General features: G+C 43.8%; 6 protein-coding genes across 9 annotated transcripts in view; 2 read left to right on the forward strand and 4 right to left on the reverse strand.

Annotated features, from left to right (window-relative positions):
- Positions 1 to 13,556: 13,556 nt before the first annotated feature.
- Positions 13,557 to 14,730, reverse strand: LOC120699607 (putative disease resistance protein RGA4). The gene has a single exon (XM_039983608.1). It carries the CDS (start codon positions 14,728 to 14,730, stop codon positions 13,870 to 13,872), a length of 861 nt encoding a protein of 286 aa, XP_039839542.1. The 3' UTR covers positions 13,557 to 13,869.
- Positions 14,577 to 16,419, reverse strand: LOC120699608 (putative disease resistance protein RGA4). Its single transcript, XM_039983609.1, has 2 exons — positions 16,027 to 16,419; positions 14,577 to 15,977 (listed from the first exon to the last, which is right to left on the reverse strand). Exons 1-2 carry the CDS (start codon positions 16,329 to 16,331, stop codon positions 14,819 to 14,821), a joined length of 1,464 nt encoding a protein of 487 aa, XP_039839543.1. The 5' UTR covers positions 16,332 to 16,419; the 3' UTR covers positions 14,577 to 14,818.
- Positions 16,420 to 26,298: 9,879 nt separating this feature from the next.
- On the reverse strand, positions 26,299 to 28,208 carry LOC120701044 (protein FAR1-RELATED SEQUENCE 5-like). The gene is made up of 2 exons (XM_039985216.1): positions 27,194 to 28,208; positions 26,299 to 26,945 (listed from the first exon to the last, which is right to left on the reverse strand). The coding sequence occupies exons 1-2, from the start codon at positions 28,206 to 28,208 to the stop codon at positions 26,299 to 26,301; spliced, it is 1,662 nt and encodes a 553-aa protein (XP_039841150.1).
- A 3,674-nt stretch (positions 28,209 to 31,882) lies between these two features.
- LOC120701045 (zinc finger BED domain-containing protein RICESLEEPER 2-like) lies at positions 31,883 to 33,748 on the forward strand. Its single transcript, XM_039985217.1, has 4 exons — positions 31,883 to 31,975; positions 32,525 to 32,707; positions 32,759 to 32,804; positions 32,889 to 33,748. The coding sequence occupies exons 1-4, from the start codon at positions 31,883 to 31,885 to the stop codon at positions 33,746 to 33,748; spliced, it is 1,182 nt and encodes a 393-aa protein (XP_039841151.1).
- A 17,918-nt stretch (positions 33,749 to 51,666) lies between these two features.
- Positions 51,667 to 58,218, forward strand: LOC120699609 (indole-3-pyruvate monooxygenase YUCCA1-like). Its single transcript, XM_039983611.1, has 4 exons — positions 51,667 to 52,541; positions 54,207 to 54,455; positions 54,704 to 54,826; positions 57,746 to 58,218. The coding sequence occupies exons 1-4, from the start codon at positions 51,774 to 51,776 to the stop codon at positions 57,965 to 57,967; spliced, it is 1,362 nt and encodes a 453-aa protein (XP_039839545.1). The 5' UTR covers positions 51,667 to 51,773; the 3' UTR covers positions 57,968 to 58,218.
- A 3,505-nt stretch (positions 58,219 to 61,723) lies between these two features.
- LOC120699610 (polyol transporter 5-like) overlaps positions 61,724 to 64,955 on the reverse strand; it is an 8,133-nt gene continuing 4,901 nt past the window's right edge. For 3 of the 4 annotated variants that reach the window (XM_039983615.1, XM_039983614.1, XM_039983613.1), the window contains 2 exons: positions 63,955 to 64,034; positions 61,754 to 63,846 (listed from right to left, as the gene is read on the reverse strand). The gene's annotated coding sequence lies outside the window, so the exon portion shown is untranslated. Of the gene's footprint in view, positions 63,847 to 63,954 lie in introns of all 4 variants that reach the window. The other variant, XM_039983612.1, reaches the window with a different exon arrangement.

Here is a 64,955-nt window from a genome sequence, read left to right on the forward strand (position 1 = left end):
CTCCATTCAGCGCCCTAGGTAGACGTTCCCCTTGCAGCATCTCCACCATATAAGAATTTCCGAAGATAACCTTGACAATCTTGTATGGACCTTCCCAACTTGGCGACCACTTGCCAAACTTATTGCTCTTTGTCCCAAGAGGCAGAATTGTCAACCAAACCAGCTCACCAACTTGAAAAGATTTAGTCCTTACCTTCTTGTTGTAAGCTCTAGCCACCCGAAGCTTGTCATTCTCAATTTCCTTCAAAGCTTGCAACCGCTTGTCACTTATTTCATCAATATTATCCATCATCAAGTCATGATAATCAACAGCGGAGAGATTATTTTGTTTAGCCAATATATAAGCATCCAGATTTACCTCAACGAGTAAAACGACCTCTTGACCATAAACAAGCTCAAAAGGAGTAACTTTAGTAGCACCATATCTAGATATGCGATGAGCCCATAATGCTTCGGATAAGACCTCATGCCACCTCCTAAGATTTTCTTCTATCTTTCTCTTGATGAGCTTTATTAAAATCTTGTTACTAGACTTGTCCTGACCATTGGCCTGAGTATAATATGAAGATGAATTGAGTATCTTAATTTTGTAAGATTCGGCGAATTCTCGTACCTCCTTCAAAATAAATGACGAACCTTGATCCGTCGTCAAAGTTTAAGGGATGCCGAATCTATGAATAATATGCTCCGTAATAAATTTAATTACATATCTATGTGTCATATTCTTCAAAGGTACCGCTTCGGTCCACTTAGTAAAATAATCCATCGCTACCAACACGAAGCGATGTCCCTTTGAAGAAGGATTAATTTGACCAATGAAATCCAAACCCTATCCTCTGAACAGCCAAGGCTTAACAATAGGATGCAACAACGCAGCAGGCACCAACTGAATATCACCAAACCGCTGACATTCTTCACACCCTTTATAATATCTAAAGCAATCCGAAATCAAACTTGGCCAATAAAAACCGGCTCTCCTAAGCAACCACTTCATTTTAGGAGTCGATTGATGTGTACCACAAATGCTTTCATGCACTTCTCTCATAGCAACACGTGCCTGATCAATGCCCAAACATTTGAGAAGAACATCATCGGGGGTCCAATGATAAAGCTCATCGTCAACCAAAACATATTTAAACGCCAAACGCCGAATATTCCTCTCTGCACCACGACCAGGATCTTTCAAATACGCTATGATCGGCACCCTCCAATCTTGCACTTCGGCCTCAACCTCTTGAGTAGAATTTTCGGCCGAACTGCTACTCATACCACCCTCAGCGGTCAGACCGGTCTGGGCGGTCAGACCAGTCTCTGTGACTGGTCAGACCGGTTCGTCCAGAACCAGTGACTCAGCTTTAATTCGCATTGGTTTTCTAAAATCAAAATATTTCTTTGTAACATTATAATCAGATGTTTGTTAAGCCAGAGCATTAGTCTTTTCATTCTCTTCCCTTGGAATATGTCGAATTACAAATTCATCAAAGCAAGAGATAATATCAAGGCATTTATCAAGATATGCATTTAAAGCTCCATTATAACATTGGCATGCTTTGGATACTTGCTGCACCACCAAAAGTGAATCACCAAAGGCTTCAACATGTTTCACGCCCATGGATTGTAAAAACTCCAATCCAAATTTGTGCAAAATTCTTCCAACCGGTTTGATAACTCAAAAACAGCAGCACTTGAAGAGATAAGAACATTACCAATGCCAACTTCTCTCCCATCGTCACAAACCGATCCATCAAAATATAATTTCCATGGTGTGCAAGTAATATAGCCAACTTCCAAATCATGCCCATAATTAATCTGATGTTCAACAATAAAGTCCGCTAAAATTTGGCCTTTTACGGATTTCAAAGATTCATAGGCCAAATCATATTCTACAAGTGCATAAGCCCATTTGCCGATTCTCCCACTCAAAATCAGCTTTTGTAGTATATGCTTGATAACATCGGCTTGACAAGTAACTATGCATCTGCTAGATAACAAATAATGCCTCAACTTGGTACAAGAATAGTATAAAGATAAGCACAATTTTTCAATAAATGTATACCTTGTTTCCGCATCAATAAGCCGTCGGCTTAGATAAGTAATAATATACTCATTTCCTTCGGCCTCTTAAGTCAAAACAGCACCAATAATTTTTTCCTCCGCAGTCACATAGAGCCTAAAAGGAACCTCTCTCTTAGGTGCCTTAAGCATCGATGGTGAAGACAAGTAATTCTTAATCTTGTCAAATGACTCTTGCTGTTCTGTCTCCCAAGTAAATTTGGCTTCATCTTTTAACCGAAGAATAGGAGTAAAAGAATCAATCTTCTCGGACAAATTAAATATAAATCTCCTCAAGTAATTTACCTTGCCCAAGAATTTCTGCAAATTTTTCTTACAAGTCGGAGCCTCAACACGCTTCATGGCTTTAACTCGCTTTAGATCAATTTCTATGCCTTTCTCATGAATAATAAAGCCCAAGAACTTCCCAGTCGATACTCCAAAAACACATTTAAATATATTCATCTTCAAACCATACCGATGCATCCTTTCAAGAGCCAAACTCAAATCAACCAAATGATTTTCCAAACCGGCCGATTTAATCATAATATCATCAATATAGACCTCCAATATAATACCGAGTAAATCATGGAAGATCAAATTTATAGCCCTTTGATAAGTAGCACCGGCATTTTTCAAACCAAAAGTCATGACAACCCACTCAAACAAACCGATAAAATCCGGACATCTAAAGACTGTTTTAGACATATCTTCTTCGGTCATAAATATTTGATTGTAACCGGCGTTACCATCAAGAAAACTAATGACACGATGTCCGAAAGTCTCATTAATCAACATATCGGCAATAGGCATAGGATACTCATATTTAGGAGTAGCTTTATTAAGATTTCTAAAATCAATGCACACTCTAATCTTGCCTGAGTCTTTCTTCTCAATGGGAACAACATTAGAGATCCACTCCGCATATCGAAAAGACCGAATAAATCCAGTTTCTAGCAAGCGATTAATTTCTTCTTTAATTCGGTCATTCAGAGCAGGATTAAATCACCTAGCAGGTTGTTTATAAGGTCTAAAACCGGCCTTAATCGGCAGCCGATGCTCAACCAAATCACGATCCAAACCAGGCATTTCAGAATAACTCCATGCAAAGCAATTCACATACTCTTTCAATAACTTTAGTAAGTCGGCTTTATATTCAGCCGATAAATTTGCATTTACAAAAGTCGGCCTAGGAACACTACCATCTCCAATATCTACCTTTTCTAAAGGATTAGCTGACGTAAACCCCTTGCCTAACTTATCCATGTCTTCAATGGCCTCGCACATATCGTTCGTCCGCGACCGATAGTGCTCAATTCTCTCCAACAACCAGTCTGCGTCAAACCAGTCTGACCGGATAGACTGACCGGTCTGACCGGTCGACTCTGTGTGCCGATCTGATGACCGGTCTGACCGGTCTCACCTAAGTTGCTTGCTGCACTCATTTTATTTACAATAATGTAGCCGATTCTCTATCGGCTTCAGAGTAGCAGGCACGAACCCATCTTTGGTGCAACTGATCAGCTCGAAATCAGACAGATCCAACCCCGAGAGACACTTGATATCATCAGGCACGCCAAGAGTGTTGGAATCGGCGGTTGCAATGAAGGATGAAGTGTCGCCATGGACCACCTCAATCTCATCGCCGATCCACTGAATAAGAATTTGATGCAAGGTAGAAGGCACACATTGGTTGGCATGAATCCAATCACGTCCAAGTGTTAAACTGAAGTTACCTTGCACCTCGGAGACGAAGAAGGCTGTTGCTAGCGTCTTGCTCCCCACGGTCAACTCCATAGAAGCCACCCCTTTAGCACCAATAGGGTCGCCTCCACCCACACTGCTGACCGTCATGTTCGTCTTGATCAGCTCTTTATCCGTCCCTCCAAGCTTCTTGTACAATGAATAAGGCATCAAATTTACAATTGCCCCTCCATCAACAATCATACGTGAAATCGGCCTTCGATTGATATGTCCCCTCATATAAAGGGCCTTCAAGTGATTGTCCGATTCTTTAGGCTTCTGGAATACAGCCTCACGTGGCCCGAAATCCAGATGAGTTGCCTCCTCCTCCTCCGAGACGGCGTAATACTCTTCGGAGAAATGCACAACATTTATCTCCATGTTGCTGCGCTCTGGAGAAGCCTCATAATCCACCAGTTCCTCATCACCCAAGGCTGCAGGAACTGTTGGAACTTCATCGCACGAAGCCGAAGTAACTGCTTAGGCCTTCTGCTGATCAACAGGCTCGACCGGTCTGACCGGTTGCGCCTGGCAGTCAGATCTGTCATCAGCACCAGTCAGACCGATCACCTGGGGCGGTTCGACTGGCCCTGCTGACTGCATAATGGGCTTGGCACGCCATTCTTTGCCTTGAGGAACCATTGGCCGATATCTATTGAAGTGCTCATCCCTGAGCGTTTCGGCCTCTTGCTCCTTCTGCTCCTGGCGCCTTAAGTATTGCAACCTCCTCTTTTGTGAATGGCTCAAACCTGGTGGGCACCATCTAGGTTGATGATACCTACTCGCCGAGCTGCTGCTGCTGCTGCTGGCCTCATGATCATTGGCCAACACAAGCTTTTGGGGATCAGATTTAGCCGAATTGCCAAACACCATCAGCTTCTTCCCAACATCTTTGACTACCACCTTTACATCGCCGATTTTCACAACATTGTCGGCGGTGGCCTTCCCAGAATCAACCTGCATGGGCTGAACCTCATCCTCTTTCCTCTTGATGCGATACTCTTGCCTTGGAGGATGAGATTGAACCGGTCTCTGCTGAGACCGGTTTAACCGGTCAAGCTGAACCGTTCTGACCGGTGCAGCACAATGCTGCTGACCAGATTGGCGTGGGCCCAATCGATCATGCACCGGTGTCCTGGAATCTTCCCCATGATAAGGTGGTGGATATGGCATGGGAAAGCACTGCGTCCAAACTCCTTCGTGTTCCCACACCGGATTTGTAGCATTTGATGTTGGAAGCACCCAAGGCATGGTAGCGTACGCCTTTTGGGGTGGGAACACAGTGACGACATCACCTCTGCATTTATTGGGTTCTTCCCTCATTGGAGAACCACCTCGACGCGGGATGACCAAGATCTCTTTTTTAGTGGCCGATCCTGTTGAACGGCCTTTGTGTACTTGTTTAGAAGCTGGCCAAAAGTTGGTTTTCGAGTAGCAATCTTTCCCTGAACTTTTGGCACATTCTGCTTCCAAGTACTCACTTCCTAGCGCTTAGGCTTGAAAGTCTTCGGCCGGCCCAGGGGCAGACTGTTCTGACCGGTCGGTGAAACCGGTCTGACCGGTTGGTCCTGGACAGCAGGCCGACTCGCAACAGAAGAAGAACCCTCTTGCCCCCCGGGCACGCGAGCTTTGACAATAATTTTTATTAACTCCTTACCATCAGGAGTCTTTTCCAGAACCACTTCCCTGGCCGGAATCTCATCGTCGACATTTTTCGGTCTTGTCTCACCAATCACCACGTTCTTGACCCTTGCCCCTTCAGCTTGCTCAGGACGAAGTTACACTTTAGCATTGTTCAGATCTATAGTATGTGTGTTGGTGTGAACGGGAAATGGTGTCTTGTCAATCTTCATCTCAGGAATTATCAATCGTCCTTCATTCATGGCCAATTGAACCTGGCGACGGAAGACGTTGCAATCGTTAGTCGCATGAGAATGAGAGTTATGAAATTTACAATATGCACGCCGCTTTAACTCCTCAAGCGGCGGTATAACATGAGAAATCTTTATATGTCCTAAATGTAATAATTCATCAAAAATACGATCACACTTAGAGACATCAAATGTAAATTTCATGTCCTCTTTCCGACCCTTTTGAGTCGGCTTAAGTGAAGCACAAGAACATGGTTTGGCCGTGTAGCGAAAATGGCCTCTCATGCCATATTTCAATATAATGTTTTGGTGATTGATATAGACAACACAACACTTGGACTAATATGATTGTTAAGATGACCATTCTCAGGCTTTTAGGTTCAAGTGATGACAAAGAGAAGATAGGCGTAGCTAGGCCTGAAACCTCTTCGGTCCAAAGGATTCGAAGATTGAAGAGACCGTGAAGAAACCAAGTCAAAACAATCAAGACAGAGATATTTTAGTATCACCGGTTGAACCGACGCTAAGAAAATTACATACGTCGGTGCATTGACTTGGAGCACATCTGGGAGTTTTGGTAACACCGGTTGAACCGACGCCAGGAAAGTTGAATACGTCGGTGCAATGAACTCAGCAGCTGAGGCAAAATCTATACACTGGACGAACCGACGCTAGATATTGGTGAACGTCGGTGCAGTTGTCCAGAGAGTTAGTTTTTTAGCAACTACACTCACCGGTTAAACCGACGCTGCATCGGTTGATTACGTCAGTCGATTGAGGTAGCCATTGAAGTATAACGGCTAGTTGGAAAATGCACTCACCGGTTAAACCGGTGATGACAAAAACGGGAGCATCGGTTTAACCGGTGATAGCGCTTTTTGTTAGCCTTTTTCCAACTGCTAGTTTGGGGTGTGTGAGCTATATATATGCCACCCCCACGGCTCATTTGAGAGTGCTGGAGACCAAGGAAGTATACAAGAGCCAAAGATCATCTCCAACCACCTTAGAGCTTCATTGTACATCATATAGGTTTAAGCACACTTGTGAGAGTGCTTAGTTCTTGTAATAGGGATTAGTTATTGCGAGAGCTCCCTTGAGAGAAGTCTTGCTGCGGCAAGCAATCCTTGTGATCCGTCGTGTGACCCTCCGACTTGGTGTGGAGTGGCAACGACACTTTGTGCGGGGGAAGAGGAGACCCCCTCCTTGGTGGAGAAGCTCCGTAGTGGATTTCGGTTGGGTGACCGAGAGAGACGGTGGTGGTGCACGAGACTCGGTGTCTTGTGGGCACTTGCCTTTGCTTGCCGACATCGCCTTGGTGGCGTAGTGCAAGACGGTGATCGGAAGAGCCTCGGTGTCCCGTGGACGTAGGCGTTTGTGTCGAACCACGTTACATGACCGTGTGTACTCAGGAGTTTGCATCCCTCTTGCACTTACCTCTTTACTTACCATATTACATTTCCGCATTTACTTTATCTTGCGTGCCTTTACTTTCCTAGTTAGTTTATTTAGGATTGGCTATAGGTTGCAAGTATTTTGGGTAAGTAGAGAGTAACAAAGATAAACCTTAGTCATAACTAGCATGTATAGGACGTGTTAGGTTTATCTTACACAAGTAGATTGAGCCCTAGGTTAAAAAGCGATTAGCGACCCTATTCACCCCCTCCCCCTCTAGGGTCGGACACCCCGGTGATCCTTACAGGCCGATAATGGCCAAACGAACTCAGCAGTGTAGACCTCATTATCCTCATCGTTCGAAGAATCAGAATCATATTCAACAACATGAGTATTAGAACGATGAGGCTTATATGCATCTTTTGAATTTCTAATCTTATACTCTTGGTTCATTGCCTGAAGTTGCAAAGCATTAAGATTATAGTAATCAAACCCTTCGAGCTTCTCTTTCAAGTATGAGAGCAAACTATTAAGAGCAACATCTACCAAATCCTTATCTGAAATTGACAAATTGAAGCATCGGTTTTTAACTTCTTTAAATCTCTTGAAGTAATCGGATATCGATTCATCTCTATTTTGTTTAACCGATATCAAATCTATCAATTTTACTTCATTATTCCAAAAATGATCATGAAATTTTTGTTCTAATTTGTTCTAAGAGCGGACCGAATTTGGGGGTAACGCAAAAAACCAAGAAAAAGCAGTTCCAATTAATGATAAAGAAAACAAACGAACTCGCAAAGAGTTACTAGAACCAGCTTCACCCAATTGAACAACATATTGACTTATGTGCTCCCAAATTGACCGATTATCGTCCCCACTAAATTTAATAAAATCGGGAACGTGCCACCCCGTAGGATAAGGAACCAAATCGTAAGTATCGGGGTACGGTCTTTGATACAACCGATTTCTACTAGGATTTATGCCTAATTGACTAAGTCTGGTACCAAGCAAAGTATTCAAATCCGCTCTCATCCTGGCAAGATTGGCCTCGTAATTCCCGCTACTAGATGTTTGAGCATTGGTTGCTAGACGATTAGTTGCTGGTTCAGTAGTACTCATCGCCTGTGTAGCATGATGAGGATTATTTTTTGTCAAATCATCCCAAACATCTTGTGGCATAGCGGGTGGGAAAGGAGGTTCGCCGTATGATCTGGTGGTATACGGCGGTACAAAACCCTCCTACTCATCCGTTCGGCCAGCAGTAGCCGAACTCGGAATCGGCACGAGCGCCGGAGTAGACACCGAGCCCATCACCATGGCACCGGTCTGACCGGTATGATTGAACGGTCCGACCGCTCCGGCCGCCGGAGCACCGGTCTGACTGGTCGATGTGACCGGTCTGGCCGGTTCGGCCCTTTGTGGCCGAACTGTGCCTAGTGGTGGTGATTGCCTAGCGAAATAATTTGGTGGCATCCCAAATTCCACATTAACTGTAGATGTAGGAGCTGCCAAACTAAGGGAAAGATCTTTGGTAGAATATGCAGTATTCAGTCTTACCCTTCTCCATCCTATCCATACGCTCAGAAAGATCAATCAGAGTATTTTGCGTGGATAGTTGCGCATAGTAGATGAGATCGACGGCATGACGAACTTCTCCTTCTCGATCACGCCCTACCGAGTCTTCCCGTAACATGCCAGCATCCTCGCTTTGATCTCCTCGTTCTGACGTTTGAGGTCGGCCTCAAACTTCAGGCGCTGTTCTTCCGGTAGATCTTCATAGTTGATGTTGATGGTGTTCGCTGGATCACCTTGGAAGCATCTCCCTTTTCACCGGTCATTGCAACCGATGTAGATTGATTCTTTCCCCAGCGGAGTCACCAAAAAGTATGTTGACGCTAATATGGTCAACACACCGGTGCGCTAGAACGCGCGGATGGCAACGATCGATCACCAGCGAGCTTCAGACAGCGACCGGTCAGACCGGCTGTGCCAACCGATCAGACCGGTTGGACACAGAAAACCCGCAAAACCTAGAACCTCAAACTCGGGAGGGACCCGTCGGAGCTCGAAGAACTAGGGTTGTCTTAGGTCAGCAGGCCACACAAGACGCCTTTGAACGTCGTAGAGACGAGCAAAGAACAACAAATAGGTTGGAAAAGCTTAGGATTTGAGAAAAAGGGTATAAGAAATTATATTGATTCGATTGTGGTTAGAAACCCTCAATCGACCGCAGCCTTTATATTTATAGGCCGGTGAGGACATACCCCTTCCAAATCGGGTTACAATAGGACTCTATACACAAAACTCTAACCCTACTCGGATTACAGGACCAGACCAGTCTGACCGGTCGGCCCAACCAGTCAGACCGGTCGACCTCGATTATTGCCAATTTTGACCTCCAACATTAATCGCATCGGCGATTCCAATCCGGTACGCGAGCGCTAGCGAGCGCTCGATTTCCGACCGCGGCGCTGCGCGCGGGAGTCATGCTCCGTTGCATGGATTCCATTTTTTACTTCATCTTCTTTCCTTCTTGTGTCCACGTGACCAAGCAAAGTACATCATTTCTCCTTTTCACCATTTGTCTTCCTTATCCTTGTCTTTAGATTGGGTGGAAGGGAGCGACGCAGGGTTGTTAAGCAAGGAGTTTTATCATTTTTTTTCTTTCAAGTTTTCACTTCTACCTTCTATATGTCTAATGTTCTCTTCTCTTATCAACTTTTCTATGGAAATTGTACTTTAAAAATTATACTAAGGATTGTACTTAGAAGTTGTATGATGAATTTGTATGTAAAAGATTGTGTGAGAAATCTTCCCGACAACATATTCATACAATTTTGCTAAAAAGTTGTGCTCTATAAGTTATTTTAACAAACTATGCATTAAGTTTGTATGTATCGTGAAAGTTGTGATAATATTTTTTTGAGTTGTTAAGAAAAAGTTATACGTAAAAGTTATGTACATCATAAAAAAATTATGATGAGAATTTTATCCATAAAGAAGGTGTGCAGAAAGTTATATTTTAAAAATTATGTTTACAATTTATAAGTTTCCAAAAGTAGAAAATTAGGCTGAAATTGTTTTTTTTTCCAAAAAGGAAAAAGACAACCTGTCCGAGATCGCGCGCCGCGAGCCCTCCTGGCGCGCACGCAGATTAGCAGATCCCTAATCGCATCTCACCAGGCGATATTAAAGGGCTTACTTGATGGGAACATATCAAGTGGTCCAGATTGAAGTTTGCATAATTTGCACGGAGAGGTTGGTTTGCATCTGATATATTCCCTTACTTGATAGAGCTCTTGCTTCTCCTAAAATAACTTCGGCTTTGGCTTCAACAGATAGGGCTCTTGCTTCTCCTAAAATAATATCGGCTTTGGCTTCAACGGTAAAACAATTTTTTTGGTGGAGCTAGAGCTATTTGGCAATATATTTGGTAAAATATCTTCTTGGTGACAAAGTGGGTAATATTATAGACAATTAATATTTAGGAAGAGAGAAGCCGGTAATCTATTTTTTCGGCTCCTTAATTGTAGTGCAAGTCGTTTTGGAGCTTCGTAGGGATTTCTTGTATGCAACAATTTCCACTATCAATTTGGTAAGGCTTCATTAAAAAAAAAACACACACCAGAGAAGTCCGTGGAGAAGTCCAAACAAACAGTTGGTAGGAGAAGTCGGTGAAGAAGACCTACCAAACAGGGCTTAAGCATGAATGGGATAGCCCAGTGCCACGCTTGAGCCCTAACGGGATGATTCATGGCACTGTTAAAAACCATTGAAATTTTTTGTTTTGGCAAATGACAGTATCGATCAGCTGAAATTGTCAGGGACAAACTCAACCATAACGACCACCCATATCAATTAGAGGAATCCCTCAAAAGATGGTTGAATCTCTAAGCATTTTCATTAACGGGGACAATATGACATCCACGTAAGCAAATCAATGAGTTACTTCAAGAAAGCGTTGCCTTCAAATACAGAACATTATTGTCTTGGTCAACCACTTAACCAGAAACACTTGGGGAATCTCAGGCTATCCAGTAGTACATAGCATAATACCCCAATATAAAACAAATCTATTCCCATCAGTCTATCTGATTCCGCCAAACAGATCGTTTAAAGACATCAAAACTTCTTTCTTTCCTCGAGGAAGGTTCGCCTCAATCCATGGAGAACCAGAAGGTAGCATCAGCTGTCCACCAACATGGAGTCTTGAAGGAGTTCCTTGCTGCTGATTTCACCCATACTGCGACGGACAATGCAGAGCTAAATAGTTCGACACGTCCAGAGCTCTAGATAGTATATTGCAGCCAAACTCATGTTCAGAAACGATTTTCCATCTAGCAGCCACAGGACAGCGCATTCCAGCATCTCCATTTTATTGCATTATGCTCTCTTTGTGGAACAAACCTTGAACCATGAATGAGCTGAAACAAGGGGAAGGTGATCACAATGTAAATGATGAGAGAAACATAGACTAACATCACACAGGTGACGAGGGTTTTAATAACTGGGCAACTAGCTAATACCAGTAGCACTCATGCTTTGTTGAATTGTTGTGTGCTGATGTGTTGTTCAGCTGAAGTGTTCAGCTTATTATCGACTTATCATTTGAACCTATTTATGTACTGAATGTCTGAACACTGAACCTATTTAGCTGTCTAATTGTCTATGTAATATGTATGCTTTGCTGGTTGCCTGCTGCCCTGGTTTAGTTGTGTTCTTTTTAAATTTTGAATTACTTGCTCACTTGCTGTAATGCTGTTACACATTTAATTTCAGCTACTGACTTCAGTTTTTCTCTTTGTAATTACAGTTTCAGCAGCAGAACAGCAAGGATATGGAGTGTGGGACAAGAATATGGAGTTCTGGACAGTTCAAACATCAAATCTCACAAGTGTCACCAAACTGACTATCATTGTGGTGTTCCTGCTTGCTATATAGTATATAAGTACATATACATGTACATATATGTCGTGGGATATATAGGACGACTATAGCGACGACTAGGACCGACTAGGGTCGACTAATCGACCTGATCGACAACTAGTCGCGACTAGTCGCCTTATCGGTGCCATGACGACTAGGTTCGACTAGACGACTGTATAACATTGGTGTGAGAGGGAATAAGCCGAAAGAAGCCAGCTGGTGGTGCTGCTGCTGGCCATCCAAACAGGGTGGTTCAATAGTACTCTTCAATAGCAAGTGCAAATTATTGCAAGAAACAACGCTTTTCGTCCCAAATTCAACTGATAACCTTTTTCACATAGTCATCCACTCAGCCTCATAATTAAAGAAAAATCTCGGCCAGAGGGAGAGACATCCCTCTGGATTCGTCAAAAAGAAGAGTACCAGTACCGATACCTTGTCTTCGAACTCAGGCTGGTTACAGGGGGTTTCATCGACCCCCAGAGTTCATTGGCCCCCAGAGTTCATCACTCTATCGTTGCACCATGAAAAGCTCTGGTATTGAGACATAATTACCTCCAAATATTTTTATGCTGATAGACAACATGTATTACAGATTAGGTTGAGTAATCTATGAGAAAGTAATATACTGTAGCCTGGACAAGTATAAATAGTAAATACGTTGCATACCATATGTGCAGAATTTATCCCGATAGGTCATGTAAAATTTTACTTATGCTGCACATGAAATAGATCTTCCGTCACATACCATCCATCAAATTAATCCAATCAAAGTCAACCCAATGCCTAAAATTGGACACAGAGGCTTGTAAATGAGCTTAACATCAAATGGCAATAACAGTAAACATATCAGACACAAAAAATGGCACCAAAATATTGCATACCAATCATGCATCTTTGGATATGTCACAATTAAAGATCCAGTTTATCTTTCCCCAATCCGAGCCGCCAACCTGGCATCGCTCAAATAACTCCGTGCAACAACCATTTATAACAAGTACCCACAGGTTTGGGGGCATGTGTGGAAGAGACTGAAGGACATGAGTGTTATGTAGAAGCAAACTCCGCGGAGCATATAAATCACGCATCTTTGAAGGAAGAGACCTCAACAATTCCGCGTTGCTTATTTCTATATGCTCCATGTGAGAAATATTCTGCAATAACCATTCCGCAGGCAACAAATCCATTTTAGATCTGCCTGATATGAATAGTCTTTTAGTGAAGCACAGATTCCTTAATGGATTCAAACCTAGTAGCTGGTGATCATCAATTTCAAGCATCTCAAGCTGCAGATTAGAAGTTTCTACTGAAGCCGGTGGAAGCCCCGACGATGAAGATATAATCAGGTTGCCACAATGCTCTATTTTCAATACTTGAAGACAAGAAAGGGCTCCTATCCCACCCAAGGATGATAAACTGTTACAGTCAATGATTTCAACAATCTTCATTTTAGATATTCTTCGAAAATCAGCTGCATTAGGAAGTGAAGTCAAGTTACGGCACTGGAACAGTTTTAAAACCGTGAGAGCTTTGTAATGTTCCTCTTGCAAGAAACAACCATTTAGAGAAACCAAAAAATCACAAGATCTGAAATGCAGTGTAGAAAGCTGTGGCTCTAATCTCTTGAGATCAGACATGTTAGGCAGACTAGACATTCCAACTCCATCTGTCCCCAATAACTGCAGACTGAAAGGTAGATCAGGTAGCTCCAAAAGTTGTGGACAATCTTTCACAACAAATGTAACCAGATGGGGAGGCAATTCGCCAGGAACATTTCCTTCTGTCCAATTCTCCCTGTAATCATAAGCATGAGAACCATGGGATGAATTACCAATGTATTTCAGTTTTGGGAGGTGCGCAAGAACAACATGCTCCAGTGCCCCTAGACTGCCAAGCGGTGGGAGCTTTGAATCCACATTGGTGGCTTAATGCCATTGTATCGAGATATAGTTAAATGCTTGAGATTTCTGTGAGGAACAAGCTTATTGAGTATATGATCATCAATTCCACCTTGCCCATGGGACCAACTCAAGGATAATACTTTCATTTCCATCTTGTTATCCAATTTAGCAGCATCAGCTTCATTACAATTGCTGACATTTTGGACATCAAAAACAATAATTCTCCGGAGCTTCCCTAAATTCTGCAGCTCAGTTATATTGTGGCCATCCTTTTTCCTCACACTAAACCCATTCAATTCTCGAAGACTAGTCAATTTTCCAATGTGAGGGATTGTGGACAATGCTCTTTTAGGAATATCCAATTTTTGCAAGCTCGGCAGGTTACCAATATCAATGGGGCTCACCTTTTCCTCTTTGTCTATCTTTAAGATCCGAAGGACTTGCAGATGACAGAGTTTAAACAGCTTACATAGATTAGGCTCGTCAGTAGCTGACATATAGATGTATCTTAGGTGCTTCAGTTCCGCAACATCATTCATGCCAAACCAACCCTGTCCAGCTAACTTCAAGAGCCGCAGGCTTGTTCTGCCTTTTATAGATTTCTTGAGATCAGACATGAGTTCTTGTTGTATGGAGCTTGCCTCATTTTCTATTATCAGAGTGCGCAGGTTCTTGGACTGAGAAATAATTGTGATAATTTCAGAAGTTATGCTTTGAATGTACAAGTGTCGCACTTTAGGAGGAGATATGCGATTTGCCTCCGCACTGTGGTCACCATCTTTAAATCTTGAACATTCCTCAATAGAAACAGAGTGTGCCAATTCGTACATCAAATCATGCATGACATAATAATCTTCAGAAGGATCAGCATGCAGTCCTCTTGGTACCAATGAAAAGAATGATTTTCGTGCCAGAATATTGAAGTGATCCCTAGCAATATCTTCCTGATTTTTTATTCCATTCTCTCGTTTGCAGTATCAACCCTGAACCCACCCACATCTCAATCAACTCTTCCATCTTAAACTTGAATCCAGGGGGAAATATGCTGCAGTACCGAAAGCAAAGCTGTACTTCGTAAGTAAGATCTTGGTAGCTCATTTTGAGCATCTCTGTGATTGTAGGCCCAATTTCATCAAATTGGCGGACATCCTGATTTAAGATGGCATTCCATCTGCTATGATCCGTGCTGTCTCTCAGTTGCTGGCCAACTACTTTTGCTATGAAAGGACATCCTTTGAGCTTTCTGGCAATCTGCTCACCTATCAATCGAAGCTCCAACCTGTCACTGGGGGTCGAATTACCAAATGCGTGATGATTGAAGAGCTTCAGAGTGTCTTCCTGATCTAAATCCTTGAGCTCCAAACATTTAACTCCAACTCGCATTTGACGTTTAACAGCTTCAGCAAACGATCTCATTCGGGTCGTGAGCAATATTCTACCTCCCATCACAGCATTATTTCTGAGTGGACCCAAAAATTGCTCCCACTTCCCACCATCCATATCCTCCCATGCATCATCTAAAACCAGCAAAAACCTTTTAGTCACCAACTGTTTGGTAAGATCCGATTGCAGGGAGTCCAAAGCCTCCGAGCAAGCATTGTTCCGGTTGATTGATTCCAAGATCCTTCTCACCAGAACTTTAGGCTCAAAACGCTTAGAGACATGCACCCAGACGATCATGTTTCCAAAATGATCCTGAACCATCTTATCTTGGCAAATAACCTGGGCAAGGGTTGTCTTCCCCATGCCGCCGCCGCCAACGATTGCACACACCAAAAGCTTGTGATCTACAGTATCAGCAGGTGTATGAACACCCAACCATTCGAGCAGTTCGCCCTTCTCCTCCTGCCGACCAAATACAGCTGTTGTTGCTAACTCTCTCGTGGTCTCCCGTGTGTTGCCCAGATCTTGAATATCAGATGAAGAACTGCGGATATTCATGATGACGGAGAGGAAATTTCCTGCATTGTCAAGGACTGAATCTAATCCCTTGAGAGCATCCTTCAGACGCTTTGAAGTACCACCAGTGGTAACCGCGCTCAGAGACCGTCGAAATCCACTGCTGAAGTCAGGTAAACGGGAGGACAATCTCACCTTCCAACCTTTTGACTTCTCGGGCTCTCCGATTTTTGGCTTGCTTCTCCAGATCCAAGTACTCCAGCTCGTCGAGCGCGTCCTCAGCCTCCTGCAGCGCGTCGCGGAACTGCCACATCCATGGAGCCAGAGCTTGGTTCTCCCAGACCTGCGGCTGATTGCCGACATCGAAGACTGCTACGATGACCGGCAATTTGTCCGTCAACTGCTTATGGAGATCTGCATCCTCGGCCGAGAGGCGGCCCAGGGCCTTGTTCCCGAAATAGGAAATCGCTGCCCCTGCCGCGGTTTTCCCCATGAAAACAGCCGCGGTCTTGGCAAAAGCAGCAACAGCAGCAGCCTCCGCCATGTCAGAGAGAGGTGGAGCAAAGGAGATGAGCCATGAAGCTGAGGAGACTCCGACCACTACTGAAGTCGGGGTCAACGCCCGGCCACGGGTGGAATCGCTCTAAAAATAAAATCTTTGCGCTTTTCACTGGTAACTCCAACTTTAGTCCAGTAATCACAGGTTTGGGCCGGTTCAGCTCCCTAAGTTCACTTGCTCGAATCTAGTCAGTGACTTTTAATTTAATCAACATGACCACGGTGTCCCAGGATTTACGTGGTGAAGATCATCGAGCTTTGGTGTCCTGCTTCGTTGCTTCACTGGTTTAAGTCTTCTTTGGATCCAAATATTGCAAATATTAATAAATGAAAGTGCTAAACTTTAACACTAGTGTATTCCAATAAAAATACTAACGAATCCTAGCGCTCAGAAACTGTCCCTGGTTGCCCAGCCGCGGAGCAGGGGCCGGTAACGGCAACGGCACTATGTCGCTGCAGGCGGGTAAACAGAATGGGTGACGTGGCTGTCGCGCACGGCAGAAATTAACATGTGGCTGCGACGCCAATAGAATTATAGAAACCATCTACAAAAAAGAAGAGGTTGGAGTTGATGGTTCGGGGCATCTAGTTTTGAACTGCATGAACCGAAAAGAAGAGGAAGAAGATGAATGAATGTAGAAGAAGAAGCAGTCTCGACCTTGCTCATGGGGCAGAGATTGTACCGTTTCATAGATCTTGTCTCGACCTATACTAATACAAGATGTTTTCATAGATCTTGTGGGCTGGGCTGGGTTTGTGTTGATGGGCCAAAATTCAGGAATAATTTTTAGAAAAGGTCCCAATCACTACCCTCATGGAAAAAGCTATATGACGATCGGTCGCGCTGCTGTGCGAGCGCGCGACCGTCCAGACCAGCAGGCCGCGCCCAAACCAGTCCACTACGCGCACCACCACCCCCCTCCTCATCCGGACACACCTCCCCCTCCCCTCCCGCACCTTCCAAAAGTGAATCTCGGCAGTTTCCGTTTCCAAAATCTTCCACGGCAGTTCTACTCGGTGGTGGGTGGGTGTGGGCCGGCGGCGAGGTGAGGCTGCCCTGCTGGAACATCGGCGAGGCGAGGCGCGGCCGGTGCGGGTGGATCCCGCACGCGGAGCAGTGGCAGAGGCGCCATGGCGGGAACATCCGCCAGCGGCGCTGGAGAGAGCCCCCCCCCCCCCCGGTTGGTGCTGGCCGCGGCGGCATTGGCGGCTTGCGTCGAGGGACGAAGGCATTAGCGATGCGGGGCCCCAGGTCGACTACTTCCTCTACCTCCGCGGGCGCAGGTTCCGACGACGACGACGCCAAGGATGAAGTTGTGGGTCGCCGCCAAACGAGGACGTCGAGCCGCGGGGGAGGCGCTGCCTCCCCTATGAGGGCAGCGTCAGCGAGCTGCTGCTACTTCCGGCAAGGCACCACTCCCTCCCGTTGGCAAATCATGGTGGCGCTCTATTCCCTTCCTCCCCCCACCCATCCTCTCTCCTTCCCCTATTTTGCGTTCTGTTAGGCAGTTTTGTGGTGCGTTTGATAGGGTGCCTCCAATTGCTAAAGCTGCATACTATTTTCCAATGCCATGTTAGGTAGTTTTTGTGGTGCCTTGTTTATGATTTCAATATTAAGAGCAAGGAGTAGTTTTGTGATTTCAATATTTTGTCAGTGATGATTGATCAACCATTGGATTTGGGGAGAGGCAAATCGAACCGTCGCTGAATGAGGTCGCCGTGTTTCGCTGAAGTGTCGTTGAATTGATTTGTTCCATTTGACCATTACTGAAATGAACATACAACCCCTGATTAGAGTTGGTGGCGACGTTTCCATGATGGGCACTTTGTAGTTTTGTGGAATTGATGTGAGAATTTGGGATTATGGGTTGATATGTTCATTTGACAATCATTTTATATTTCCTTTATTTTTTTTCGAGTATGAGATTATGATGGGTTTGCTATATCTTGATCATTTTGGTAGTCTTTTCATTTACACTGAGTCTGGTACATTTTTTGCTTGCTTGTATTAACATTTTATTCTCGTTGAAAATTAGTCCATGCTTATCAGATTTACTAATTGCCTTGTATCAGTTTACTGCACTTTTTTTCTCGAATCAGCTTACATCCATCTGAAAATGCCAGTGTGCTACCTCTCTGAGACTTCCAGTAAATATCTGATATCTAATCATCTGAACCTCTCTGTGTCCATTTAGCATGTCAGTACACTTTGCTCATTGACACCATTTGTTTCAGCTATCTGTCGTGTTTGAATTGATATATCCAATATATAATTTTTTGTAAGACCAATCTGATACATTTTCAATAGCATTCCTATTTTTGTACACACACCCCGCCTCCATGTAGCAACTTGATTTCTTTTTTTTTTCCAGCAACTTATTCATCCCCTCTGTAGTAACTTATTCTGTTATCATGGGGGTTATTTTTTGTCTTACCCATTTTCCTTTCGTACTTTTTTTATAGCATGGCCCGGAAGCGTAAAACCGAAGCTACTAACACAGCCCCGTCTCCAAAGAGAACAACTAGGGCTACTTCTAGAGCAGACAAAGGTACTTCTAGAGGCAGTGTTGAGAATGATGAAACGACCGAAGCTAATAGAAAAAAGCTCGCAGAGCAGGTATCATTGAGAGCAAAAAACCTATGCTGCATGAATCCTTTTTTTATGCGTAATTTGTATTTATGCCACTCTAGCAGTGTTTTAATCAGAAAAAATATATTTTAGTGGAGCATTGTTTTAGAGTCATTTTAGTTTGCTTATTGCCCTTTTTCTATATCTCAATAAAGGATAGCATGGAACTGGTTTTTGCATGGAACCTGAACTAATATAATTCAGTTCAAATCGATGTCATTTATGATATTTTTGATATGATAGTAGTTATTTTAGAGGCTTATCTGTTCTATTTCCCTCCATCGATAGACAACAATTGCATAGATGTTTTTTATGGTATTTTTCCTTTTTTTCAGCAACTTGATTTTCCTTTCTAGCAACTTTTTCTTTTCCCTAGTAGCAACTTATTCTATTATCATGGGGGGATTTGATTGTCTGAATTCATAAACTGTGCGGGAACTCATTGAATGCATCTTTTTTTCTTTTAGGATATAAGGAAAAAGGATCAGTAAAAAAACTGAGCAAGATCAATGGGGATCTCGAGGATAATCAGAAGGGGCGAATTGCAAGTGTTGGGTTTGAGGGACTCCTTGAAATCAAGTGCAACACTGTACCCAAGAAGCTGTCAACTTAGCTAGTTAACATTTTCGACATCAACACGTCCGAGTTGGTGATTCCGTACAGGGGGAGAATAAAGGTTGATGATCAAGCCGCTAAACGAGTGCTTGGGTTACCAATGGGCCCTAACCCGGTTGTTTACGAGAAGAAGAGTTATGTTGATACATTCAGCGAGTTCTACCAAGTGTTTGGCCACGATAATGATCATAAGGCACCAACATTTGTAGAAGTTGACAAATGGTTGTCTGGCGAGGGAAAAAAGTCAACAGATGACAAATAGTTGAAGGTCTGGCTAATGTTCGCAATCAGCACCTTCCTGTGCCCAACATCAAGCCCAAAGTTGTGTGTGCGGGCTTTCCATTCTATTGCAATCATAAAAGATATCAAAGGATATAACTGGTGCAAACTTGTAGTGGACAGGCTAATCAAAGGAATTGCAAAATTTAAGGCTGGGAAGCGAAAGTTTGTGTCCGGGTGCCTCTTCTTCCTCACTGTATGGACACTAGACTTGTAGTGCCCTGTTTTTTTCCCCACATTTTCAGCACCTTTCTTTGTGATTAATATGCTCTTTTTTTGTGTTGCAGATACTGTACCTAGATTCACTTGATGTCGGTGATATTGTCAACAAAGATTTGGAAGTAAGAGCCGCTGCGTGGACGAGGCAGCTTGTCTACAAAGTCTGTGCCATAGATAGGTTATCACAGACTCAGTTCGGCAAACTGCAAGTAAGACTGATCTAGGAATTCAGCAACTTTTTAATATCTCATATTTTTCAACTTATACATGCAATGTAGCAAGTTATACATGTGAAGTAGTAAGTTATACACGCGAAGTAGCAAGTAGCAAGTTATACAACTCTTTTCTTTCACACATACGTTGCCTGTGCAAAACCAGTAACCCCTTTTTTTCACTCATGCATAGTTTTCTCCTTTTTTTGTACAGCTAAAGCCAGAACACTTAAGCGCAACGATGATCCCACCAGAAAGGATTCATCAATTCATCGATTTAAACATGCCAGAATCTGTCATTGTTGTATGTTTCTGCCCTCCATCCTTTTTTTTCTGTCATCACGCATCATTTTTCTTCCGCATCTCTCTCATATGATCCAACCATCTTATGTTTTTCTTCGCTGCCTTATGTTTCTGCAATTTTTTTTTGTAGAATCGGGAGGTTCTCAAAAGTGCACTGAGCGAGTTCAGCATGGCAATCAATCAAGCTTTTGTCAATCTAACACAAAAGTTGTGTCAGGTGGAACAACAGCCAGAAGCACATGCAGAATCAACACAATGGACTGTCCAGGCGGAGAAGGAGGTCAAGCAGGCCCCAGTACCTCTGAAGGTACTCGGGAGGTTAGAAGTAAAAGGAAACAGGACATTCTGGAAGAATCAGAGTCCAGCAGCGATGAAGAAAGCTTTCAAGATTATGCCAACTTTGACTCTTGCGACACAGAGGGAGATGAAGATGATGAGAACAGCGATGGTTTTGGAGATGAAATCAATTCATCACAAATTGACACAAGAGTTACTGAGAGGGAAGGTAATGACTAGCAGCATCGCATGTGCTTCTTTTAGTTTGTTTTTTCTAACAGAAACATTTTTTTTCTTTGATAGTGCAAAGCAAGAGAGTTAGATTTGAAGATGAGGATAACGCAAACAAGCAAGGTGATGTCATAGAGGACAAGTCAATGAAAGGCAATCAAGGTAAATATGTTGACATGATATGTTGGATCAAAACTTATATATTGATAGCAAGATTAATGGAAATCTCAAGGGTTCTTTATTATTTTATTTTCGCAGGATCTGCCTCTGGAGCCTCATGTAAAGATGAGTCTGCTGATAAACAAAGGAAGAAAGATGACCACAACGATGGCGGTTCAAATGATGGGGCTAATGCTGATAAAAAATCAGGTACGCAACTTGTATTGAATGCCTGCAACAACTTGTATTGGTTCAGTAGCATATTCTCTTTTGGAGACAACAACAACTTATGTTTTATGTTTTTTTTAAGTATCTGCTGAACCATCATCACACAAAGATCAGTCTGGTGATAAATCTAAAGGTGCGCCATCCAAAGATGATGATAAAGGTGCAAAGGACGACGATAAAGCAGCAAAGGATGACGACAAAGCATCAAAGGATGATAGCAGCATCAGAGATGATGGAAAGCAAGGTAAACATACGTTTTTATCATTCCAACAGTAATTTTTGTATCAGCAATTTTTGGTTGAACCAGCAACTTGGATTGAGTTATTTAGCAACTTATGATTTTACTTAGTAGCAACTTATGTTTCGATCAGTAGCAACTTATATTTGACCACAGCATCTATTTTTTTGATAGATTTTGATGAAGCACCATCACCTAAAGATGAGGCTGGTGACAATTATCGAGGCACACCACGCAGTACGCAATCGGGCACACAATCCAGCTCTGAGTTTAGCGGATTGTCACCGATTACACCAGCAAATTGGTACGGGCTTCCGGGAGGTATGACACTACTGGACTTAATGGCTACACCGCCCGATAGGAAGCCTTTGATCTTTGAACCACTTGAGTTCCTCGATGTGCCGCTCGTGCCCAATGAGAAGGAAGTCTTCAATGATATTGTCAAAAAGGAATTTAAAGGGGCGAAGGACACGGTCACAATGTCCGATGAGATGGATTCTGAACCGAAAGAGCAAGCAAAAAAGTTTGAGGCCAAGCTTCTGGAAGATTTGTTGCAACCCTTGCCTATGGACAATCTTCCGAAAGAAGTGCCCAAACCCAAGAGAACAAAGAGAAAGGCGGAGCGGTCAGATGTAGTGTCAAGGAAAAAGGTTGCTAGCACAAGAGGGAGAGGCTTGCCACCGGTGGTGCCCAAATCCAATACTGCAAAGGAGCAAGATGAGGGAAATGTAGAGCCGCTTCCTAGTGCAGTAGCGACCAAAGTGTATACGAGAAAGTTTCCAGAAAAATCAGATGCCATCCCAAAACAAGCTGAGGTAGCAACTCACGCATGCAAATGTGTCCATCACATTTTTTTTTGCAAACCAGCAACTTATGCTAATCCATTTTTTTGTCTTCATTACATAAACTGCAACCAAAACACTTAGTGATGGGCGCACGGAAGCTATGCATAAAGCAGCAGTAGAAAAGGTAATAGCAACCCATGTTTTCTTTTCTTCTCATTTTTTTCAATCCGTTGTACAGCATGCAAGTGTTAATTTTTTGTGCACGTGTAAGTGTTCCGATAGAAGCGTGTCGACAACTTGAATGACAACAAAGGTTTCAAGGATGCACCCGATGCTCCAAGCTGCTCACTGGGATTTACAGACGATGAGGATTCTCAAGAAATGGACAAGGGTCAACTTGCAACAGAAGATGAACTGTACAGCATCATATGCAGACACACCAGGCACGAAGAGGGTTATGGCAATATACCTTGATCTTACCCCCCCCCATCTTTTTTTTTCGCCCATCAGTCATGGAGAAAACCTTTTCTTGTTTGGCAGCACAATATTCTTTGAATCCAAAGAGATAACACTTACAGCACATGAGGTAGCAGCGGGCATGGTTATGGGGAGATCGCTAGGCACCAACGCCATGCATCTCGGGACTTACGTGCTGTCACAGGACCCTAGAAAGAAGAGGACAAAGATAATATTCCCATGGGTGTCAGTAATATCATTTTCCCCCCTTTGACCCCTCTGACATCTTTGTGTATCTTATCGTTTTGAAAGTATGCCCCCATGTGCATATCTGAGCATTTTTTGCCATATATTTTTTTTTGCTACAGATCCAAATGATGATAGGGCCCATGAACAGCAACATTGTCAAGAACGCTTTTGAGTTTCGCGATTCAAACTATGAAATGGTAAAACCACATTTTTCTTTTTCTTGAAAACTTTGTGCTGTCTGCCTAGTAACCTAGTTTGCAAACTTGTGTTGTATGATTCTAGCAAATTTTAGCCCACAAAACCCATTGGTAATTGTAATATTACTAAGGAGTAGTTTTCCAATGCCTTTGTTTTCTGATTGCAAATATTAAGAGTAATGAGTAGTTTGTGATTTGCAACATTCAGAGTTAGGTAGCTTTCTGATAGCAATATTCAAAGTTACATATTTGTCGAGGTCACATACTCACAGTATACTGCTTCAATTGCTGAACATTGCATATCACTTCCCATTCACAGCACCATTTTTGTTTCCCATTATGTTTTTAACCGAATGCAGAACAGAAATTGAATTGGATTAGCATGTTTGCGCAGTTCAGTAGCATTTTTTATTTTTTTATCAGCAACTCGATTTTCTTTTCCAGCAACTTATTCATCCCCTTAGCAGCAACTTATTTTCTGTTATCATGTGAGTTATTCAACTGATTTTTCTACAGATACTCTTTCCTGTGCACCAAGAGAATATAGCGCAGCCGGGCGGCGATGGCCACTGGTTCGTATTTACTGTAAATATTCTAGATAAGAAGTTTCAAATCATGGACTCTCTAAGGAACATCGACAATGCTGAATTGAGATGGAAAGCCAATCAGGTGCGTGCAAAAGTGATTACCCTATGGAACAAGTACACATCTAAGGTTCAGGGGTGCAAGATTCTCTTTTTATCCTATGGAACAAGTACACAAGCAATTCGGGATGTAAGCACAAGTCATTCTTATCTTTTTATCCTAAACTGAATTCTAAACTGTAGATATTGTAACATTTTGTAAGTTCTACATTATCTAACATTTGTCTCTCTTTTTTTGTGCCCTCAATCTCAGTCATGACTGTGGTCTGTTCACCCTCAAGGCTATAGAGCACTGGGATGGACACAACCTCCCAAATATGATGGAGTTTGATGAAATGAAGCTGATGAAGCGCGTTCTTCATGAGTGGCTTCATAGCCCTGCCAACAAGATAGAGAACAAGACTGAACTATTCTCAAAGGGAAAGGGAAAGATGGCAAATCAGTAGGCTAGGGGCGGAGTGGGGAAGGGGAGGAGAGATGTGTGTATTTTTCACATGATGCATATACTCTGTATATAGATGCACCCATTTTATTTTAATTGATGCTCAGATATGCTCAGATATTCTGTAATATACTTGCGACCAGTTCAACAGACAACTTGTATGCAATTTATGGCTAGTCCAACAACAACTTGTGATTTTTTCATGATGCATGCACTCTGTATATAGATGTTCTCTGTGGTTTTAAACAATGCTCGGATATGCTGATCGTTTTTTTACCCCCCCCCCCCACTTTTCTGTGTGAGAAGCAACTTATGTAATATATGGAGGTATCCTTTGTGATCAGTAACTTATGTAATATATGAAGCTATTTACACTGGCAACTTGTGACCAGCCCAACAGGCAACTTGTCTGATGTCAAAATAGCAAATTGTGCACAGATCTTTTTTTTAAATATCAACTTCTGTACATCAGATCTATACTTTTTTGTGTTTCTGTTAACTTAATTCAACATGCAAGCTGCAATTTTCCAATCTTTTTTTTCATACGCCACCATACACAAAGTTTTATTAAAAGTATATTTATCCATATATATAGCAAGTTTGAAATATACAAAAGCATCAACTATTCATTATTACATCACCACACACCATGCTTAAAATCATAAATCACTAATTGCAGTTTAATAAATTACAAGGAAGTAAAAAAAATGTTAGATGCATCCCCCTGCAACACATCTTATTTTTTCACGGAGCAGCAACCTCGTTTAGTGATTTATCCGAGAGTTTTTTGTTTGCTTTCTTGCCGGCTTGGCGGGGCAAGTTGATGTGTTATGTTCTATTGAACCACAATAGCCACACGGTGGTTTTTTTGGGGGAAGCAACCCCAACCCTGTCTTGTATCTGTTTGACCTTGGACGTCCTTGCTTCTTTATTATTGGTGGGTCCCCAATCTCAGCACCAGCAACATGCGAGCCTGAAAAGTCAAAATAATTTCAAGTTGTTAGGAGTAATACACATAAGTTGCTAGAACAAGGAGTACAAGTTGCTAGGCTGAATGAGTAGAAGTTGCTAGGGGAAAGAAAGTATAAGTTGCTACGTTCAGTTAAGACAATACGCACCATTAGGCTGTTGTGACAGATTTGGATCCCCACCCCCTCCGGTTGATGATCTTGTTTTTTTGCGCGATTTGTTCTGCAGCCTTGGCGCAGCGGGTTGTTCAATATCAACTTGTTCACACTCCACCCCCGGAAGAACACTTGACGCTCTCCTTTTTCCCAAAACAACAAGCTTAGATTGTAGGGCACTCACTTGTTTTGAGACTATGCCATACCCCTCGTCATCAGCCATAAAAGGTCTCACAATCTTATTAAAGTTTGTGCACATACTGCTGTAACGTATAACATGCTTCCCGTGGTCTGTAATCTGGGCTTCTTGAAGAGGCTCGTTAGCGGCAACTTCCACCCCACTATCAACCACTGGATCAACTGACCATCTAGGGAGAATGTACCGATCAGGTACCTCGCGGACTGCAAGGGCGTCAAAAACCTTCAATATGTGGCAGCAAAGCACTCCATCTCTCTCAAACTTGCAACAAGTGCAGCTATACAAGCCCTCCACCCTGGACGACATGACCCTGAATGTCCGTGTCCCATACAACAGATCGGGGCAACACCTGTACGGAACAACATCTATCAAGTCATCCCCTTCAACACGAACAACGTAGTAGCTCGAACTTAGCTGCAGCTCGTGTTGAAACACATTGAACAACATCCTTGTATACGCTTTCTTCATCTAATGCTCCATAGGGTGCCCCGTCAAGTAGCGTGGGACCTTCGTGGCTGTGGCCGCCTCTTGCAAATCTTGCTTGCTGAAAATCCTTTGTTGTATCTTCTTATATTGCTGCACAAAGTTGAGTATCGAGTTCTTTGGGTTGACATAGCGATTCAGGACAGCATTGAAGCCTTCACTCCGTGCTTTTGTTTGGAGGAAGGGGAAGAAAAAATGCATGAAATACGCAGGGATCCAACAATGTCTCATGTCATACAAATGTTGGAACCTCTCATCATTGTTGAGCTCATATTTATCCAGAAAAGCCTGCCACTTCTGCTCAAACTCTGCCGGCGTGAAGCTATTGTCAATACAATCCTTGAAGTCATCCGCCAACTCTTGCTTACCATCCCCCTTGCTATCCAAGAAAGCACCCATGGTCTTCCTAGCATTTTCCATAATGTGCCAACGGCAATTCCTATGAACTGAACTGACAAATACCTCTGCGACAGTAGCCTTCATCGCAATATCTTGATCAGTTATTATATTTGCAGGATCCTTGCCGCCCATTGCTTTCTTGAATTCAGTAAACAGCCAGACAAAACCCTCAGTCTTCTCATTCCTCAGAAAGCCGCAACCCAGCTGGATTGTTATGCCATTCCTGTCAATCCCTGTTAACACAATACAAATTATTAGTATTTTTTCATAGCTGAAGGCTATCAACTGGTGCAGAATAAAGATGGCAACTTATGTGCAACTAGTGTGTCAACTTGTGCTTTCTCAATGTAGTAAATTGTTCAAAGAGTATACAGCATTATAGTCAGTGTGGTAACCAGTATTTTTTCTGGACTCCAATAAAAACCAATCAATGAAAACCATCAATGGGCAAACTAGCATTTTTTTTGCTGGACATACATACCTATGAAAGGAGCACATGGCATGTTGTAGGCATTGGTCAAATAAGTAGTGTCAAAGGACAAACAATCACTATACAACTCATAAGTTCTCCTTGCTACACCATCCACCCAAAACAGATTCTCAACCCTGTCAAACTCATCAAGAGTGTAACTATAATAGAATTCCGAATCTTCCATATTCAATTCCTCAAAGTACTCAAGCGTCGCCTTCACATCTTTACCTCTATATTTAGCGCGGTACTCAACACGCAAATTTTTAGCACCACCTTCTGTGTATGGACAGTTTTCAATACCTCCATACAACTCAGCCATTATCTGGTAAGCACGAGTTGTCGTGATGGAGCATCCATGGAGCAACTTGATGAACTCTTTCTCTTCAGCTGGTATGTCTCTATGGGACTTCAAGTATTTTGTGAGCGAGAATTTTCTTAAACGCTCATGGTTGTGCTCCCTTTCAAAGTTCACAACCTCCCAGTGTCCAGGGGGTGTCTTCCTCACAATCATGCGAGCTGGGCAGTGCGTCCTATCTACATAATACATGCGCCTTTGCCTCACAATCTTTTTCTCAGTTATTGGCCCATCATCAGCAATATTCTCTTTTTTGTTGACCCCAGCCTTTTGGCAAACATAGATATACTTTGTCTTTTCATTTGCTTTTTTCGACTTACGGGATGTGTCGATCCTTATAGAGAAACCTGTATGACGGACATATGAATTGTAATAGTCTTTGACAGCATCAGAAGTATTGAAAGATATGGCTACAAAAGGTTCCTGCGGAGTGGATAAAACCTCAACACCATCCTCAACATCAACTCCATCTGCGGTTGTCTCAGCCGTGGGAACTGTCATACCACCAGATTCAGCCGGGAGCACCTTTGATGCTGAGTTGCTAAGTTGCTGAGTTGCCAGTTTAGGAGGAGCTGAGTTGCTTGGCAGATGAAGAGCTTCATTGGATATTATAGGGAGAGTCAAGTTGCTGCTGGACAAATGTGCACCTGCACCACCTGCAACACACATCGGTGGGAAAGCTGCACCAGAAATTTGCTGCAACTCAAGATCCGAAGGGGCTGCAAGGAAATCATGCTCTTGCACTGGTGCAGAATTTAGATAAAAAATCCCACTAAAAGACATATTGAACCTACAAAACACAAATATTAAGTATAAGTTGTCATGCAGAAAAACTCATAATGTATAGAAGTTATAATAAAATATTGCTTCAATAATGAACTCAACTAAATAGCACAATACAAGCTGTCATCCAAGAAAACTTAAATTGAGGATAAGTTGCAGTCCTGAGCAAACGTATAACGTATATAAGTTGCCACAATGATGAACACAAGACGCTATGACAATAAACACAAGATGCTACAATAATGAACACAAGTTGCCACCTCAGAGCAACAATCTATACACAGATGCAAATTTTTCTTAGATCTTCATACAAGGTTTGTAGTAGATTTTTTTAATGCAAATTCACCAGTGAATTCAAACCCCCAACACCCACGAGTCATCATGCAACATCAATAACACACAAATCTCTTTTGCAATCCACAAGTTGCTAGCAGTTTTTTGGGGATGAAGAAGATAAATTACATCCAATTCGAATAGCATAGGGAAGGTTTTGCACAGAATTGGGGAGATTAGATCAAGCAGATGGGAAGAAAAGAGAACTAAAAGGAGTTACAAACCCGCAACGAAGGAGTTCAGATCGGTGGAAGGAGGAGGTTGCAGGTTTCGGCCAGTTCAGGGGGGGATGCGGCGGTCAGGAGGGGCTCCGCCAGTTCTCGGCTAGGTCTACGCGCGCCTCCCGTGCACGCAGGCGGGGCCTGGTAGGATACGGCGGTCAGGTGGGGCTCCGCCCTCTCGTGCGCCTGTCGTGGAGGGCTTGGAGCGCGCCTCCCCTCCTCCAGCATGCGGGGCCAGGGGCTGCGGCGGTGCCGCGGGGGTAGGTCCCTCCCGTGCGCGCCGGCGGGGCCTGGTGGGATGCAGCTGTCAGGGGGGGCTCTGCCCTATCGTGCGCCTGTCGTGGAGGGCCTGGAGCGCGCCTCCCCTCCTCCAGCACGCAGGGCCAGGTGCTGCGGCGGCGCCGCGGGTAGGTCGGGATGGAAACCAGAAAAGGAAATGTCGCTATCACGTCCTGGTGGAAAGGGGGGGGGGTCGCACGGTCCCCCAGCGCGCGATAGGTCGCGCGATAACGCGCTCTTACCCTCATCTATCAATAATGACCAGATAACCCCCTAATCAATTTTATAGTTTACTGACCCCACTTTTTTTCCTAAACCAGTTCAATGCCCTTCGACACTTCCTAAACCTGGTTTGCTGACTGGATGGCTGTTTCACCAACTAATGATGCCACGAGGGCAGTCCAATTTGGCACAGTGGCATCTCCTCCCTCCCAAATGTTCATCTCCTTACCCCCTCCTACGCCGACATCGGCCGCCGTATTAAGTTCTAAATATTTACAGAAAACTTAAACATAAACAATTACATCTCAGTTCTGAATATACAACGTAGAGAGATTTTTTCAGATGTCCATTAAGTTACGTTGTATATATCAAAATGTTCTCAGATCTTTCAACAATCAATATAAAAGCTGTTAGATATGTGTCAAATATGTGTACAGCTTGGTTACGATTGGACTTGAGTTGTAATTTGGTAGATTAGGGATTGAGTTCGGGTTGTACTTTATATCCCTATGGCCCATAAATATGAGGACACTATCGTGTAATCGTAAGACGACTTGGGCTGCTGGCGTGGGCGGCGGCGTGGCCGCGGTGGTGCCCGGATGCCGGTGTAGCTGCTGTTTATGGGGAGGAGCGTCTGTAGTCATGCCCCGAGGATGTAGGCACATCGCCGAACCTCGTTAAAAAACATCGTTCCTCGGTGTCGTTCTCGTTTATGTGATCTTGTGATTTGGTTCTGCGTTCCTGGGTTATCACTTCCGCGCTATTACTCTAACAAGTGGTACCAGAGCCAGATTCAGGGAGAAGATCCACGTGGAGGCGCGATGGGCATGTTCCACACCGCGCAAGGTCGCACAAGTTGTCCGGGGAGGGACAGGGTGCAAGGTGGAGCATGGCGGCGATCGACGACTCGATCGGCGATGTTGGACACTTCGGGCAGGTGGCTCGAACCCTCCAATGAGCTGCAATCAACAAGGATGTGTCCAGACATGGAGATCGAATTGATAGTGGCTGTAGGCTGCTGTTCGACAGAGGCTGATCAGACGTGATGGCTAGGTTCGACGGTGCGGCTGGAAGACGTCGTGGATGAATGCGGCGGCTTCGACTCGCGATCAGACTGACGAGCGGTTGGTCTTGATCGGGGTGGTCGTTGTAGACTCAATGTGGAGCAGCAACGATAGTGGTGAAGGCCATGGTAGACTCAGGCATGTTGATGGAGATGGCTTGTTTCCAGATTACTAGTTGCAGATGCTGTGGACGGCGGCCGAGGGAGTCAGGACGCACGACATCCCCGTGGTTTTGTTTTCTGTTAGAACAAGCAGTGTCGTGGGCCCACGCTGTCGCCAGGAGGGCGTGATGAAGCGTAGGCGTGAAGGACACATGTTGTTTGGTGTGCGGACGCGGGTGGTGCAGTGCACAAACAGGAGTCCTGAGGCGCAAAGGAGCAAGAACTGTGTGCGTGCGTGCAGGAAGCTGCATGCATGGATTTGGACTTTCTATTAGTTCGTGCGTGGTGATTGGCCATGCTTGCATGCATTTGGATTTATTTCCTTGTAACTTGCTCGGATCGGCCTCTAAGCATAAAGTTGGCCAAATGGGCCGGGCCCAACGGGCCGGCACGGGCCCGGTCCGGAAAAGCACGACACTGACCCGGCCCGGCCTGTTACCCCGTGGGCCCGTGCCGTGCCCGTGCCAGAGGTCGGGCCGTGCCTGGGCCGCGATCTCGGCCCGGCGCCCCGCGCCCCCCTCTACCGTTGGATCTGCCCGTTGGGGGGAGGGCTATATAAGGCCCGGCGTCGGCCGTTCCCCCCTAACCCTAATCATTTCTCTCCCTCCGTTGGCCGACGCTCGTCTCGCTCTCGCACTCTCGCCTCTCAGTCTCTCACCCTCTCGCCTCTCATCCTCTCCTCGATCTTCCTCTCCTCTCCTCTTCCCGAGCTCCGGTGAGTAGCTCGGAGCCCCAGAGGGCGAAGGCCGGGGTGCGGGGCCAGCACTAGCAGACGGCACGGCCATCTAGACCCATCGTCTCGATCTCGCACAGACGATGTAGCATCCTCTTCTCGTTGTCATCCTCCTCGCCGTAGCCGCCGCCAGACTCTGTGCTCCGGATCTCACGTAAGTACCTCTATCCTTTCATCTCGCTCTAGCACAGACGCTCTCGGCCTCTCGATCTCTCACTCTCCTCACCTTTTTTCTGTAGATGTAGACGAGATCCGTCGAGGAACCAGGGCCGGGGGGCTAGATCCGTGCTTCATCGACCTCGCCGGTGTACCTGGTGCTCCGGCTACAAAGGTGAGTCTCTTACCCTAACCCTAGATGACTAGATCTATGTTCTTTCCCTAACCCAGGTCTTGATCTGTGCAGCTGTTGAGGAACCAGGTAACTGGCGAGTGACGATGGCCGGATCTGACGACGAGACGGTGGAGCTTGGTGTTACCGAGAACGAGGAGCGGCGATTGTGCGGGATGGCCGGAGATGATGACGAGGATGACTTGCGCGAGGACCGTGATGCCTTGTTCGGCCCTGGTGCTGATGATCGCATCAACGTCGACGATGATGGCCCTGCTGTACCTGCCTGCGGCGGTGCACCTCCCCCAGATGGTAACAGCGCCAAGCGCTCACGTCCCTCTACCTCTCCTGTTTGGGATGATTTCGAGAAGCTGTTCAAAACCACAGCTGATGGTAAGACCGTCAGGTATGGAGCTAGGTGCCTACATTGCTCTAAGATCTACTCTGGTTTTTCTAGTGGTGGCACTGGTCATCTTTCACACCACATTGCCTCTTGTGTTAAGAGGCGTGAAAAAACTCGCATGTCTCAGTCTCAAATCTCTTTTAATCCTGATGGTAGTATGCGTACTTGGGACTACTGTCCTCTGGTTGCTCGTACTCAACTGGTTAGATTGATTACTAGACTTGATGTTCCTATCTCTATGGGTGAATCTGAGGCTTTTGAAGAGTTTATTAAAACTGCTCACAATCCTAAATATGCTAGTGTCTAGGCAAACCACCACTAGAGACATACAGAAGTACTTCACTGATTGCAAGGCTAAACTTGTTGAGACTTTTGGTTTTGATGTTACTGATGAACCAGAGTATGCATCATGTAATGACATTGCATCATCTTCTGTTAATTCTATGTTCTTGCATCAGCGTTGTGCATGTCATATTCTCAATCTGATTGTCAAGGAGGCCTTAACTACTCTCAAGCCTTTGATAGAAATATTTAGAACTGCAATATCATTCTTAAATTCATCTAATCAAAGAATTGCTGCATATAAAAGTTACTGCATTGCAACTGGTGTTAGGCCTAGAAAGTTTCAGCTGGACATGGAGGTTAGGTGGAATTCTACCTACCTAATGCTTAAACATTTGTTTCCTCATAAGTCCTCTTTCACTACTTTCATCCAAGCTCAGTATCCTAGGTCTGAAGGTGAGCCATTTCTGTTAACTGATGAGCATTGGATGATTGCACAAAAAGTTTTATCATTTCTTGAGCTGTTTTATGATTCAACAGTTACATTATCTGGTGTGTACTATCCTACATCTCCACTTATGATTCATTATCTTGTTAAGATTGATTTGCATCTAAAAAATTATGCTAATAATATACACATCAGATCTGTGGTGCAACCTATGATAGACAAATATAATAAGTACTGGAGGGACATACCTTTGCTGTACTCTTTTGCATTCATCTTGGACCCCAGAGCTAAAATGAAAGGTTTTACTAGGGTGCTTAGAAGGTTAGGTGGTCTCACCAGTACTGATTATTCTACTTATTTGGTTGGCACTAGAGCTAGACTTACTGATGTGTACAATAAGTATGAAGAGAAATATGGTGCTGTTAGGTTGAGGAGGACTGACCCTCCTGTCATGTCTGGTAAGTCAAGATCTGCTTGGGACGAAATATATGATGATGATGATGGTGCTGCTGGTTTGGTTTCTGGTAGCTTGCCTGGTACTCTTAACATCTCTAGAGATACATCTGCTACCTCTCTGCTACATGCGGTAAGGTCATCAGCTTCAGCTTCCAATGCTTCTGAACTTGTGTCCTACTTGGACTGTGACATTGTCAATCACCTAACTGATGACTTCAACATCTTGAACTGGTGGCATCAGCACAAACTTACATACCCAGTACTCTCAATCATGGCTAAAGATATCTTAACTGTTCCTATTTCTACCATATCTTCAGAATCCACTTTTAGTATGACTGGCAAGATCATCGAGGAGCGAAGAAGGAATCTGAAGCCTGAAATGGTGGAGATGCTGACCTGCATCAAGGATTGGGAGGCTGCAGAAGCAAGGCTGCAACAGAATGTGGAAGACAAGGAGCTTGAACAAGCTTTTGAAGAACTTTATCTTGATCAGTGATCATTCATGTAATGGGCTGTAATATTTAGGACTTATGGACACTCTAGAACTTTAAGTATTGGACTGTGATGTAATGAACATTATTGGAGCTTGGCTGTACTCTTTTTCCCTCTCTAGAGTTTCTCACAAGGGTGAGTTTTATCTAGAGAGATTTTTAATGAGGCAGCCATTGCACAAGCTCCTGATAAAATTTATCTTTTGTTAGATCTTGTGCTGAGTTTTCTGAGTTAAATTATGTGCTTGTTTGAATCTACTACAAATTCTGAGTTGAATGAGTATTTTTGGCACTACCGTGCTAGTGCTGGCCCGGGCACTAACGTGCCCCTTGGCACGGCACGACCCGGCTAACTGATAGCCGTGTCGTGCTAGTGCATGGCATGTGGCACGGCGGCACTAACAGGCACGGCACGGTTAATCAACCGTGCCACTTAGTGCCGTGCCGTTTAGTGCCGTGCCAGGCCGTGCCCGTGCCGTGTAGTACCGGGCCGGGCCATTTGGCCAACTATATCTAAGCAGGACTCGGACTCGTGGTCAGGAAGGTCCACATGGAGATCGCGTAACAGAAAAAGCAAAGCATCGGGCGGCAGGAGGAGTTCGTGCGTTACGGGCTCGGTCGTCGTATGCCTCTCCATATACCAAATAGAGGAGTCTACGGAGGATTGCAAGCAGGAAGCAATCAAGCTGTTTGCTCACCGAAGCTTGCGCGGTTGAAGGCAAACAAGAGGTGGCGCTTGAGCAGGTCGGCATCGTTCGTGTGCGACGAACATGGAGGTCAACGAGGCTCGTGAGCTGCAGGCGGTGCACAGGCGGTGCACGGCGGAGCGTCCAGGCAAGGGCGCGAGGAAGGAGTGCGCGAGCAGCATGCTCATCGACGGGTGTGCAAGAGTGCGCAGGTGGCGTGTGTGAAGTGTGTGCATGCTGCAAGGCGGCGGGGTCGGCCTCGTCGGGCTGTTCCAAGTGAGCAGCAAAGGGAGACGACTTAAGTCCGGTACATAGAGGTTCAAGCATGGACGGCTTCAAAATGGCGTGCATATTCGTCAAGGTGGAGTTTGTTAGATATGTGTTGAATATATGTACAGTTTGGTATGATTGGACTTGAGTTGTAATTTGGTAGGTTAGAGATTGAGTTCAAGTCGTACTTTATATCCCTAGGGCTCATAAATATGAGGGCACTACAGTGTAACCGTAAGACGACTTGGACGGCTGGCGTGGGCAGCGGCGTGGCCGCGGTGGTGCCCGGATGCCGGTGTAGCTGCTGTTTATGGGGAGAAGCGCCCGTAGTCATGCCCTGAGGATGTAGCCACATCACCGAACCTCGTTAAAAAACATCGTGCCTCGGTATCATTCTCGTTTGTGTGATCTTGTGATTTGGTTCTGCGTTTTTTGGTTATCGCTTCCGCGCTATTACTCTAACAAAAGCTTAGATTGTAGAGATCCTCAACCCTTTCATTTAATTGTGGCTCTCAGTTAGTCAAAATTCTTGTGGCTGTAGCCGGGAAAGGAGTCTTGGATCATCGTGTGACCCGCATGGATATCACGTGACCCGCATGGATCATCTTGATCCATCTACTAGATGCTCCATATCGATTTTGCACCTCCATGCATGCCATTCCCATGTTGCATTTAGTCAATGAAACAAATGCTAGACTAGTTGGCACACTTTACATGTCAATGTCTTGATGTGTATGTAACAGAGCGCCACCGCAATGTCCCGTAGATCTCACCTCTCTCTGTCCCGTAGATCTCACCTCTCTCTGTTGCCATGGTTTCAAACTGATGATTATGATCATTGATGCTGACTATGTACATATAGAAAACTGTAGTACATGCAGCAACAGACGCAGGCTCGTGTGTATCCTACTCTTACAGTCAATATAGGCACCAATCAAGAATTCACACAACCTATTAAAAAACAATAGCGCATAGTCATTACACATAGCTGTACGCTGAACACTTGTTACAACCAAAAGCCAAATGTGACCAATAATCATAATGCCATAATCAGCAATAATCTTGGTAGACCGTACCAGTTAACCCAACAAACTAAATGTGAAAAAGGTACTCATGAATTGACTATTACTTTAAAAATGAATATTTTCTAGGCAGTTTGCAAAAGGCTACAGTGTTAATTGACATCACAAATTTCGCTAAGATGCACCGACACTGTCTGAAAGTGAAAGAACATTGTCTACTACCAAACCAAGCATTACCTGGCCCCTTGTTCACACATGCTTTTTGAGCCTTCTCTTGTGAAAATTTACACATAGTGATCTGTTACCTCTCTCGGTTAATGCAATTGTGCAATCAAGTTATGCAGTGCTTAATCCTTGTTTTATTTGAAATTATTACAATTTGAAGAAGCATGCCACTCATCTCTCACGAACTATAGAATCTTGCAGCCTCACCACATGAGGAACTTGGGAACATTTTGGTCATATATATGCTTATTCTTATGATTCTTAGATCTTGGCTAGGACATATATAGCCCATATGGATGATATGCCCAGCGTACACATGCATATTTCTGAATATAGAGAAGACAGCATCTGAGGTCCATAATATTGTGTTGGTTTAAAAAATTGTTATTAATAATTAGTCTCTGAACATGAAAGCTGTGTTTATAGGTCAACATTTGCAACTTATATAGGTTTCAGTTAGTCAAAATTGTTGTGGATCATCACGTGATGCACATATGGATCACCTTTGATCAATCTAAATTTCTGTATCGATTCAGCACCTCCATGCCGTTCCCGTGTCAGCATCTTGTCAATGAAAAAGTGCTAACAGCCTCATGGCCACAATCTACAAGTCAATGTCTTGATGTGTATGTCAAGGCAAATCACTGCCATGTCCAATATATCTGGCATCTCTATGTGTTGCCATGCATAGGGGTGTCAATGGGTGACTCTTAGGAACACCTCCAACTCTCTTTAGTTCAAAATTTTGTACTACATTTTCAAAATAGAATTTTATTTTGAAAAACTAGCACAATACTTTGAACTAAAGAGGGTTGGAGGTGCACCTAAGAGTTATCCATTTGCACCCCTAGCCATGCATGGTTTTCGACCTATATATATATATATATATGATTGCCCAGCCTCCGCATCAACTAATAACATACAAAAAAAAAAGATATGATGCCCAACACATATATAACGCTGCTATTAGGCAAGCACTCATTACAACCAAAAGGTTAAAACTGACAAACGCAACTAATTAATGGTATCATGGGAAAAACATTGGTGGAGCCAACACTAATTACATATTTACACACACACAGGGCTAGTTAGTGAAAATTAGAAATAAATTAAATTTAAAATGAATATATACAAGTTGGTTTAATTTGTAAAAGGATGTGGTGTTGATTGACTCCATACCATGACTTTTACTTATTACATAGATCTATCATCTATGCCACATGCCTGCAAAGTTATAGACCCCTTGATGAAAATGCAAAACATCCGACACCTTTACACTCCGAAAACACCGGAGGGTCTACCAGTGGATTATTAACGAGAGCATCCTCTATGCCCATCAACAGTGATGTTTCGAGAAGTTCCTGGCAGGAATCTCGTGTTCCTGATGGAGTGATGGGGCCGGGGCATCATATGGTTATCTATGGGTTATGACAGCCCCAACAATCTCCACTGCGATTGATATAGTTCCATCGAAATCCATACAAATCGACATCCGTACGCGCACCTTGCTACCGATAACAAAAGAATCCCCATCGTTTTCATTTCAGTGGTAATAATAACGAGCTGAGCACTGCTCTGGCGGCCTCACTACTTTTTCAACTTATCAGGACTAAATTCTCAGCTAAATTGGATGTGATCACAAGAGAAAATATATAGCTAAATTCTTGTGTGAACCATCTTAGATGGTGCCTTGCTATGCGAAGTAAGCTAATAAGGCAGATGACAGCAGCCCAACCTTGCTGATCCTAAATCTCGGCCACCCACCCAAGCCCATGCCTCTTCAGTGCAAGAGCACACACATTATATTCCGGCTATACAGACCTTACCACATCATATCCACTCCAAAAAAGGACTTTACATACAAGCTACTTCTCACAATTATTGTTCATACTGTTTTTGTGCATGGATCAGAGCCTAAAGTGTAGTAGTCCTACACGTAGCTATCACGCATTGAACTCGTAGCACTGTCGCCGCCGCATGTACATTACGTCTCATCCAGGACTGGTCTCATCACTTGGCTCCCAAGCTATAGCTAGCTATAGTTGCTCTCGTGCTCGTGCCATCCATCTCTTGGATTCACACGCGCGCCCCATGCCTCCCCGTTGCATGTGTCACGCGCCTGCCATCCCCTGCGTCCATGCTGATCGAGATGATCCACACCTGTCAAACTCAAATCTAAATCTTGCAGCCCAGCCATCCAGTTGGACACCCTTACAAGTGTGTACACACGGTGTGCATCTTTATTTTTTTTTCATTCATCCAAACAAGTGGTCTGCCTTATTGTGAACTTTTTCAGCATGGCTGGGAATATGCAAATCTAGGCCATGCATCTATTGTGGAAAGTTGTTATGGGGTAACAGTGATCAGAACCACACTGCCTCCATTTTAGACCTTATCCTCTCCTTGGGATTTCATAAGATTTGTGTCACCTTAAACCCAGAAAGATTCGGCATGGATAATTGATCAATAATGAACTTTTCGGTATGTTGCTATTTTCAAGAGTGCAAATAATGACACGTGGGTGGCACACAATGTCAGACCCAGGGGCTACGGGATACCTGACGTGGCACATATCTATACAGAATAAGGGATGTATCATGTCTTGTACCTGACATCACGTAAAGTACTCGTATACGAGTAGGGTGTTATATTGTGATCCAAATTCATTGCACAAAAGGAAAGGCCGATATCCGCCTCTGCTTCGCTACGCCTGGGGGATGCGGGGGGTGGAGTCCCCCGCGGTACGGTTCATATACCCTTTAGGGTTTGCTCCTCGACTGATTATTCCTCTTGTAAGCCGCCGCTAGGCGTTGTAAACACACACCTGATATAGTGAAGATTTGCTGGCTGGCGCCCGTGGTTTTTCCCTTTCGCATTGGAAGAGTTTTCCACATTAAATCCTCGTGTCTCTTGTGGTTTGATATTGCTGTTCTTCGTCGTTTATTCGCCGTTGTTTCTAACATAGGGCTAGTCGGTATTGAAGGAAACTACTCAAATAATGCTAAGGAAGGACTTCTAGACTAGTATTGACCAAGGGTTTCTTGTAACCCAGTCCCCAGGCTATATAAGGGCGGACAAGGACCCCCCCCCCCTCCAATGAATTGACAACTCTTAGTCAATACAAACCGCCAAACAGGATATAGGGTGTCACACAACTCGTGGTCCAAACCTGTCTAAATCTTGTATTGCTTGCACCATCGTGTTCTTGATCTCGGCGACTTTCTGCCTACAATCTACTACCTTTGGGTATCCCTAGGTAGGCTTGCAGGTAAAACACCGACAGCTGGCGTGCCAGGTATGGGAGTTCACCTATGATCCCCTGGTGACCTCGATGGAGACCATCAACTTCAACATTGTGCTCGAGGAGGGCACAACCTTCGTCTTCGGCTCCTGGGTCTGCATCGCCAACAGCCTCAATGGCTTTAACAACCATGTTCCAACCCTAGGGAGCCGAAGGAATCTCCACCAGTCTCCATCAACAATGTCAACAGCTTCAACGATATTCAACTTTCCAATCTAATCGGGAGCCATGCGAGACATCTTCAAGCGACCCCTGCCCCTTGATCAGCGCCAACGATCTGATCGCCAGAGTACACAAAGTCGGCCTCAACATCGTTGAGCGCATTAAACTCACCCAGGCCACTCTTCAACATCCCGGTGACTTGGCTCCCCAAACCTTGATTCGTTCGGGGACTTACCACCATCTTCTCTTGAGGGCAACATCTTCTTAAGAATCGATCAGGCCGATTGATCTATCGCTGAGTGCATCAAGATTGCAGAAGACGCCCTCAGCATTCCAACCCCAAGGAACTAGAGGCAACTGGAGCGACATTCGACCACGATCTCGATGAAGTGCTGCTCCAGTACCTAGCCAAAGAACTCGAGCAGTGGTCGGAGTACGATCCGATATCTACTCGGGCCATACCAGGACTTCTGGTATCGAAACCAATCCAACTCGGCGAGGTGGCCCTAGCAACAGGTGCAGGAAGAGGATAAGGAGAGGACAAGGACCGTGAGCATCGGTAGCTACATCCACCGAAGATCAAGAAAAGCACGCTAAAACCACTTGGCCCACTTAATAGAAAGGCCAAAACCACTTGGTCCACTTAATAGAAAGGCCAGGACGGGCCGCCACTTACCAAATGATTTCAGGCGGATGGGTGGACCTGCCTGAGCTTCCAAAGGACACCAGTGCTGGAACCAAGGGAACCGCCTCATGACGGCCTCACTGTGGGCCTGGAGGCCTAAGTTACCCTTCCTTGTCCTCTACGGCTCACAACCAATCCTATAGCAGCAACCGATGCAAAACCGGCACCCAGCCAAGGTAGGCCGGACCCGCCCCCATGGAGGCCTAAATCTACCACACATTGCCTTACACCTTGCTCAAACTTGATGGGTGAACAAGAAGCCCTGTGCTGCTATTTATAGCCGCATCATGCCCTAATATCTGCTCACTGCTCAAGCAATGGCAAGCCCTAGCTAACAAACTAGGCCCTCACCTGCCTGCACCCCTTGCTAGCGAAGGCCAGATGGACTTGACGGCTCTAGAAAAGCCAGACAGAAGAACGGCAGCCGAGGCAAAAAAGCCACGCAGCAAGTAGGCATAGGCTCTTGAGAGGTGAGCAGGGTGCGAGGATGGACACAGCGAAGGGAATCCCCACAAGAATCCCAACGTCAGTCTCCCTGCCACTGACTGCACCCGGTAGCGACGCGACCGATTGAGGGGCGCTCGGGCCAAGGCGTCGATAGCTGAAAATCAACCCCAGGTACGCTAACCCTCTGCACGAGTCCCTGACTCACCTAGAGGCTTGGGGGCTACACCCACTGGCTGCGCTCGCGAGCACACACATGGATACAATAGCAAAAGTCGCTTCCGGTTGCCTCTGCTGAGATACGAATCCAACCCAAATAGTTTAACCCCTTGCACGAGTCCCCATACTCCTCCAGGGGCTCGGTGGCTAGACCCATGGTCTGCTCTCACAAACCCAGTGTAGGAACTTCAATTGTCTCATGTCGTGCTAGGAGGAAACAAAGCAAAGCAGTGGAAAGCCTCCATGTGGCTCTCCGAGCCACGAACAGGTCAGAGACTACTGACGAGGTTAAATACCCAGGGTACCCCAAGGATAGGCCCTCATGGGCCTCAAGCGAGAATTAGTCAGCCACCCACCAGCAAAGATAGCCCGCCTGTCAAGGCCACGACCGGCCCAACAGACGCGGTGCACTGCCGACCCATGCCAAGCCGATGGGTCGGAGAGACCCGCACCGACCACGAGCGTAATCCAACCCTACACGCCCCTCGGGAACGCCCAGGGGGCATTAATTGCACCGGACCAACAAGACGTGCATGTGCACCCTCTGCGGGCAAGCGGGGTAGGGACGCCATGCCTACGAATCGGAGGATCAGTAGGAGTGTCCCTAGTTAGTCGGACCATCATGACATCGCGATCAGCGCTCACACCAACCCCACCCGTCCCGTCAGCTCGATAGGACGGGACATACCCAGTCACCCTCTACCACTAGGCAAAGGGTGAAGAGAGGCGTGCCAGGCCAGCAGGGCTCACCCTGCACCAATGGGATTGGCGGCGGACGCCCGACCCTCCCGACCTCCATGAAGGAAGTCAACTACGCTAAGAAAGCAGGAAGCCCATCACCAACAAACCGGGAAGACGTACCATGAGTACCACAACAACATGCCCTACCACAGTAAGGATGAATAATACCGAAGCCACATCAGGCGGCACCATGACAGGACTTGGATCAGGACATGATGGAACATAGTGGACCGGTGGACCCTAGCTTAGGACACGTGTAGAGCTCCTGATGTCCCTGCCAGGACGCCAACCCAGGGGATGAGGCTCCCTCTTCTCTCCCAATGTAGCCCAACCCATCAGCATATATAAGGTGGAGTCGGGCCTTCTCTAAGGACTAGAGACAATATTCTAGGAGTTCAGACGTCCTAGTATCTTGACACGCGCGCCCACACACACACACACATTCGCACTCGCTCGCTAGCACTCGAACGCAAGAACACAGAGCACACCATCCCCATACTGGACATACGGTGATTGCCCAAACCAGTCTAAATCTCTTGCCTTTGAGTGTTAGCCATTGAGCGCGTGTCACATTTTACTAGCCGGTGAATGAAACACCGATACAAAGTTAAGTTTTTAAATAGTAGATAAATCTGAAATTGCAAATGCTGAAAATATTTTTTCCAGCTCATAACAAGAGTTGATACAGATAGTTTCTGAGTCACCAGTGGCATTGAATATCTCTTAGAGCTTGTTCGGTTAATCCTCTCCACAAGGTGATGGGAGAGATTGGAGTAGATCGAAGGGGATTTTGACTTGGGGATTAATCCCTCCGACCGAACAAGACCTTAAGGATTTTACCCGCCCGACTTCCGCCCGATGTTGGCGCTCCTTAAGTACCCATTTTATCCCTTGTTTATCCTTGATAATGGCATGAATTTAATATCAAAATCACTAACCGTCCTAACCCCGGCCTAATTATTGGTCATTTTCACACTTGCACATATATTTTGGAGGAACTTCATTTTTGCAGGTTTCTGGCCTATTTTAGAGCATGAAATGACGAGGCCCGTGATCGAGCGCTAACATGGAGAAAGATGAAGGCCAAAGACCAAAGGGAGGACCAAAGCCCATGTTTATTCGAAGCCCATTCATGCACATCCATCCTCCAAAAGAGCCCAGAGGACCAAGCCCACGAAGATGAGATCAAGATACTTCAGGATTAAGCAAAGCAAATGAAGATTTAAGGAAGGATTCCCTATCCTATCCTTTCCTCGAAGATATCTCCAAGATAACGACGTCTAAAGGGGTGCAATCATGAAGGACATAAACTCTAGAAGATGCGAGGAGTCTGCACGAGAAAGGAGGACACGAGACGGCGAAGGAATGAGCTAGGCCGGCCGGCCTAGGCCCATTGGGCCGACCGGCCCAGACCTTTTTTAAGTTGGTTCGGCCTCCCCTTCGACCGGTGGCTTCCTCGGCTTATAAATAGCTCACACCTTATTCAACTCGAGGCATCCATCCACCCAGAACTCGACGAAAACCTAGGGCAAAGACCGGAGGGAGACAACGGCCGCCGCAAGTCCTCGACGTTGCCTAGGAGATGGCTTAGGCCGCCCCTAGCCGCCATGGCCTCCCTGCGTGGTTGTGCCAAGGCGGAGTTCCGGAGCCATGCCATCAAGGCATATGTACATTGAATGGTGATGTTAATCTAATCTTGTCTCTACTCTGATCCACTTTGATGCATGCTTTCTCGTTCATATGATAGCTAGCATATGTTCTTAGTAGGAATAGATCTAATCATGGTGATTAGTCTTTGTCTTGCGGATTCATCATTGTGGTGCATGAGAAGCCGGTCGTATTATCCTCGTGTGGTGACAGCATGCGGGAGGGAAAAGGCCGGATGAACGTGTAATGTTGAGTAGGATGACTCTTTATCATGGTACGAGTTAGATTAGGTTATCGCTTTGGCCGGAGTTGCAACTAGAAGATAATAGGCTTAGTCACCCCTTTGGTTATGCTTTGGTTGTGTCTTTGTTCATGGATGAGATCAACCTATACACATCACTCACATCTTATATAGGTTTACTCTTTATATGCAATTCATGCTTCATGTTAGGATAGATCCGATAGATTAGATGGAAAACCCTAGGTCGTTCATTGCCGATCCGTGGATTGATAAACCTTGGATGGAATACTCTAAGGGAAAAGCTACACACGATCCGTGCGCTTGCGGTACGTAATTGAGGGCTCTAAGGAGCGTCAACAAGCTTTTCTGGCGCCGTTGCCGGGGATCAGCAACTCGAACCCTAGGGCGATCTATCTAATTTTTTGGGCTAACCCTAAATTTTATTATTGCATATACCCTTGTTTTCTTGTTTGTGTCCTTGAAAGCAGGTGGAAAAAGCTAGACACCAAACTTGGGCTTCGAGAAGTCCACAACCCGCTCCAACAAACTTCGACAATCGACGACAAGACGATCGAGGAGTTCTCGACATCAACATCGAAAACCCTAGATCCACTTCGACAAGATGTGAATAACATCAAGTTTCGCTCTTTAGTGGTAGGTGCTAACTTTTGTTAGTGGCCCAGCATCCGCTATCGAGTCCCCACTCCCAAGAAAAAAAAAGGTTGATAAACAAGGTACGCCGCCGTGTCAATTAGTTTTAAAGACTAATGTTTTTGGGAAGATTTGTTTGCTCAAGCAATAAGTATGAAGCATGTCCGAAAAGAAAATCGTGCGATTGGATCATCATCATCATCTATGAAGTGTCGCTGTTGTGATGAGTTTTTCGTCCAAGATCAGATATGTGCCATGAGTAAATAATAGATTATTATGAAGCTCCGTCAAGTCTTCTTTCCAATGCATCAAAAATCGTTAATTTTGGAGATCGGTGTGAAGAGTTATGGAAAGATCTTTCAATACTACGCGTTCTGAAATCTCTCTTGACGAAGAGTAGCACCGGAGTAAAACAAGCATAACTTTTTCATCCGAGGTCCAATTTGGGTAAATGACCACTTGTTGGAAACATGATTTGATACACCTCACAATGAGCTTGGAGTTTGGTACATGTTCTGCACTGGACGAAGGAGCAATTCAACGAAGAATGGTGCAGCAGCAAACAACGGAGAAAGTGATGATGATGTCAAAGGATGATTGGAAGGCCGAGTGCACAAAAGATGATGATTTGAAGTTGACCAAAGCTGGAGGCAACAAGATTAGAAGAATCATGACACCACCTATCTTCTCCAGTGGGATGCTCGATATACTTCTAGTCGAGTGATGCTATCAAGGAAGAAAACCGCTCAGATCATCAGCACAAAGCACGGGAGCCTCCACTAATCCCGATACCTTGGGTAAAGCAAGAATCATGGAGAAGACACATCATTGAAGCCATGATATGTGCTGGTAAATCAATGGTGATGACCTTGGAGCCTAGGGACGCACAACAAGGCGCTCTAAAGACCACAAGATCATGATCATCGACATCTTCGGATCAATTCGCGAGAAGGTACTGTTCTCATCAACATTCAGCTCCACCTCAGAGGAAACTAGCAGCATATTTTTGGATATTTGAAAGCTCCATGAAGTTCCGGTTCCAACGAATCAAGAATCAAGTCAATCGGAGATTCCAACAAGCGGTTATGGCTGAAACATCGAAGGTCGTGCACTATAAAATTTTCTGGACAGCACGCAGCGCCAAAATGAAACGGGCATAACTCCCACGTCTGAACTCGGTTTAAGATGAATGACCACTCGTTGGAAAGCTAATTTCATAAATTTTTCAATAGATCTATATTTCGGTATATGTTCTGTTGAGTACACAGGAGAGAGTCCACGAAGAAGAGGTAGGAGTAATGCGATGAGAACAAGATATAGGAAATAACGATGACAACAACAAGAAGGAGGAGCTTGGGCGATGCTTACATTGAGCATGCATGATCGAATTCAGAGGCTTATAGCAGAGAAAGAGCCCCAAGAACATTGGTGAATAAAGACACAAGCGGTCGACCTTCGACAAACAAAAGATGTTGCAAGCAACCACGACAGATTTCAAGGGCGACATCAAGCTGCATGGCTACTTCGGATTCTTGCACGAAGAACCGTGTCTTCACAACAATGAAAAGGTATGTGAGAAATTCGAGCTTTATGACTTTAAATGAAGTGCTTTGCGGGAGGCAACTCGGTATTTTATTTTAAATATGACCGTCTACATTGCGTTTTTTTTACTGGAACATCAAATAACATTGTACCATTGCTCTAACAAAAACCACAACATCATGTTGTTCATTCTAAATGTTATTGAGGGAGCACTTTGTTATTTGATCTTGGGAAACTTGTAGACCTTTTTTGTGTGCCTATTAGTGTTTTGAGTCTTTTTCTTTGTGTCTTTTTAGAGAGATTTATGAAGCATTGCACCACCCTTTGACTCTAAACTTGTGGCTAGTTAACTTAGGCTAATTTTTTGTTTTGTTTTAGACCACCTCATCATATCATATCATTTTGTTCATCCACCCCGTGTTGCATTGCATACCATGTTGTTCGTCTCACCCTTGCATTGCATTGCATGTTGCATTTTTTTTAAAAAATCTTTTCTAAAAACATTGACTAGCCTCGCTTTTGAGATCCTAAAACCCTTAGGAAAACCACTCATAGAGCAATCCCAAAACCATAGGGTATGTTTTTCATTCAAAAAAAATCTAACTTTTGTTTCTCTCTAGTTTTTTTTTGAAACCACCTTAGATAGAATTTCTATACCCAACACTCTCTCTTCAAATTTTTTGTTTTAAGGCAAAAATATAGGAAACCCATAAACCTACTTCTAAAACCTTGTTAGCTCGGTTGCTTAATCCTTTCTCGATAAATAACATTTTCATTGACAAAAGACTCACTTCTTATGAAGTGTCGCGAAGGCTTTTTGTCACTCTTAGCAATTGTTTTTGAATAAACTAGTTGCGGAACAACATCGAAAGGTCATTTCAACCGTGCTAACACTTATTTTTGCTAACTTTGCATTTGCACTTTGCATCCATTCCATTGTTCATGCCCTCATTTTGCTAGCTTGGTCTCAATCTTATTGATGTATGCTTTCCTATCCATGTAATGCTTGTCATGACAGCATTTACCTTTTGCAATCTTATGTAAACGTGGTGTTTAAACTTGTTTGCGGACTTCCATCTTTAAGCTCTTTTGACCAAGATAACAATCCATTTTGTTCTCATGTTGCATTTGGTTGGTTTATAAGCTTTGCAATGCGCTTTATTTTTTTTTCTTGTGCTATGAAGGCCTATTGATCTTGGGATAGACATGGTGTTTTGACCTTGGTTAAATAATTCTTGTTGGCTATGGAGAAGTTCGGCAACCTAGTTGTAAATATGGTGTTTAGAACTAGATGTAAACATTGTCTTTGTTTATATACCTTCCTCTCATTTGCATTTACACTAGCACACATGTACACTCACTAGTTTCGCTAAGCTAGCTATGCCACAATTTGAGATCTTAGGAATGGTAGGTTTTTTTGGCAATTTTCTCTACTCCCGACCATCACCTTGGGGGTAGATTGTGCACTTGAATTGTTTTGGAGGCATGACAAAGCATTCCGATGAATTCGTGATCAAAGAAAAAAATCAAATTCGTCAACATCTCCAAAGTTCTAAAGCAAGCAGTTGTTTTCATCAATTTGAGAACATGTTCAGAGCTGTACAAGGAGCAAAAAGTTGATATTTAGAAGCTCCATCAAATTCCCGTTCCAATACATCCAAGATCAATGAATTTCAAGACCCGTACAAGGAGATATGGCAAGAACATTGGACGTTGCGCGTTCTGAAATTGGTCGGGACAGATTGCAGCGCTGGAATAAAATGGACATAACTCTCTTGTTCGGAATCAATTTTGGGCGAATAAGGACTCGTTGGAAAGGAAAATTCGTGCACTTCGCAATGGAGCAATATTTCAGTACAGGTTCTGTTCTGGAAATTGAAAGAAAAATTCGTGAAGATGAGGCAGCAATGGGACAATGAGGAATTGAAGGAGGCGACGACGATGAGAAGCAAAGATTGGGACCATGACTTAGTACAAGAAGAAGTTGAAGGAAATTGAGGCAACAAAGGTGAAGACACATTGAAAATGATATTCATACACATGAGGGAAGGACTTCAAGAATTGCAAGATGATCCATCTTCTCTTTACACGCCTAGCATCATGCTAAGCATGGGGGAGGATTTCATGGACAAGGAAGAAAGATCTCATGGAGTAAGATAATCACGGTTGCCACAAGATGCTCATGATTCTTTTCCATGCTTAGCACAATGTTTAAGTATGGGGGAGGCCGCGCTACACTTCATTACGAGCATCGAGAAGGACGGTAATTCTTCCTCAACTCTCTCTTTTTCTAAATGCTTGTACATATATGCCTTCAACCATAGATGCAACCTTTATATATATCTCTCAACCTATCACATGGCTTCTAGGAGGACAACCTAGTTTTGTTTTTGTTTTCAATAAGTGTAGGATCACCATCACTTTGTGCTCACCACATTGATACATTTTGGCAATGCCTTATGCTTATGGAAAAATGATGGAAGTTGCTGCTTTGTTTTACCTACGCTATGTTGTATATGACTTGATCATTTGCTCTAAATTAAATGAAATTAAAATGATTAAATATAGGCTCTTTTATTTGTGGAGGTTAAATGACTAAATTCTAAACCCACATATTCTATGTTGCTCTTTGATTTAAGTCTACCGATGACCTTACACTTTGTGTTGTTTAATTTGAAAATTTAATTCCTATGCTATCTACATTTGTGAATCTCTTGCAAAGTTCTACCTACCAAAGCCTATAGAAACATATTCTTTCATGATGAGACCTTTAGATTGCAAACTTATATTTTGATGAGTTGGATTAAGATTGATTTCTTTGGTACGAGACTAAGAAGCTGGTCATTCCGTTTTTTTGTGTAACCTCCTTTTTGCTACCCTATTTATCCATGCATTGTGAGTTTCTACTTCGGGAATCTTACAAACCTCGCTGGATATCCACCCTAAACCAAAAATATCTTTTTATGATTATCTCCTTGACCACAACCTAATTTGAGTATGGATTATCATTTCGACGGAATCAAAAGAATCAAGGGCATCATATAAAGAAAAGTTTTGGGAGACAAGGCTCCCCGAGATTCAAGTGGTTCTACGAAAAAGAAGGTGAATTTGAGATACTTAACCTAACTATTTGGTTCTCCCACTATTCATACTCGAGGACGAGCATTCGTTCAAGCATGGGGGGATGGCTGGTTAAGTATTCTATGTTATCAGAAGTTCTAAGGAGCAAAAAGAAAGAAAAAAAGAAAGAAATAGAAAAATAAAAAAAGAGGAGAAAAGAAAAGAAAATTGAAAGAAAAAAAATAGAAGAATAAAATGCTCCTTAGCTCTTTTTGGCTTCATTAATTTTCCAAGTTACTTTGAAGAACTATTCCATACTCAAATCTTCCAACCATGTGCAATCCGATAACGAGAACTTCATTTGTGTCTCGGGATCATCCATTTGCCACTTGCACATGTCCACCTATCTAAATGTGTGTGTTTCATCTTTCCCCCTCTCCAACATTATTTTCCAATGGCCTTTTTGACTAGTCTCTGTAAATCCAATAGATCTCTCTCTTAGTTTGACAATATTTCAAGTATAATGTTTTGCTAGAATTGTTTTTACCTACCAAGCTCCACATAAGCCTTCCACTTTTATATATGAGTAGAATAGGTTGAAAACAATCTAATGTAGGCTTGAGCGACTTGATGAGATGAGTATTTCCATGATCTTTTGCAAGAGAACCTCACTTATGTTTGATATGCATTCTTTTGAAAACTCTTCACGATGAAACAAGGTAAAGGTTTGAAGTTCGCTTAAGTTTGAGAGCATTGCATTTATTTATTATTGTGGCTTGTTCTTTAATTGCTAGTCTATCTTCCATAATGAAAAAGTAGCTGGTCACAACATGAACTTAAATGCTAAATACTTGAGAGAGCAATTTGTCTTGTTATGTATGACTAAGTGCAGAGAGGACATTGAGGGGCAACGCTGATTTCTTTATAAGCAAAGCTCCTGGACTTACTCGAGGACGAGCAAGGTTTAAGCATGGGGGGAATGTTGGCGCTCCTTAAGTACCCGTTTTATCCCTTGTTTATCCTTGATAATGGCATGAATTTAATATCAAAATCACTAACTGTCCTAACCCCGGCCTAATTATTGGTCATTTTCACACTTGCACATATATTTTGGAGGAAGTTCGTTTTTTGCAGGTTTTTGGCCTATTTTGGAGCATCAAATGACGAGGCCCGTGATCGAGCGCTAACATGGAGAAAGATGAAGGCCAAAGCCCAAAGGGAGGACCAAAGCCCATGTTGATTCGAAGCCCATTCATGCACATCCATCCTCCAAAAGAGCCCAGAGGACCAAGACCACGAAGATGAGATCAAGATACTTCGGGATTAAGCAAAGCAAATGAAGATTTAAGGAAGGATTCCCTATCCTATCCTTTCCTCGAAGATATCTCCAAGATAACGACGTCTAAAGGGGTGCAATCGTGAAGTACATAAACTCTAGAAGATGCGAGGAGTCTGCACGAGAAAGGAGGACACGAGACGGCGAAGGAATGAGCTAGGCCGGCCGGCCTAGGCCCATTGGGCCGGCCGGCCCAGACCTTTTTTAGGTCGGCTCGACCTCCCCTTCGACCGGTGGCTTCCTCGGCTTATAAATAGCTCGCACCTTATTCAACTCGAGGCATCCATCCACCCAGAACTCGACGAAAACCTAGGGCAAAGACCGGAGGGAGACGACGGCCGCCGCAAGTCCTCGACGTTGCCTAGGAGATGGCTTAGGCCGCCCCTAGCCGCCATGGCCTCCCTGCGTGGTTGTGCCAAGGCGGAGTTCCGGAGCCATGCCATCAAGGCATATGTACATTGAATGGTGATGTTAATCTAATCTTGTCTCTACTCTGATCCACTTCGATGCATGCTTTCTCGTTCATATGATAGCTAGCATATGTTCTTAGTAGGAATAGATCTAATCATGGTGATTAGTCTTTGTCTTGCGGATTCATCATTGTGGTGCATGAGAAGCCGGTCGTATTATCCTCGTGTGGTGACAGCATGCGGGAGGGAAAAGGCCGGATGAACGTGTAATGTTGAGTAGGATGACTCTTTATCATGGTACGAGTTAGATTAGGTTATTGCTTTGGCCGGAGTTGCAACTAGAAGATAATAGGCTTAGTCACCCCTTTGGTTATGCTCTGGTTGTGTCTTTGTTCATGGATGAGATCAACCTATACACATCACTCACATCTTATATAGGTTTACTCTTTATATGCAATTCATGCTTCATGTTAGGATAGATCCGTTAGATTAGATGGAAAACCCTAGGTCGTTCATTGCCGATCCGTGGATTGATAAACCTTGGATGGAATACTCTAAGGAAAAAGCTACACACGATCCGTGCGCTTGCGGTACGTAATTGAGGGCTCTAAGGAGCGTCAACACCCGACTTCTGTTAGGAGCCCACACGGATGACAAGTCATCCGTGTCTTCTGATTCTGTGGATATGTTCCACTAGAGTTGGTACAGATAGTTACCTGTGGCAGTGAATATCCCTTAGGATTTGTTCGATTAAACTCTCCACAAGAGGATTGGGAGGGATTATATTGGAGGGGATTGAAGGAGATGTTGACTTGTTGGGGATTAATCCCTCCCAACCCCCTCCAATCCCCCTCGAACCGAATAAGCCCTTAAGGGTTTTACCCTGCCGACTTCTGTTGGATGACATGATTCTGTGGATATGTTCTACTAGAGTTGGTACGGATAGTCCCGGAGTTCATTGAAGTGTTTACTTGTTATTTGTATATATAATAATAATGTAGTGTCTTCTCACTCTGTGAATATGTTCATTCCACTACAGTCTACACAACTGTCGTTATCACCAATAATTGCCACTCGTATAACAGCAAACGAAAGTACAGATGTTGACACATTCAAGGATGGCGTTTATTTTAATTTGGACCAGAGAGAGGCTATATGCCTACATACATTTTTTTTTGAAGGAAGACATTTTTTGATAAGATATGTCTACATACACATCGACAAACATGCATATAAAGCTCTTGGTGAGGTGTGTAGCTATGTGCAATTGTGCATGTGCAGTACAAGCCGAAAGAGCACATCTTGAGAGACACAGATCTCAACACACTCCACAGTAACGTCTTTCACATTACACATACACCTGCAGCAGTCTCATTACCACTGTTGCCATGCCAACATCGCGACGAGAAGCAGGACAAGAACCCGACCACCCCACCACCACCATCCTACGCCGCGGCGGAGGCGGCGGTGGTGGCGGCGCCGGCGGGGACGACGCCGCCGCCGGCGACGTCGACGGCGCCGCGCCGAGGCAGGTGTGGGTGCCCGGCCCGATCATCGTCGGCGCCGGCCCGTCGGGGCTGGCGACGGCGGCGTGCCTCAAGGCGCGCGGCGTGCCGTCGCTGGTGCTGGAGAAGGACGCGTGCGTGGCGGCGTCGTGGCGGCACCGCACGTACGAGCGGCTCCGGCTGCACCTGCCCCGGTGCTTCTGCGAGCTCCCTCTCGCGCCGTTCCCGCCGGGCACGCCGCCGTACCCGACGCGGGACCAGTTCGTCGCCTACCTCGACGGCTACGCGCGGGCCTTCGGCATCGAGCCCAACCTCGGCGCGCGCGTCCGCAGCGCCGCCTACGACGCCACCATCGGATTCTGGAGGGTCGCCGTGGACGAGGGCGGCGGCGGCGCCACGGCCGCGGCCACGGAGTTCGTGTCGCGGTGGCTCGTCGTGGCCACCGGCGAGAACGCGGAGCCCGCGTGGCCGGAGGGCGTGGAGGGGATGGACGGCTACCGCGGCGTGGCCATGCACACGAGCAGCTACAAGAAGGGGGACGAGTTCAGGGGCAAGAATGTGCTCGTCGTCGGCTGCGGCAACTCCGGCATGGAGGTCAGCCTCGACCTCTGCAACAATGGTGCCAAGGCCTCCATGGTTGTCAGGGACAAGGTAATAAGTGCGCAGTCGACATAAGCGCTATTAACATACTGTAATGCAGTTAAACTAAAAGGATTCGCTTGTTCAAGTCATACATTCATTTACTGGCCAACTAGTTAATTTCATCAATCAAGTTAACTAAAACACTATTATTAGCATGGTATATATGCAATTAAATTAGATGAAAATATTGAGCAAATATTTGTTTTTGAATTCTACAATTTTGAACCAAATGCTGCAATATAACAGAATTTGGTGCACAACATTAAGTTATATATATAGAGAGGGTCGACAGTTCCCATGTCAAAAACAATATAATTCGGCTTTTATTTCTGTGAACTGGTTTGCTTGAGTAGTCAATTCTGTGCAGTGCCACATTGGTTTCCTTCCTTTTTGCTCCCCTCTTCTATAGGCTCCTGTCACTTTCAGAAGAAAAAGGAATCTTCATATATATAAATACATATATTCTGGAAGTTCAAATATTGAATAGCTTGTTGTAGAGGCATTAAGAATTCTGAAAAATTTTACCTTGTAATTTATTATCTTCAACACTATCGACAGTCTATAATAGCGCATACATTTCGCTACTCGTGTTGTTAGTACATATACAGAAATTAGTTGATGAAAGTTTCTTATCCTGAAATATCGATCTTGTGAAGCATATGTTGTGCTACTTGGAACATGCTGTTTCATAGAAATGTATACTGATGTGGTGCTATAGTGACCCAAAAGTTTCCCTTTCCTTATCTTGTGTATACCTGCCTGAGAGATGGGGAAAGTACAAGAAGATAACAAGCTAGAGAAGTGACAGGGAAAAAATGGACCGGAACTTCAGAACCCTCGAGAATTGCCTTTCCCTTCTAACATGTGGCATTTGTGTGTTTTATTGTTTCCTGAAAGGAAATAAAATTAAATAGAATTGGTAATGTTGACATCATAGAGTTGCTAAATATAGAGAATGACAGTAGAAATATCCCAGCTCTACCAGTTCAAATGAAATATCTAAAAATGACTCCTCGGTACTCCAGTACAAAATGTATGAAGTTTTTGGTTTGCAAATGGATGTTGTTTGAGTTTTGGAAGCAAAATAGCCTTAGACAGTCTACTCTACAATTTTGTTACTAGGGAGTTAGGCCCCGTTTGGATCCAAGTGATAATGGGTGAAAGTGCTAAGCTTTAGCACTAGCTCATCTAAATGAGAGTGCTAATGGGATGAGCTAAATTTAGTCATGATTTAAAAACTTCAGCATGTGTACGAGTACTATATGCTAAAGTTTAGTACTCAACTTTAGCTCACCCAAACAGACCCTTGGTATTCAATCAGCAGGAGCAATCTATATATACCAATATACCATATAGTTTGGCTAGATTTAAGACCATGTAGATTGTTGGCCAAGAGCCAAAGTGTCGATTGGCGCACCTTGTACGGGATGCATACTAGAGGGATATTTACAAAGGACACAACTACCTATTTTTAGAATATTTATATTCGAACTAAAGTTACTCATACATTATTTTCTTTGAAAAAACAATGATCATTCTGCAACAATTATTTAGTGACGAAGATCAACAAAATCTCTTTCAATGCATATAGTAAAAATTGACAGATTAATTGACTCATTTTATAACATATATTTTCCATACGTATATATATGATGTTTACTTTTCTTTTTTCAGCTTCATGTGTTGCCCAGGGAGATACTAGGCATTTCGACATTTGGCCTCTCTGTGTTCCTTCTCAGGTGGCTCCCCGTAAAGCGGGTTGACTCTGTGCTGCTCTTCTTCTCAAGATTGATCCTTGGAGACACTGAAAAATACGGCCTCCCACGACCAAAGATCGGGCCACTTCAAATCAAGAGTTCAACTGGTAAAACACCAGTACTCGACATAGGAGCTTTGAGAAAAATAAAAACTGGAGAAATAAAGGTATGTGATCCTAATACTTACCAAAAACTATAGTATATCTAGGAAGTTCATTAAAGAACCATGGAGTTACTGTAGTAGTGATGCGCTAATGGGACCGCAATGCACCGCGAGGATAAAAGCTACACAGATCTCGAAACGATACAAAAGAGTCCTAGATTGATATCGGTCGTCAGTACGCATGTACTCGATCAGTGGTAGTATGGCACATATGCTGTCTCAGCTAATGTATCAAGAGAGAGATTCTGCAGGTGGTCCCAGCAATCAACCGGTTCACAGAGAATGGTGTTGAGTTCATAGATGGGCACAGAGAGGACTTTGATGCTGTCATCTTCGCAACCGGGTACAAAAGCAACGTGCCTTCATGGCTCAAGGTACACACTTACCTACACAACATTCAATAAGCTTGCATAATCTTGAAAAAAACACGAATGATTTTTTTTTTGAGAGGCAAACGATATGTTGATATATTACAGTAGTGTAAGGCCAGGCCATCTTAGTGGAGTGTTCCGTTATGTGGTTTCCAAGAGTGACACATCATCCCTATATTGTTTAGTTTGATGAATTAAATATTCTCTCATAATGCATAGTTTCATTTCACGATTTCATATGTTAGCCATATCATTTAATTGTTGCATGATGTTGAGATCAAATGTACCTTGGGTAACCAGTAGCAATTGTGGCTAAATTAATTACTAGCACACTAGCCATTACCACACGGGATGCAGAAAATGGTGTAACAATCATACTTAGTGGGGGTAGGGGAGGGGTTCCACTCCAGTTCAAAATCCTAGTAGTAGCTTTTTTGCGATTGCACAGTACAACTCAGACACTCACGACGCACGCACACTCACCCCTATGAACGCACGCATACGCAAACATTATCCCTATGAGCATCTTTGAAGACTGAGCCAGCAAATTTTCGAGATTGACGAAGTGACCACAGATGCTTTGCTGTCGACGGGAACGTCGTGTATCACAAAAAACACAAATGCCGTTAAATTTTGGAATATTTGCTCCCATGAGGAGTCGTACCCAGAATCTGAGGTGGTACTGATACTCTTGTAACCACCAGGCTCTACAAGCTGTTTCACCGAAGTCCTAATAGCCGTGTACACAGAGTTTCCCCAACTTTTCTTTCTTATAAATTGAATACCATGTCATCACTTTTCCTATATAGCATGTCAATCCTCATAGATACAAATGCTAGCTACTGGCACACAAATCTTATTCAATCATATAGATTAATGTTCTATGGCAGCGACCTCACACTGTGCGCATTCTCTCTAGGCTTCAAAGTCGAATCAAATACACCTTAGATACTAGTAGGTACATGCATCCCACACGTAGATTCGTATGGGAGAAATAATGCATGCTTGTATACACTACCAGGCTGGGTCTTTTTACTGACAGCCTAAAACCGAATGGGAGAAATAGTGATAAGTATCATATGAACTGAATGTGTATGTAGTCCTTGTCCAATTAAGCGAGGTTTTAGATAGCAAGGCATGGGCAATGACAATGATGCCTAAAAGAGGGCGATATCCATCCGATGGTGACACAAAATTAAATTTGATCACCAAGAAATTGACAATCAAGGGGGCAATGTGGATTGATGTGTGCGGCATTAATTTGTTCAGCCTAATTTGTTGGGGAGAAAGTAATCAGTTTAGGCAGAGATCGGAAGGAATGGACACAGTTATAGGCCATATAAATTTGTGTTTGTTTTATATTATGGTCCTTGATATGATAGCTACTTGTTTAATTTGTATTGCTGTCATTTTGTATATATCGTCTTGCACGCGTAAGTGGTTACATCATTGCGTGCGCGCGCGTGTGTATGTATTCAAATATGGCCATTCATATGTACAACTGTTGGTGTTACGTCAGCACGTCAAGTTTTGAACGTGCACACTAGCTAGACCGAATTAAGGATGCACAGTACACTGGCGGCTTGATCTTAGCTAGCATATATAGCTTTCATGTGTGCGCATATTTTGTTTTCATTTCATTGTATTTGTGTGCTTGCATTTTGTATTATTGTTGGTGTATGGTCCTGGTCAAATAGGGGTAGCCCCTACCAAGTACAACATGGGTGTCTGGGCCATATAACAGTGACCACAGTGCCAACAAAAAGAGGGATGAAAAGGACAATTCTATTGAAGATATATTAAGTTCTAATTTTGTATCAAATATGTTCCATATTTACACCATTCACCACACAGACACTGAAATTGCTCTTCAGATATGGACTAGTTTCCAGGAAGTCAAGATCTCACCTTTTGTTTTTAGGAACATGATATTGGCATAGAAAAATTTTGCAATGCACATACCTGTATTTAATTATTTCCCATAAAACTTATTCTTAGAGCTAAACCTGTCCAAAATCCAAACAGCTATGACCTTCCATCATCTATATTTGTCTTGGCTTTCATGTGCTTCATTCGAGTGTGCAAATCAAACAATACCTATAACTTCCACCAAACCACATGCCAAAATTTGAGAACATGCTAATCATTATTTAAGAAAAAATTAGCTAGCTTAAGTGGCTTTGCCACCTATACATGTATTGATAGCCTGCCCCATTTGCACCTCCACCATCAAGCTAGCATCAAGTGGGGAAGGAAGCTGTAGCCCTGTGGGCTGGGAAAGAGGTTGCCAGAAACCCCATGCATGGGGTGAGAGTTGAGTGATCGATGCACATGCATGAAGGCTCGCCCATAATGATTTTGTGGTGACAAGTGAGGTCCATATGGTCACCATCATGTGCTGCCCACCCTACCTTTTGTAGGGTGGCCCATCTAGATGGCTTGGATTGTTTGATGGATCCCATCTGTCTAACCGGATTTGATACGAAGGTCTCTTGCAAGTGTGTTTGGCATGCTCTGAGATGGTTAATCAATCAATTAATTTGCAGTTGAGAAGAGATGGTTGAGATTTGAGCATTGAATAAATGTGAACAATGTTTGTCAAGTTTTCTTTTGGACCAAAAAAAAGATTTTGGAAGGCCTGTTGGTTGGTCCCCGACTTAGTTTTGTTCCATTTGCAGCTGACAAATCAATGTTTAGGAAAACCATCAACATATGCATTTATAGTAGCTAGCTAGTCTGTTCTCCTTGCATATTTGCATCTTTTGTGGAAGAAACCGACTTAAACTAAAAAGAAGCAACAAGATCTTTCCTCAACCTGATCTTTTGTGTGATGAGGAGTAGGAGAGATGCATAAACATGCAGCATTCATCGATCCGTATGTACAGTTTCAACTCATCTCATAGTTTCTACTTCCATATATAGGAGGAGGAATTCTTCAGTCATGTTGATGGGTTCCCAAGGAAGCCATTCCCACACAGTTGGAGGGGCAAGAATGGCCTCTACGCCGCGGGGTTCACCAGGAAGGGCCTCATGGGCACCTCCTATGACGCTCTCAGGATCGCTGGTGACATCGTGGACCAGTGGACCGAGGCCTTTGCAAGCCCCACTGCTGCTCACAGAAGCTGCAGTGACCACGGTGCTTGAGACGCACATCATTATGACCCGTCCCCATAGGTGATAGGTATTGGTGCCGATCTCTAGAATGGTTATGTTTATGATGTCATAAATCAAATCTTCAGCTGTTAATTTTTGTTTCCATTTTAGTTTCTGTACCTGTGAGAACTTGTGACTGGAGTGCATGATGTGTGTGTATGTGTGATAAACTCTTTATGTAATCATAAGTTCATAACCGCGGCAGTGGAATATAATTAAGGTGTGTGTAGTCTTGTTGTTCATAAATTTCTTGTCTTATTTTCCCTTTTTTTTTGGCAAGATTCTTTTGTTGGTCAATGTTCTTGACATGATTCTAACTTGCATGGTATTGATGGTGGGCTGAAATGGGCCTTCCATGGGTGCATGTTGTTTACGTGGGCTGTGTGCATATGATGCGACGCTCTATTCTCCTGTTCTTATGTTCGTCACCCGCATGAAAACAACAAAGCTAATGGCTCGAGACACTAAAAAAAGAAGAAGCAACGCTATCTGCATCAAAGAGGACAGGGTTCTAGTCGTTTAGCCTTCTCTAAAAAAACTAGACCGGAGGGGGTACGATGTTTTCATTAAGAATAAGTAACCACAGCTTTAGAATACCCCCGAACCCTAACTACGCTAGCGAGGAGATCTTTTTAGCCTCCGCCTGAAATTTGGTCCAACGGGGAGTCAAATCCAGAACCCGAGGAGTGCTACTAGAGCCATCCTTCTCAGCAACTTCCTTCAAAATATCTGTCATCATAGAACTTATGCATTTTTTTCTCTATTCTTTCTTTCTTTCCCTTGCTAAATACATGCTATCAATTCTAAAACTGGCGAGAAGAAATATTTGAGGAGCAACCAAAGTTGGGTAAATGCTCCTTGAAAATTGCCTTTCCTAAAATTTTTCAGAATTTGTACTACTCCAGCTGTGTGGCAAGAGTTAAGCAACGAGATTGGACCAAGCTTTTAGGCGGAATTTTTGGAGCTGCTGAAATCACATATTTGGAGGAATTGAAAATAAACAGAGCTCATTAAAGGGGTCATCACTCATCAATGACCAAGAGGACCATGCCGTCGTGAAATTGGAGAAATCAGGTACGGAAAAAATTGTGTGCAGGAGGGCTGCAAAACGCCCTCCGTGCAGCCCCTCGCCTGATTTACGGCGCGTGGACACGGAAAGGATCGAACGCACGGGGTGAAGAGGCTCCTTCAGATGACCTCGGCTCAGATGTCGGCTCGGCTCGAAAGACAAAAGCTGCTCTTTCTGTCTGCTCGCCGCCGCCCCCGACCTCCGCCGCTGAAGCCTGTCACCAGCACAACACCACCGCCTCGCCCTGATGCTCGACCACGCGTCGCAGACATCCCCACTAAACTGGCCTATTCCTCCTCGCGTCGCGTCGTTCCGCCTCCAAGGCACGTTCCTCGGCTGTAGTGGATGGGCTTGCCTCCGGGATCGCCAAGCTCTGTTTTTCGCTTCTGCCCTTGGTTCTTTTTTTTCTCTCTCTCTCGTCTTCTTCTTTTGCTCATAGCTAGTCAACTGAGTTGGTGTCAGATTGGATGATTGTACCGATTCATCAGAAATCTCGAGATGCCTCGTTTTCGGGTAACTGATTTTACTCTTTTTCATTATTTTAGGGAATTTGGAGTAGAACCTGTTCTAGAAGTGTATGTCGTCCATGGCATCTGCTCCTAGAAGATAGGGTGTGTTGATCTTTTGTGCTAAGTAAATCCCGGATTCCTTGGCGTGATTGACTAGAAAATGGTGAACACCACTCTCTCTCTGGCACTGATGTGGTGCCAAAGTCTACCTTCCATGAATTCGCTGTTCTATCCCTGCCTTCAGATTAACCGATTCTTCTTCGTTTTGCAAAGCTCTGCATGTGGAGGATTGAATGAGGATGGAGGATTGAATGAGGATGGAGGGCACATCGGGTTTCTTAAAGACAGATTCCTCCTCCGCGCATGGGAGGATTTCACGCGTCCTGCAGGTCATGCGCAGCACGCCACGTCGCCCCCGCTGACGCTCACGGTCGCAGCTGCTCCGAGCGGTGGGAACTGGGAAGCCTTCCCTGCCTGCAGCATGGGTCCAGCACCAGCACAGCAAGCTGCGCAGTTCTCTCTCATGGCCGTGGTCATGCAGAAAGAATCATGCTGACCGACCAGTGGACCGGAGACTTAGTTGCCCCGCTGTTAGTCACTGTGGGTGAAAGAGCAGAAAACATGTGCTTGAGAAAAAAAAGGAAGAGAAGAGACCAGTGGTAGATAGGGGGGTTTTTATTGATCGTACGTGGGTGGGTGATGAGGCTTCAAACTAAAAAAAATCTATATTTTGCAAATCAGTTATCCAAATCAAGTTTTGACTACACCATAATGATCTCTGCATTGAGTTCTTCGAAACTAGATCACACTTGCCTACATTTAAAAAATATTTAGATATTTTTCTAGAACACTTTTCTTTATTCTTATAACATTTAATTTTGTTTTTTCAATATTTTTGTTTTTTATTCACAACAATGACTCTTATGATGATCATTTCTCCTTAGAAAAAATATTTTTGGAATAATAATTTATGTTCTCAAATAGTTTTTTATCTTCAATTTAGATAGCATGTGCACCCAGTCGAGTGGTGGGCTGGTCTTCTACATTAACGTGGGTTGTATACGCCTACACTACGTATAGATGCCCCCGGTGAATAGGTCATAGGGTCATGGAGTCTCTCAGTAGGCAGTGCCCGTCGTTGGATTCTCCTCTGGTGCACCGGAGCGTTCTATCTCGTGGAATAGAGCACCGACGGCGCGGCACGGCATAACTCTCGTATGCGTTTTTGTTCCATCCTGCCCTTGCTGTATATAGCGTACTTATAGGTAGGCAGCTTAGCGCATACCTAATAAACCTTTGCTCATGGATCAGGCATTCATTCCAAATCAGTTGCCTACACATATGGAAACGAAAGATAAGTAGGCAACTTCTGAACACGCATAACTAGATTGATGCAGTCCAACAAGATAATTATGGTTAAGAGTGTTTAGGAATCTTATAATACTAGCTATCAATACTGACCATTAAATGTAATATATTACTTGACAAAATCTACGGTCTGCACATGTCATTTAGTCAGTAGTGCAAATGTTATTGAGATATTTGCATGAAACATTGTTATAAATGTATCATTTATAACGTTTACTTTAATATTTTAGTATTTCTTCAATTACGACATACTTACTTTTGAACACAATAAAAGAAAGTTGTGGATAGGGCGCGTGAAGGCGCGCGTTATGTTCTAGTGTTCTTTAACTGCAAGCGTACATCAAACCGGTGTGGCAGGAGTTGGGATTGGAGGGTGTCAGCGGTGTCCTGTCAAGAAAACAATCATTGAGGGAAGTAATCAAGCATGCATGTATTGGAAATTCCAGAGGTTGAGCAGATGCAGGTTGTGGACATGTTATGGCAGTGGTGGCTAGAGTGGAATTGGGTGAGTTAAGGAGATCAGAGGAGGAGGCCGTCAGCACTTGCGTTTGTGGTAACAAAGCAGTCTGAAGAATTTCTGACAATAGGGGAGGACAGGCAGCCTCTGTCATCCAGCCGGCAGAAAATGATACAGTAAGCCAGAGAGCAACACACGGGATAGGATAACACATAGATGGTGCCTTTACAGCCAACTCCGGGAAATGAGGGGATCTATTATCTTATTATTTGGCCAATAAACAGAGCCTCTACGTCCGCTCTTAAGGTCTAGAAATTCTCACGTTAATCGGAGAAAATAAGATAAAATTAAATTACCCACCATTACCATTATAATAAAATTAGTCAAAAATACCCCTTATTTTATTTGCCAAACTGATCATTATTATTTGGCGCAACCAAAACCAACGTGCGGCAGAAGCCTCCACATTCACGGCAACCAACGTGCGCCACACGAAATCTAAACAGAATCCATAACCCACACGATTAGACAGATTTTCCTTCTAAAAAAATATAAACAGAACCCATACGTAGGTTGACTTCATAAAAGGCTTGCCTCTGCGATCTCTACACCTCCATGCGCTGCGGCGAGAGACTGGGGAGAGCTGCCTGCCGGAAGAGACTAAAAGAGAGCTCAAGGGTGACGAAGGAGAATTTTTTATCCAGCTTCCTGCTTGATTCTCTTTGATCCCGGAGAGCCGCCGCCGGTCCAACCAATCCTTGCTGTTCGTCTCCAGATCTAAGGCACCTGTTTGGTGGATTCCAGGAATCCGAGAAGGTGAGACCCTTTTCTTCTCCCATCGCGTACTCTTAGCTCCGATTGGTACTGTCATGGTTGCATATTCGTCCAAAGTTCATCATGAAAATACGGGGATGAGTTAAGTAATAAAATTTATTAAACAGTCAACAAAAGAGGTAACACTACATATTTTTTTAAAAAAAAAAACTTTATAGTTAGCAGATTGATTAATGCTACATTTTTGTCCTTTAGATGTTAGATAACTCGGTAAGCTATTATCACACTTCCATACAAATTTCTTTCATGAATAATATTATCATGCCTTTTCATCTAATATGAATTTGCAGCTAATATATATGGTTTCTTTTCAAGTAGGGTATTGACGATATGGCATACAAAAAATTGAGTGATCTTACAACTGAAGGACAAACGTGGAGCATTAAAATAAAAGTTATCAGAGTTTGGGATTCAATCAACAATGCAACTGATGAACTTATAAGCATGGATATGATTTTAATGGGCAAACATGTAATTTTTTTTATCAATTTCTTTTTTGTTTGTATATATTATCCTGATTTTGCTTAATTATTGTACCTTTGAACAGAATGATGCAATTCATGCTACTATATGGAAGGGTCTATTAAATACTTACAGGCCACAAATAAATGAGGGATCCATATATGTTTTTAGTAACTTCAAAGTAGAAGGATCCATTAGGTACCGACCATTGTGCAACGAGAAAAAAATAGTTTTTACATATAATACAATGGTGAAGGAAGTGAATGAACCATCAGATAAATTCAAGCAACATTACTTTGAGTTTGTTACAAAAGATACGCTGCTAGAACGAGAAAATAAAGATCATCAATGCTCAGGTAACTATTTCGTTGTACTGTTATCTATTTCATAATCATGTATACCATTTATTAACTTATTCTCAAATTTTCAGATGTTATTGGACTACTCACCAATATATGGCCATTGCAACAAAGAATAATAAAGAGGAACACCCCAAGTGAGCGAACGAAAGATATTCATGTCATTGAACTTCTCTTATTTGAGTAAGAGAATCCTATTCATTAAATTTATGATCAGCTAAAATAATTTCTTGCATAAAGATTCTTTATTAAAATATTGTACATCAAATTTCAGTGGTGAAAAAGTTAGGGTAACATTATGGGGAGAGCTAGCACATTATATAAGTGAAGATTTAACTGAAAATCAGACAGTTATTATTGTTACATCGAACAGCAAAAGGTTGAGGAATTTGCACAATGGATATTGAATATTGGTGACGGAAAAATGTCATCGGACGATGAAGAAGAAATGATAAAAATCCCAAGTGACTTATTGCTACAGAAAGGAGATGACCCAAGAGAAGCAATCGTCAAAAGCACATACCCGGACCTGCTAAACAACTACCAACAGCGGAAATTTCTTGAAGAAAGAGCAATACTATGCCCATGAAACGAAACGGTTGATCAGATAAATGAATATATCATGAGCCAAATAAAAGGTGAAGAAGTGACATACCTAAGTTGTGACTCTGTATGCGCGGCAACAACAAAAGGTATGGAACACATGTACACTAAGGAGTTTCTCAACACCTTGAGGTTCCCTGGTATGCCAAACCATGAACTGAAGCTTAAAGTCGGTCTTCCAGTGATGTTACTAAGAAACATCAACCAATCTGCAGGTTTATGCAATGGCACAAGAATGACTATCACTCAACTTGGAAAGAGGTACATCGAGGCACAAATAATTACAGGAACACACATGGGGGACAAGGTATACATACCTCGAATAATCATGTCACCAAATGATACAAAGTGCCATTCAAACTCAAAAGAAGACAATATCCTTTGTCGGTCTGCTTTGCTATGACAATCAATAAGAGTTAGGGTCGGTCACTAAACAAGGTGGGGCTGTATCTCTCAAAACAGGTATTCTGCCATGGACAATTGTATGTTGCATTATCTAGGGTAACAAACAGGAATGGTTTGAAGGTACTGATCGATGACTCCGAAAATCAAGCAGAAGATATGGCAAAAAACATTGTATACAAAGAGATCTTCTAATAAAATCAAATTATGTAAAGATGTTAGGCATAGAATTTCAGCTGGCTGGTTGAAATGGCGGCAAGCTTCTGGCATCCTTTGTGACAAGAGGGTGCCACAAAAGCTAAAAGGCAAATTCTATAGGACAGCAATTCGTCCGGCAATGCTATACGGTGCTGAATGTTGGCCTACAAAAAAGCGACATGTCCAGCAATTGAGTGTAGCAGAGATGCGGATGTTGCGGTGGTTTTGCGGGCACACAAGGAGGGATAGAGTCCGGAACGAAGTTATTCGGGATAGGGTCGGAGTGGCACCAATTGAGGAGAAACTTACCCAGCATCGGCTGAGATGGTTTGGACATGTCCAACGAAGGCCTCCTGAGGCGCCGGTGCGTAATGGGGTTCTTGAGCGGATCGACAATGTAAAGAGGGGTAGAGGTAGACCTAAACTGACGTGGGATGAGTCGGTTAAGAGAGACCTTAAGGATTGGAATATCTCTAAAGAGATAGCTTTAGATAGGAGCGCTTGGAGACTAGCTATCAATGTGCCTGAACCTTGAACTTATTTCTTTCGGGTTTCATCTCTAGCCTACCTCAACTTGCTTGGGAAAAAAAAGCTATGTTGTTGTTGTTGTTGTTGTATGTACTACTATAAGGTATTGTTGCATAAAGATTCTTTATTAAAATAGCTGATACTATATCTTACTGAAAATTTAAAAATAATAACTAACTATATTCATTCT

The sequence above is a fragment of the Panicum virgatum genome, chromosome 3K, assembly GCF_016808335.1.
Source record: "Panicum virgatum strain AP13 chromosome 3K, P.virgatum_v5, whole genome shotgun sequence".
Taxonomy (NCBI): Eukaryota; Viridiplantae; Streptophyta; class Magnoliopsida; order Poales; family Poaceae; genus Panicum; species Panicum virgatum.

What these genes read in the sequence shown, in the direction of transcription:
- LOC120699607 (XM_039983608.1), bottom strand. Translation starts at nt 14,730, where the DNA reads ATGCATGATTTGATGTACGAATTGGCACACTCTGTTTCTATTGAGGAA.
- LOC120699608 (XM_039983609.1), bottom strand. Translation starts at nt 16,331, where the DNA reads ATGGCGGAGGCTGCTGCTGTTGCTGCTTTTGCCAAGACCGCGGCTGTT. An exon ending in GAGTACTTGGATCTGGAGAA is followed by an intron (nt 15,978 to 16,026) that starts GCAAGCCAAAAA and finishes TTGGAAGGTGAG; the next exon opens with ATTGTCCTCCCGTTTACCTG.
- LOC120701044 (XM_039985216.1), bottom strand. Translation starts at nt 28,208, where the DNA reads ATGTGTGTTGCAGGTGGTGCAGGTGCACATTTGTCCAGCAGCAACTTG. An exon ending in GCCATGTGCTCCTTTCATAG is followed by an intron (nt 26,946 to 27,193) that starts GTATGTATGTCC and finishes TTGTGTTAACAG; the next exon opens with GGATTGACAGGAATGGCATA.
- LOC120701045 (XM_039985217.1), top strand. Translation starts at nt 31,883, where the DNA reads ATGCCTTGTTCGGCCCTGGTGCTGATGATCGCATCAACGTCGACGATG. An exon ending in AGTTTCAGCTGGACATGGAG is followed by an intron (nt 32,708 to 32,758) that starts GTTAGGTGGAAT and finishes TTTCCTCATAAG; the next exon opens with TCCTCTTTCACTACTTTCAT. An exon ending in TCAGTATCCTAGGTCTGAAG is followed by an intron (nt 32,805 to 32,888) that starts GTGAGCCATTTC and finishes ATGATTCAACAG; the next exon opens with TTACATTATCTGGTGTGTAC.
- LOC120699609 (XM_039983611.1), top strand. Translation starts at nt 51,774, where the DNA reads ATGCCAACATCGCGACGAGAAGCAGGACAAGAACCCGACCACCCCACC. An exon ending in TAAAAACTGGAGAAATAAAG is followed by an intron (nt 54,456 to 54,703) that starts GTATGTGATCCT and finishes GAGATTCTGCAG; the next exon opens with GTGGTCCCAGCAATCAACCG. An exon ending in ACGTGCCTTCATGGCTCAAG is followed by an intron (nt 54,827 to 57,745) that starts GTACACACTTAC and finishes TTCCATATATAG; the next exon opens with GAGGAGGAATTCTTCAGTCA.